This window comes from Panthera pardus, unplaced genomic scaffold, assembly GCF_024362965.1.
Source record: "Panthera pardus isolate Hobbes unplaced genomic scaffold, ASM2436296v1 HiC_scaffold_22, whole genome shotgun sequence".
In the NCBI taxonomy this organism is placed as follows: domain Eukaryota; kingdom Metazoa; phylum Chordata; class Mammalia; order Carnivora; family Felidae; genus Panthera; species Panthera pardus.
In genome coordinates, this window is record NW_026526788.1 from 54,770,459 (window position 1) to 54,826,554 (window position 56,096).

At 37.4% G+C, this 56,096-nt stretch overlaps 1 protein-coding gene, 1 non-coding gene and 1 pseudogene across 7 annotated transcripts; all 3 read left to right on the top strand.

The window, feature by feature from the left end:
- The first annotated feature begins 2,196 nt into the window (after positions 1–2,196).
- On the top strand, positions 2,197–31,529 carry ZNF518A (zinc finger protein 518A). 6 transcript variants are annotated; one of them, XR_008424893.1, is made up of 6 exons: positions 2,197–2,324; positions 4,812–4,897; positions 20,977–21,127; positions 24,085–24,134; positions 24,669–24,792; positions 29,897–31,529. XR_008424893.1 is itself a non-coding variant. In XM_019445226.2 (6 exons), the coding sequence occupies exon 6, from the start codon at positions 25,068–25,070 to the stop codon at positions 29,526–29,528; it is 4,461 nt and encodes a 1,486-aa protein (XP_019300771.2). In that variant the 5' UTR covers positions 2,198–2,324; positions 4,812–4,897; positions 20,977–21,127; positions 24,085–24,134; positions 24,669–24,792; positions 24,942–25,067; the 3' UTR covers positions 29,529–31,529. The 6 variants fall into 6 exon arrangements, 5 of the variants coding, with proteins under 5 accessions (XP_019300771.2, XP_019300774.2, XP_019300772.2 ...); XM_019445226.2 differs by having other exon boundaries at positions 2,198–2,324; positions 24,942–31,529; XM_019445227.2 differs by lacking the exon at positions 2,197–2,324 and adding an exon at positions 2,489–2,877 and having other exon boundaries at positions 24,942–31,529.
- Positions 23,131–23,233, top strand: LOC128772551 (U6 spliceosomal RNA). Its single transcript, XR_008416731.1, has one exon. It is a non-coding gene; the product is annotated as a U6 spliceosomal RNA (small nuclear RNA).
- A 195-nt stretch (positions 31,530–31,724) lies between the features above and the next one.
- Positions 31,725–31,882, top strand: LOC128772543 (U4 spliceosomal RNA; annotated as a pseudogene).
- Positions 31,883–56,096: the final 24,214 nt, after the last annotated feature.

Here is a 56,096-nt window from a genome sequence, read left to right on the forward strand (position 1 = left end):
CTAAAAGCATGCTGTTTTTGTAAATATACTGTATATATTTATGTAAATATATGTATATATAGGCTTGTTGTAATTTTATTACAATATGGCATTACCTATGATTTAGAGGTGTGAATCCCTAAAGTGAAATGTAATTCCCACTTGTATACTATTTTTTAGGAGAAAATTTCACTGTCTTGAAGTGATCTGCTTCCTGACACAATCACCATTATTTATATATTTAAAAGGAGAAAGAGGTTTGTAATCAAGATGGAAACTTTGTGGCTATCACCTCCATCATCACTTCTACCATGGGTACTGTGGGCGCCATGGAGTTGATTTCTGTCTTCAATCTACCAACTGTTATGTATTGCATAATTCTGTGCAACTCAGAGATTAAGTGCCCTCAGCTAGTAAATAGCAGATTGAGGTGTTCAGAGGAATCAACAATTTACAGCATTAAATTAACTCTATCCCCAATAACTATCCTTCTCAACTACAAAATATTTTTTTAAACTATGATTCCATTGTCTCTGCTTTGTATTCTTTCTTTCTCTCTCTTTTAACATCTTCTTTCCTTCCTTTCCGTTTTACTCTTTTTTTTCTGTGCTAACCCAATGTTCAAAATCCAAAAAGTGGGCAAGAAAGTGGGTGGAGGTTGTATGATATGGATGACAAAAAAGGGAAGAGAGAAGTTTGTGGTTGAATGATACCTTATTTACTTAAAAAAAAAAAAAAAACCTCACACATATTCCAGTTCTTCCGTATCATATATACAGGTTTGCAATGTTTTCAGATGAACATATATGTATAAGCAAAAATGAAGTTAATAATGCAAATACTGTGGAGGAGAGGGGTGCAATTTCTTAATTTGAAAAACAAAAAAAACAACAATTACATCAAAACACAAAACAAACAACTCTATCATATTCCCAGCTATCATCTTTTTTGCTATTAAAAATAAAAACTCCTGATCCTTTCTTTACTCTGTGATATGTATGCCTGTGTGACTTGCGTGCAAATGAAGACCAGAGAGAGGGGGATGATGTTTAATGCAAAATAAAATCCATTTTGTAAACATGTTCTCTATCTGATAAGGGCCTCCCTTTTGGTATTTATAGAAGATTTCTCCTTGTGTATTTTATACAGGCATATGAGTACAAGATATGTAAGTACATCTAAGGTGGATTACTGCTCATTTGCATTTTCCAGGAGGCATCGTGCAGACCAATAGACCCAGTGATAAGAAATTTCCTTAAGGACAAGGAGGATTCCTCAGTGTGCTTTTTATTAAAGGATGCAGAAAATCTTGTGTCTGGCTACAGGTTGACATTTTCAAAGCATACTCTAAGACAATAAAAAATGTTTATGATAAACATTAATTTTTTTTTCAACGAAGACAACTCGATTGCAGTTTCACTTTTAATATTAATATTTTGATGTATACCTCTGCCCCAGATTTTTTTAGTTTTTGCTATATATATATACATATATATGTATGTATATATATATATGTATGTGTGTGTGTATATATATATATATATATATATATATATGAAGGTATATATATGTAAGTTTATAATATGTAAAAGTGAAATTAATAGGTTGGCTTTCAGAAATGCTCTACAAGAGACAAGGGGAGCCATTCCGGCCTTTGGGAGAAACCCAATCATAATATTAATTGGCCTCTTTGTCCAGCTCAGTTGTGTGATGTTGTGGAAGGATTCCTTTGATGGGAATGAAATCTCCCTTGTTGTAACGACAGTTTTCAGATCAATTATTATATATGTGCACGTTTGGAGTTCAGTATATCTTCCTGAGGGTCTTGGGCAGCTTCCTTCATTGACGTGGGCTGCAATGGCTGCTAAAACCTGGGAGTCAAAAGCAACGAGGAGGAGACGCCATTTGCAAAGCCGGAAATGATTAAAATCTCAGGGTTGAGACCATTCCCAGTTAGTAAGGGCTTGCCAAGACCACAGTTCCTGCTTCTGGTGTCTACTCTGAAGAGCATAGAGTAGAGGTTTGTCTACCCCAACATGGGCAGTAGGATCTCTGCAGCTGCTGGAGAACACAGTGGGAGGGTGAGTCACTGGCGTGGCAGGCATCGGGGAAGCGCGCTAATTTGAGAGGTCAGCGGCAAGTCCAGCTCAATGGCCTAGTCTCGCCAGGCTAAGGCGCGAACCCTGCCGGCCTCCGTCCTCTTCCGCTCGCTTCAGGTACTGCCCGGCGGATCCCTCCGCCGCAGCGTGCGCTACCGGTAGCGCCGCGATCGGCTTTTCGGCAATACCCGGATGGAAGCGTAATGGCCGCCATCGGGGACTCGCAGGCAATGGGGACCACGACAGGTATTCCCTATGAACGGGGCCGCTCAGACTTGTTAGGATGCCGGGACTTCTAGATGGCCAGCCAGGGGGCAAAGTGCGAGTTTGTGGGGGTGTCAGGGTCCCCTGAACCGGCTCAGGGATCCGCCTCTCGTGATAGGAAGCGCCTGCTAAATAGTCCCGGCTATTCAGCGCTTCCGCCTAACTTGCCGCAAAGTTTTTCTAGAGAAGTGGGCTCTTTTACCCGGCGCTCCTGCAGGCTGCTAGAGCTAGCCTTCTGTTCCTTAGCTGGGTTTGCACTACGTTCGGGCTCTTTGAACTCCACACTCTCCCACAGCTTAGGAGCTGGAGCGGGAGCGCGGCGACAGTGTGCCTCCGCGCGCCCGAGGGGAGCCGAACCCCGGAGGAAGGGGCGGATCGGGCGCGGTGTTTGGGACGGAGCGGGGCGCGCGGCGCTCGAAGCACCCACTCGGAGCGTTCCGGGGCTGGTGGAGACAGCATGGGCAGTCCTGCGGCCGCACCCCTCGAGCTGTAGATTCGCAGGCCCACGGCAGCCCGACTCGACGGCGTCCCCATTGTGGGTCCAGTTTGTGGTCATTGGAGGTCTTTTCTTGCAGATACGCACAGCTCTCTGGCGCGCGCTCTCTCCTCCAGAGTTGGCCAAAGGCGCCCTTCCTTGCAGACCCCAACCACACCCAGTGGCAGATGGATTTCTTTGTAACTGGCTTTCTCACTTGTAGGGTCCATTTTGAGTCTATTCTTAACATGGTGTCCTCATTGTCAAGTAGACAGTCTCTTCCTAGATGGATATGGTAATGGAATATATGTAGGGTGAATGTATATGAGGTAAAATGTTGTAACTTAGGAAGAGCAACAAAACAGATGTGGTAGCTTTAAGGTTCAGAATACAAAAGTTTAGGCTCAGTTTTCTTTTTAGGTTTAAATTTGGGGCGTTTAGTGTTTGTGATCTATTTTAGTGAAAACATTCGTTTAGTATGTTTGGATATCAAAAGTCTAAAAAAAAAACACCAGAAAAATAAAATAAGTCAATAGTTAAGGAATTCGTAAGAATGCTTGAACTTTGTGTGGCTGTAGCAATGGTGAAACAAGACACCAAACTGTACATCAGGGTAGGAATTTCATTAACTAGAGCGTCTGTGTGTTAGGCCTAGTTTACTGTTTTTTTTTTTCTTTTTTCTTTTTTATGCAGTAAGGGATCGGATTTGAGTGTACTCTAAAATTAGTATCCTCAGGTTGAACAGATAGAAACCACTTAAATCGATGCAATGGAATACCCTGACCTCTTTTAACTGCAAATCCGTAGAAATGGATTATCTTTCAGCAAAACTATATGTTTCTGATATTCATGAAGAAAGGCATTGCATTGTATTAACATTTTTCAGGCGTTAGCATTTCATGAGTATGGTAAGCGTAGTAGACCCCGTTATTTTTGTTAAAATTCTCATAAATAAGATGATCCCCAGGTTTAGAAAATTGTTAACAAAAGGGAAGGGAGGGATAAAATAAAAGTATCTAACCTATATTGCACATCCAAATTTTTCTTTATTTTTTGCAGTGAAAGTAAGTATAAATACCAATTCAAAACGTTTTAGATATGGTTTTATGGAAGGGTAAAAGGATCAACAACCATGATGAATACCTACTATGTGCATTGATAATGTATGAGCTTTTAAATGGTTGAGATTTTTTTTATCATCACACTTAAAATCCTATCCTATTCTCTGGTAATAGTATGTTGCGGTCCCAAGTTTTTATATCTTGAAGCATTCCAGAGGATATATTTTAGCATAAATACACAATTTGACTTTAAAACATACTTTAAACACGTCATTTAATGTACTTTTATTGTTTACTTTTCTGTTTGGAATTGTTCTTACTGAAGCAATGTTTGCTTTAGATCACTTAATACAACTTTTTTTTTGATGATAAAAGACTTGAGGGTTTTTTTTGCCCAGTTCCTTTGGGTACTCTACTAAAAGTTTTGTGATAAAGCACTATATAAGCAGAAGAAAAGAATTGTAATAAAGTTGAAGTTTTTATTAATTATCTGATCCCAGGTGTGTAGAGGCTATGAATGTTTCAGTTCTACATGGGGTATTGACTTTACATGGTCAGCAATATACATGGGATACTAGCACAATGAGTATTAAAAGGTAGTATTTTGGTAGTAGGATATCTGGGGTGGAATCAGATCTAGATTGTTCTAAGATTGTGATTTTGGGCAAGATTCATTTTCCTGATCTTGTAATAAATGAATTGGATGGAGTCTGAGCTCCCTTCTAAGCTTTGAGTTTTCTGATTTTTATAAATTTATGATGTTATCACGGAGTAGCAATGATGGGTTATTTGCCTAAGGGCAGAGAGGTTTTTTTGTTCCTTTCAAATTTAAACACATAAGTTGAATATGAAGCATAATTGAATCACGAGTATAAAAAACATTTTACTAACAGTTTATGCAGTCAGTTTTAAACTCTTGGTCTTCATTTCCAGATATCGTCTCTTCTTTTGACCACTGTTCCTGATTGTGGCTTTGTCCAAGCATTAAATTGCGTGCCTTTTGTTCCTTGAAGAAGGAGGTATGATAAAGATTGAAGTATTACAGTATGTAGTCTATTAAGCAGTAAGTTAATATGTTTTGATATGGTACAAAAAAATAAAAGAGTTACGAGTTTTCATAAGTTATAGTTTTATGTTTGGCTTAAATAAAAAATACAGGTTTCCTTTTAATGTTGGCAGAAAAGGTAGTTTTGGTTTCCTAGTTTGTTATTTAACATTTCATTAGAAATCTAAAGATAATTTAAGCTGTATTTTTCTAAACATAAAGACAACATTAAGGGCTTTTGGGTAATGAATGATGGAGACATATATGGTAGGAAGATGTTTTGAAGTTTTATAAATGACCAGAAGAGTGTTTGTGTTTTGCTCTGGTAAGTGTAAAGTAATGCTCCTAAAAAAAAAAACAACCCGATATTTATATCATGATTAATGGCATCTACATTATGAATCAGGAAAGGTATTTGGGAATCACTGTGGAGTTAGGACTTGTTTCCTGAAGGCAATCATCTGAATATCCTGGTGTGAACAAAAAGAAGGGGGAAAATCTGCCATCGAATCCATGGTATTGTAAATAAAGCTTTGCAAACTCAGTGGAAAATATTGTACCCTTGTACAAAAATACAGTTTATCTACCGTGGAAGCACAGTTTCTCTTGCTGTTTGTTTTGGGTAGGTACTGGGATACCACAGTATTATAATTCCCCTCACCAAATGCAGTAAGTATACCCATAAATATAACTCTAAATTAGAAATAAGATTATGTATGGGACACCCGGGTGGCTTAGTTGGTATAGTGCCCAACTTCAGCTCAGGTCATGATCTCACGGTTCACGAGTTTGAGCCCCATGTCAGGCTCTGTGCTGACAGCTCAGAGCGTGGAGCCTGCTTCAGATCTCTCTCTGCCCTTCCCCCGCTCACTCTCTCTCCCTCTCTCTCCCTCTCTCAAAAATAAATAAACATTAAAAAAAAATAAGATTATGTATATAACTACTAAAAAAGTGGAAGAGGATTATACCAACTTAAATTATTACTTTACTAATCATAACCATGTTTTGCCATGAGTTTTACTAGCAGATGGTTTTCTTTTCAGGGTCATTTTTCACAAAGGCAGGAATGTTTTATTTATTTTATTTTTATTTATTTATTTATTTTTTAACGTTTATTTATTTTTGAGACAGAGAGAGACAGAGCATGAACAGGGGAGGGGCAGAGAGAGAGGGAGACACAGAATCTGAAATGGGCTCCAGGCTCTGAGCGGTCAGCACAGAGCCCGATGCGGGGCTCGAACCCACGGACCGTGAGATCATGACCTGAGCCGAAGTCGGACGCTTAACCGACTGAGCCACCCAGGCGCCCCAGGAATGTTTTATTTTATTAGAAGTTAATATCTAACAACTACAGTGAGTACAAAGCAACAAAGCTTAGATACCAGGTTATTATTTATGTTCATTTATATGTGTAATTTCTTCCTACATAACAATTGTTTGACCTCTAACTGAATTAGGTTTGCATGGGTACTGTGTTGTTTTCTGAATAAAGTAAATGCTGAGTGCTAAGAATTTTCTTTACTGTGTTTGATCCAAAATTCTCAGAAGAAGTTACACAATGAAGAGTGAGAACTTGAAATGTAATGAAGTAAACAAGAGGCTGCTGTATGATGACTTACCAAAATGATTTGGATTATTCCATCTTGAAAAATTGTGAGCAGAGTCTGACTAAATTTTAAATTTACTTTTTATTTTTTTAAGTTTACTTCCTAATTTTGAGAGAGCACGTGAGAGAGAGAGAGAGAGAGAGAGAGAGAGAGAGAGAGAGAGAGACAGTGCAAACAGGGAAGGGGGCAGGCAGAGAGGGAGAGAGAGAGAATCCCAAACAGACTCCGCACCTTCGCAAGGAGCCTGATGTGGGACTTGAACCCATGAACCATGAGATCATGACCTGAGCCAAAACCAAGAGTCAGGCATTTCACTGACTGAGCCATCCATGTGTCCCTGACTAAATTTTAAAATCGTGATTGGTATGACTGCATGAAATAGGTATCAGAATATCAGAATTAAGTTGCATGACTTGAAGCTTAGGATAATTAAGTAGGTCTCACATGGGTCTTATTTTAAGAAGTGGTAATAGCCAAAAACAAATATTGGCTTTGTGGAAAGTCTAGTAAGTGCAAAATGTGGTAAAATCATCACCAATTCCTAATTAAAATTGGGTTGTTAGAGGTTATAGCTGGTAGAAAAAAATTAGACATATATATGTTTTTATTGACCTTGAACAATGTGGGGGTAGGTAGATTTCCAATTCCATGCAGTTGGAAATCTGTGTGTATTCTTGTGACTCCCCTAAAATTTAACTGCTATAAGCCTTCTGTTGATTGGAAGCCTTACTGATAGCATGAACAGTTGAATAACACATACTTTGTATGTGTGTTAGAGGCTGTGTTCTTAAAATAAATGAGGATAAAGTAAGCTAGGGAACAGAGAGTGTTGTTAAGAAAATCATAAGGAAGAGAAATATATATTTGTAGTACTGTATTGAAAAAAATCTGTGCATAAGTGGACCTGTGCAGTTCAAAGCTGTGCTGTTCTAGGGTCAGCTGTATGCTAATTTGCTCAACTCCATATCTCTTCGTTTGGGGAATCATCTCTTCACCTATCATGTGTGGTTGATAGGCTGCCTGCCAGTCGTATACTCTTATAACCCAAACCTAGTCATCCCTATTGCAACAGTGATTGCGTATTGATCCAGCAGAGCCAATTAGAATCCTTTGACATTGATGTATGAATGCTAGGAGAAAGATGCTCCCTTTTTTCTGAAGTTATTAATCTGGGTGTTAGTAGGATTCTTATTAATTAATTCAGATGAACTCTTATTAATCTGGGTGTTAGTAGTAGGGTGTTAGTGCATTCTTTCCCACATGTATAAGAACCCCATCTGTAGTAGGAGAAAGTGAAACCATAAATAAATGGGAGATAGGTTGAGGTAGCATGCCAATTTCAGTTCCAGGGACTGTGGTATGAGATATCTATGGTTTTCTTTTGATTCTGTCAGCTACCCTGGTGTCCTTTCCAGTCCCATGAGCCAAAATTTTGTATATAAATTAGTTTGAATTGGATTGCAGCAGAAAATGTTCTGATGAATATTTGGTCCTTATGAATTTAAGATCTATAGCTTCAAGTTGACCACGTCCATCTACAGTTTGCCCTTTTTTTCCACCTTATGAAGAATGCCCATTATTCATTCATCATTCATGTATACATTTAGTCTTTCATTCAACCTACAAACATTTGTTGAGTGTCTACTATGTACAAGTATGTGCAGCTGCCTGGATAGTCAAGGATTATACCTACTTGCTGAGGATGATGGACTTCCTTTAATGTAGCACATTTTTATATACTTAGGTTACACAGGTCAACAAGAGTGTGTTGAGAATAATCAGTGCTGTGCTCAGCATTTTAGTAATATGAAAGAATAAAAGGAATTGTTTGCCTTCAAAGTGCTTACAGTTTAGTTAAGGAATCCAGATTAATGTGTATGAAATGACACAAACAGCAGGTAAATGCATATACATTCATGTAGTCTGGATATTAAATCTGAGTTCTGATAGAAAGGAAATTAGTGAGGGTTAGAAGGTTTCTTGAAGGATATATGAGTGCAAATAGGTTTTAACTGATGAGTCATTTTGATAGGCACAGAATAATTGAGGAAAGGATGGAGTTGAAAATGACTAAGAACTGATCCAAGATAGGGAGGAGATTGGTTTGACTGTAACGGTTTGTATTTTGGGGAAATGAGAGGTAGTGATAATAAGGTTGACTATTTTAGGTAAATCCATGTATGAGGCATTTCGAAAGCCAAACAAATTTTATTTTCTGTTAAGGTGGGGATTGCTTTGAATAAAATGTTTATATTGCTTTGATGCCATTTTTGTGATGCTAAAGTGCAAAATAAGTGTAATCAAGTGATGTAAATTTACTTGTTGTGGAAAACATCTTGTTATATTTTCCGCCTTGGAAATTTTTTATTTTTATTTAAAAAAATTTTTTTTAACATTCATTTTTGAGATAGAAAGAGTGAGCGTGCGTGGGGCAGAGAGAGAGGGAGAGACAGAATCTGAAGCAGGCTCCAGGCTCTGAGCTGTCAGCACAGAGCCCTATGCGGGGCTCAAACCCACAAACCGTGAGATCATGACCTGAGCCAAAGTTGGAAGTTTAACCGACTGAGCAATGCAGGCACCCCTGCCTTGGAAATTTTTTAAAAACAATCATTAATTTGCGGTGTTGTTCTGTTTTATACATATTATACACATATATATAAAATTGGTGTCTTTCTTCTTACCTGCCCCTTTTTGAGAGATCCCATAATAACAGTGGCATAACCATACCCTTCCTCTAGAGAAACAGCCAGTTCAAAACTAATGTTGCAATAGATGTAAAAGCATTCTGAAAGAGATAAGGAATTAATGTTTGATTGCTCACATAACAATTGTTTTGAGCTCCAGATACTAGGAATGACGTATAGGCTAATGTGTCATTCTTTCATTAAATGCTGTTGTTAACTTCACCTTTTTTCAATAACCAGTTAGCTGATATTCAGCTCAAGAGAATTAACATTTGGAACATTCCTGTATACCAGGGTTGGCAAACTTTTGCTGTAAATGGCCAGGTAGTATATATTTTAGGCTTTGTTGGCAGTATGATCTCTACACCTATCAGCTGCTGTTGGAACACGATAGCAGCCATAGACCATATGTAAATGAACAAGTGTAGCTATGTTCTAATGAAACTTAATTTACAAAAAGCAGCAGGCCACATTTGGTCCACAGGGTGTTGGTGTGGACCACCTGTCATAGATTTAATGAGACATTTTATGCCACAGCTTCTCATAATCACATCTCCCCACTATCCTCCTTTCTAGTAACTATGGATCAGTTATCTTTATTATTTTCTAAGTTTACCTCTCCTACTTGTTCACTTTTTTTTCCTTCATCATCACTTTTTATCTTTTTGTTATATCATTTTCATAAGCACGTAATTATACTATAATTTCTCCCAGTTTAAAAAAACAAACAAAAAATAACTCCATTTCAGTTCCTTTGTCTCTTGGCCTTTTATAGTAAAACTCCTTAAAAGGGTTGTCTCCCTTTTATAGTAAAACTCCTTAAAAGGGGGCACCTGGGGGGCTCAGCTGGTTGGGCGTCTGACTTGATTTCAGCTCGAGTCATAATCTCACAGTTTGTGAGATTAAACCCATGAATTATTGTTAACATGTCTCTGCTGGTGATGTGGAGCCTGCTGGGGATTCTCCCTCTCTTTCTGCCCCTCCCCTGATTGAGCGTGCTCTCTCTCTGTCAAAATAAATAAACATTAAAAAAAAAAGTTATCTGTACTGCATCTATATCTCCCTTTTTTCCCTCCCATTTTCTCCTAAATCCATGCTAGTCAGTCCTTCTATATAACCCCACTGAAACCATTCTATCAGTGTCACCAATGGTCTTGACATTAAGTCCAGTGGTCAATTCTCAGTCCTCATCTTACTTGAGAGAGTTGATCAATACCTGATCCTGGAAACACATTGTTCACTTTGCTTTCAGGACACCACTCTCTTTACTTACCTCATTGGTCATTCCTTTCATCCTTACCAGCTGGTTCTTTCTCCTCTTTTTCCTCTAAATGTTGTAGCATCTTGAGGCTCAGGCCTTGGACTTCTCTCTTTGTGTACTTACCCCTTGGTGATTTCATTCAATTCTATATACATAAATATATACACGCACCAGTGATTCCCAAAATTTTATCTTACATCCAGACCTCCATATTCTGTATTCAGCTACACATCCACATTTCCGCTTGGCTGTCAGCTAGATACCTGAAATTCCACTAAAACTGAACTCTTGATATATATTCTATACTTATTGTTCCCACTCTGTCTTTTCTGTATTAATAAATAGCAATTCATTTCTTCATTTGCTGAAGTTGGAACTTTTGGAGTTATCCTTGACATGTCTCTTTCTCACAGACCAAACGGAGTCTGTCAGCATATCCTTTGGCTCTATCTTCACAGCATATCCACGGCCTAACCATATCACATTCTCTCCACCAAGCTACCATCATCTCTGACCTGGATGTTGTAATTATCTCCAAAGTGGTCTTCTTGCTTTCACTCTTACTTCCTTCCCAAATACTTTGTTCTTAACATTGTAGCCAAAGTGATCTCTAAAAAATAATTCAGCTTATGTTACTTCTTTATCCCAAATGTTCCAGTAGCTTCTCATCTTGTTTATAGTAAAACCAAAGTCCTTGTAGTATCCCTCAGGCCTTGTGTCAGTTCCCTCATCACTTCTTTGACCTCATCTACTGCTTTCTTCCCTGTGCTGTTTTCTTGTTCTAGGCCTACCGACCTTGCTATTCTCTGAACATGCTAGGGACGCTCCATACTCAGGGTGTTAGCACTCATTATTTCTTTTCTTGGAATGCTTTCTGCCTCAACGTTTTAAGATCTTGGCTTAAATAAGACTTTTTCAAATGAGGGCTACCTGACTTCATATTTAAAATTGCAACTCTGATTCTGCCTCTTTTTCACCATAGGTATTTATCACCTTTGAATATGTTACACATGTCATATGTAATAGGAATTTACTTATCTTGTTTATTATCTAAATAGCTAGTAGAGTGTTATGTCCATGAGGGGACGGGTTTTTGTCTGTTTTATTCATTGCTGTATTCTCAATAATTAGAACAAAGACTGGCACAGATTTGGTGCTAGCTACATGCCCAACACTATGCCAGATGCTGGTGGTATAGCAAAAAACATGACAGATGTGTTCCTTATACTTATGCAGTTTTTATTTCAGTGGTAACGACAGATAGAAAATAAATTGTCAAATATATAAAATATTGCCAGAGGAAAAAAAAAGTGTTATAAAAAAGAAATACAAGGAGCTTAAATAGAGAATAATATTTTTCTGGTTGAGAAGCAACGCTTTATATGTTGGGGAGACCCTTCTGAGGTGATGACATCTGAGCTGAGACCTAAAAGATGAGAAAGATCTAGCCATTTGAAAACTAGGAGGAAGACCAATTCAATTCAAGCAGGGAACAGCGGGTGCAAAGGTCTGAGATAGGAAAGGAGTATTTGAGGAACTGAGAGGCTGTCTGTGGTAGCTTGCTGGAGTGCATTTACAGATGAGGAGATTGGTATGAGGTGAAGTTTAGGGGAGAGGTCCAGGACCAGATGTCACTGCTCCTTGTAAGTCTTGGCAGAGATTAAATTTTGTTTTAAGTGCTTTGGGAAGCCACTGTAGATTTTAAAGCAGGGAGCATTGTGATCTATTTTATATTAAGATCGCATTTGCTCCTGTGTGGAGAATGGATTCACAGGAAGGTGGTGGGCAAGAGAGAAGCATGAATGCCAGTTAGGTTATTTTAATCCAAGTTATAGATGGCAGTGGACTGAGAAGATGGTGGTGGAGGTGGAGAGAATTCAAGATGTATTTTGGAGATAGAATTGACAGGACTTGCTTATGGATTAGTGTGGGAGTAAGAGAAAGAAGGCGCAGAATGATTCCTTCATTTCTGGGATGAGTAACTGGATGGATTGCGGTGCCATGTTACTATGGTGGGGCAGCCTGGGAAGTGGAGTTTGTTTCTGTCCTTGAGGCAGGTGCTTTATAGAGCCAGAGAAAAATGAAATAGTTTATATTGTTTTGAGAAGCAGGGGGGAAATGGATTACATGTTGATACATGTTCTCCCAATCGAATAGCCATAAATCTTGATTCCCACCCCCCACCATGTGTTCCAAAATCTTAAGTAAAATCTGCCTGCTCTAAGTTACTGCCACAACAAAATGACAAAGAAGAAAGGCACGAGAGATGAAATAACCTTTCTCCTTCCCATACTAAATTTGGTGGTCTTTATTTCACTTTGGATAGATTACTTTGATTTTTCTCCCAATTCCTACATATTGAAAATGGGATTTCTGACTATGTGAGAGAGAACGTGCACGTGCGCGTGAGCCTGTGTGTGTGTTTTAAATCAAATTCCATTGCAGCAAAAAAAGTTTACGTGATCTGTAACGTTTGCTATTTGCTATAAAGTCATTTAATCTGAAATCACAGGAAGTCAGATATTTGGGTTGCAAATAAAAGAATGAGTCGGGAGTGTGTTAGGACCCTGTGTACCAATCATCCTTGACTTTCGTGAGGCATAAGTGAAAAATATAAAATAGAACTTCTCTTTAAGGGAGGTAAAACTTAAAAAATGAAATGATGTAACTATAAAGCAGTGTAATGAAGTGGTGAACAATGGCTGTACTTTAAATGGATATGCAGAGAAGGGAGAGATTAGTGTGTATTGCAGAAGGTTTCGTGTGCCTATAGGAGGTAGAATTAGACAGGAAGTTTGACTAGTATGGAATGAAGATAGAAGGGGATGACAAGCCTCGTGAGAGGAAGCAGGATGAACAAAGATAAATAAAAGTGTATGTGTAGGTAGTGGATAGCATCTTAGATATTGGGCACTGTACCTTATGGATAATGAGCAGTCATCATCTCAGTAATAAGAAATAAGATTAAGGGGTGTTTGGTGGCTCAGTCGGTTAAGTATCCACTCTTGATTTCAGCTCAGGTCATAAACTCGAGGTTTGTGGAATCGAGCCCGGTGTAGGACTCTGTGCGGACAGTACGGAGCCTGCTTGGGATTCTTTCTCCCCCCACTCTCTGCCCCTCCCCTGCTCATGCTCTCTGTCTGCTCATGCTCTCTGTTTCTCTCTCCCAAAATAAATAAATAAGCTTTAAAAAAAAAAAAAAGATGAACCTGAACTGCTTCTGTATTTTAATTTTTCCATTTTGTACTCCTTCATAATTGTATCAGTGTCACTAGCCTACCTGAGTGGTACATGGCTCACATGTATTCTCGCATTTTGAACATTTCTGAATCTGTACTTCCTTACATCTGCATATTTAACTCTTTATTTTTCTTTTCTGTTTAAGTTGTTTATTAGGCCACAAAGATTTGGAGGGAGCTGGCTTTTTTTTTTTTTTTTTTTTTTTTTGGGGACAGAGAGAGACAGAGCATGAACCGGGGAGGGGCAGAGAGAGAGGGAGACACAGAATCGGAAACAGGCTCCAGGCTCCGAGCCATCAGCCCAGAGCCTGACGCGGGGCTCGAACTCACGGACCGCGAGATCGTGACCTGGCTGAAGTCGGACGCTTAACCGACTGCGCCACCCAGGCGCCCCGGGAGCTGGCTTTTATTATGTGTGTATATGTATACAATATGTATGTGTATATATACATATATATACAAAATAGATACACATACACACATATATATGTATTATATATGTGTGAGTGTATGTGTGTGTGTGTGTGTGTGTGTGTGTGTGTATATATATTCTACAAAATTTATTCTTTCACTTGTTTAAAATATGATAGGTATTAGGGGCGCCTGGGTGGCTCAGTCGGTTAAGCGTCCGACTTTGGCTCAGGTCATGATCTCGCTGTCAGTGAGTTCAAGCCCCACGTCGGGCTCTGTGCTGACAGCTCAGAGCCTGGAGCCTGTTTCAGATTCTGTGTCTCCCTCTCTCTCTGACCCTCCCCCCGTTCATGCTCTGTCTCTCTCTGTCTCAAAAATAAATAAACGTTAAAAAAATAAATAAAAAATAAAATATGATAGGTATTATTAGCCCTGTAGGTAAACTTTTTAAATACTTAAAACAGCTATAAAAAAAAGTAAGCCCAGAGTGTATGTTTCAAGTCATGAAAAGATTATTGTTTTGAAGGCGTTATATGGTTCTGCTTTGAAAATATGTTTTAGGGTTTTTTGTGTTTTCTTCTAGATCCCTTTTAGACAGAACTTTACATTTTTTCAGTAAGCTCTACTGATGCATGCTGCTTTTGTTTTACCTCTAGTTATATATTCATATGACTGTTTTGAATTCAGTTATCTCTGTAGAAAAAATTTGGTGACTCAAGGAATGAAATTGTTATACAAAATAATGACTAATTATATTAGTCTTTCCATCTGTGTAATGTGACAAGTTAGGTTATGGAGCTACATGCTAAGTTACAAATGGGGCAAAGCTAAAATCAGAATTTTTTAGTTCTTTGTTTACTGTTTAAGCAACTGGAATGTAATAAAGAGCATATAGATTCTTCCTTTTTATACCGTTTCAATAAAGCTAAAGACTGTAAAATGTCTTTGCTTTTTAGTCTGTTGTAGACAGCAAACAAAACTCTAAGAATGATGCTTTTTGATTTATTCTATTCAAATGTTCTTTATCCTTGGCGTTTTACTTTAGGAATCATCTTTTTAAAAATTTTCTGTGTGTTTCTTAATATGCGAACACTGCCAGTTCTGTGGTTCCTTACTCTTTATGTGGATTGTCACTTAGTCCTCTGATTTTCCAACTTCTATTTTTACTGTCTCCAATATATCTTGCTTTCTAGTAGCGTTCTAATAATATTTCTAAAATAGTGCCTTTATAACTTCTCTCTGCTCATGGGCTAGCCATGGCTCCTGGTTACCTTTCATTTCAAGTTCAAATCTGTCCTCTGTAGTCTGTTCTCACTTAACCTCCCTATTATACACATTCTCTGTGATCTCAATCCTGCAGTGCCATGAGAGAAAAATGCCTTTCTTCAGTGTTACTCCATTTTTCTGGTCTGGATAGCCTTTGCTCCTTTCTTGCAAGTTTAAGTCCTTTCCTCTTTAAAGGATCATCACAAAACCTACCTTTCTGTGAATTAAATGCAGTCAGCATTGATCTATCAACTTAATGCCTTAAGAGTCTTTAGTTACAAGTAATAAAACTAGCTTAAGCTAGTGTAAGTTAGGGTAATCTGAAAAGGAGGAATTTATCTTAAGGATACAGATTTCCTAGAATTCAAGGGCAGGAATAGATGCAGGCCGCAGTAAAGCCTTGGTGGTAGTAACATTGCCCTCTTGGTTTCACTCAGGAGTACTTACGAAAGCTGATGCTTCTCTCCCTGCTGTTTGGGTACGTTTGTCTTCTGCTATGCCATGCTGTCAGTCCCTAAAAGAAATTAATCTGTTGTCAGTAGTTTAGGACGTATCTTTCTATAGATTTGTCTATGCTTATGCAAACATACCCTCATACTATCTTTTCTCCTGACATGAAAATGGGGATCTTTCCTCCTAATTTAAAAATGTGTTATATTGGGGCGCCTGGGTGGCGCAGTCGGTTAAGCGTCCGACTTCAGCCAGGTCACGATCTCGCGGTCCGTGAGTTCGAGCCCCGCGTCAGGCTCTGGGCTGATGGCTCGGAGCCTGGAGCCTGTTTCCGATTCTGTGTCTCCCTCTCTCTCTGCCCCTCCCCCGTTCATGCTCTGTCTCTCTCTGTCCCAAAAATAAATTTTAAAAAAATGTTGAAAAAAAAATAAATAAATAAATAAAATAAAAATGTGTTATATGCCGTCATCTGCAACTTCCTTTTTTAAAAACAAACAAAAAAATTCACAATGAAATCAATTCAGTACGTACATCTTTTTGTTTATAATGTTTTCGTGTGGATGGATGTTGCATAATTAATCATTTTCCTACAAATGAACATTTAAGTGATACCGATACATATGTTGTACTTTTATTTATGTAAGATGGATTGTTAAAAGTGCAGTTTATGGGAGTATACTTAGACAATGTGTAGGAAATTTATTATTTTCAAGGAAAATATAAATTGCCTAAAGTGGCTCAAGCAGTGGAAACCCTGAAGAGCCCAGAAACTGTAGAAGAGCTTGCAAAGGTTGGAAGACCTAAAATCTAAAGAGGTACCAGGCTCATGTGGTATTTTTGGTGCAATCGTGTAATTTTAAGGAGTAGGCAATTTTCATGTTTAGTGAACTAATTCCAGAGGAGATGAAATTGTGGAAGTTATTCCGATTTCATTTTACATATTCTCCATAATGCCAACATCAAAACTATTAAAGATAGCAGAAAATTCTGAATAAAATTTTGTCAGGTCAAAACCAGCACTTTATTAAAGAATAATATGCTTAACTAATGTAAAAACAGTTCAACATTATACTTGCTCTTCATTTCATTGTATAGTATACAGGTTTCCTTCACTATCTGAAACAAGAGTGGTCCTATGAAACCTTTTGTAGGCTGAAAATGGTATAAAGTGAAGAAACAATTACCATTCCTTTAGGTGGAAAAGTTTTGGGTGTTCTCAGAGCCAAAAAATAACCTTAGTCTTAGGCTTTTCTGATATCTTGAGGCATATCTTGTTGGTGGAGGCAGAAATAATCGTGATAAAAGCACAGATGCTCACAAACACAGTTCAGAGCTATGGCCATGTTGAATGCTGACATGTTGATTTGTAGTTCCTGGGGAAGGAGCTTGGTGGTGCCACTCACTGCTTGGGGTGTGCGCTGCCTCTATAAGAGCTCGCTGCAAACAAAGGCTGAAAGCTGTTTCTGCTCTTTACCTTTTTTTGTAAAACCATGTCTTTTGGTCAGCAAAAACATACTAATGTAGGTCTTGTAAGTGAAGTGGCATAATGCAGACTTTTTGAAAAGTGAACTTTCAAAAAGCAGGGGATACCTGTATAGAAAGAAATAGTTGAATTTAGATCATTACAGTTTTTCCTATTTCTTTATCTTTTTTCTTTTTAAAAAGTTTTTATTATTTTTTTAGTGTCTTTCTTTTAACAGTGTATTGAGATCAGGAAGCATATTCGTTGATTACCATTTGTTTTCTATGTAAAATACATAAAACTTTTTATGAATGTATAACTGCATTCGTAACTGTTACTCTGGTAGTGCCAACCTTTTTACTTTTTTAGGTAACATCATGGCTCACAAATTATTAAATAAGCAAAAAATTGCTTCTCAATAGCATGAATTTATATACAATGAGTGACCTCTAATAGCATGATTTTATATTCGTTGAGCATTATGTTCACCTCCAACTTTATGGCTGTTATACAGTCTTTTCTGCAGAGGTGTGATTGGGTACTTGTGTACTGATGTGAGGAGTGTAGTGTTGAATGATACCTATTTTGTTTTGATTTCCACCCTTTAGTGTCTACATCCCACAATTTTGTGCTGGCATCAGGTTTGTTCAGAAAAAACTCAGTTGGTTTATGGCAGAATTCACTTGCTTTGTTTGAGAATTTCAGAATTTTCGTGGCTTCGTACCACTTTTTGATAAAGTTTCATAACTGTGGTCTAGACGCAAAGAGGTCATTCTTCTCACATCAAAATGTAAGCTGTTTGCTTATGCTGTGATAAGGAGGTATGCCAATGTGGAGGCCGTAGTGATCCAAGGACAACATTTTAAGAAACAGTGACTTAGGATACACTAGTAATCACTATAAACATTTTTATGTGTGTATTCCTGACTTCTTACTATGAGTCTGTATGGGTCTATGTCTCTTCTCTATACACCTATTAATTTTTGAGCAGATTAAACCCTAATATGTCTACTGTTTGTTTCTTGTTTTTTTTTTCATTGAATGCATCTTGGATCTCTTCCTATCAATAAATGTAGGTTTGCAGTATTGTTTTTAAAACTGAATAATATTCCATTAAATGAAAATACTATAATTTGTTTATTTTACTATTTTCTTTAATCTTTTTTTTTTAAAAGCTTATTTATTTTGAGACAGAGAGTGCGCACACACACACAACTAGGGGAGGGGCAGAGAGAGAGGGAGAGAGAATCCCAAGCAGGCTCCCTGCTGTCAGCGCAGAGCCTGATGTGGGGCTTGATCTCACAAACCATGATATCATGACCTGAGCTGAAATGAAGAATTCGACACTTAACTGACTGAGCCATCCAGGCTCCCTGTGAAAATACCATAATTTACTTATTGGTGGACATTTTGTTATTTTTGATTTTGTGATTTTGTAAGCGATGCTGCAATGAGCATGATTATTACCTTTAAGATACCTTTCTAGAAGTGAATCAGTAGTTCTATACTTGCTTTCCAGTTGTGTATAGATTTATATTTTCTTGTATATTAAAAAATATATACTATTGTGTATGTAACTATATGTAACATAACTATGAATTGTTTATAATAAATATAAATGAATATATACATAGCAAACTGTTCTTTGTAAAGATTGTATCATTAGTATATCATAGTGACTCTGTTACTAGAAAATGAAATTTTAAAAACGAAGGCATACAAAATACAAGTCAAAATGTTTATTGTTCGATTCAACAGATATGAATTTAACTCTGTCAATTTGCTACAGTAGTTTCTAAATGCTTACTCTCAGTTTGCATACATATGTCGTCATGGACTAGTGACAGATGTTTTATGGACCATCGGCAGGACCATATTTTTAGTAGCACTATTTTATTTTGGCCTAGGAGTCAACGTAGAAGGGGGAAAAAGGGGCCTGGGGTGAGGTTTATATTTCATCCATATATGGTCATTTAATCCTCTTGCTTTTGATATGGTACCCACTCTCTCACCTGTGTCTGGTATCCCCTGTTTAAGAGACTGTGTTTACTTTTTGCAGAGAATAAACTGCTGCTGTGGTGGGGAAATAGCAGTTACCTAGCCTGGAGTGAGAAAGGGAATCTTGGCATCGAACCAGAACTCAAGCAGCTTTCTCCAAATTTCTCTTTGTTTTAGCTTTCTCCTCCCTTCTTCCCATTTCATAGTTACTTAGAACTGCCAGTTCCTAAGCCTTTCAAAGTTTCAGAGTGTAAAATAGGTTAGTTCTTAGCTTTCGCCACTGTCTGTCTGGGATTTAGTTTTCTTGGGTCTGCAGGGTCATTTACTTTTTCTGCTTTCCAGCATTTAGGAAGTTGTTGCTATTGTCATGTTTCCTGTTTCCTATTAATTTTTCTTTAAGGACTCCTTACCTATTTGTCATGTTGTGAATGTTCCCCTCTTCTGGTTTTTTTTTGCTTTTCTTAACTATTAACAAAATATTTACTTTTATTTCTATTTTGTAGATTTTGTTATTGACAGATATTTCTTCTATAACACATTATTCCTTTCTTTTAGTCCTTGTTTTTCTGATTGAAATTTGATTTTGCTGAAGTATTTACTTGAAACTTTATTCCAGAAAGAGTACATGTGTAGCGTATTCTCTAAATCATTTTGCACATCTAAAATTGTACTTTTCCCTCATGCATTTTCCTAGGTATAGAATTAATTCTTTGGTTAATCAGTTTTCCTCAGATATATTCTAACATTTAGAATTGTGACTAAAATGTCTGATTAATATTAATTTCTGCTTAAAGTTGGCATTGTTGATGAAAAATCAGATACCTTTTTAGATAATTCTCCCTCTCTACCTTTTTTTTTGTAGCATTTCATTTTTTCTTTTTAAACTCAAAAATTTGACTAGGATAAGTTGTAAACATTGAGGTTTATATTCTCTTCTCACTAATCTTGCTTGGCTTTTGAGGAACTTTTGATTTTGAAAATTCAGGTCTTTAAAAAAAAAACAACCCAAAACTCAAAATGTTTTTCTTGTTTTCAAAATCATTATTTCTCTGCTATCTACTACTTTTTTCTCTCCTTCATGACAATATGTTCTTAGTTTTCTTTTTTTAGTATATCATCTCAGGTCTTGCTAAAATTGCCAATTACTACTTGATTCTTCCCCTCTAAGCCTTCTTTTTCCTGCAGTAGTGGTCATGTAGTTACTATTTTTCATTGCTGAATGGGGGGAATGAGGAAGGGTTTCTCAGTGCTCAGTTGTTTTCTCTTTGTTGAGCTGTTTCAGCTAGTGATGTTTCTGCCTACTCCCCTCCCCACCTTTTTTTTTTTTGAGAGAGAGAATCTTAAGCAGGCTCCACACTCAGTGCAGAGCTGACATGGGGCTTGATCCCACAACCCCAGGATGGTGACCTGAGCTGAAATCAAGAGTCAGATGCTCACCCAACTTAAGCACCCAGGTGTCTGGAGATAAATCTTTAAGAATGAACCAAATTTTTTTTTTTTTCAGTTTTTTAGTTAAAAGGAGGTGGAAAGCTAATGTAATTTTTTCCTGACAGCTTAGAGATAATTTACTTATGTCGATAAAGGACAGAACTGTTAAACAGAGGAAGATAGGCATGGATAGAGGAAGATTTATCTTTGTTCAGAAATAATTTTCTCTTTATATCTTTCTCAACAGCTGGTGCTAGCAACTCCCAGCTCGGCCCCTGGACCTAGCTCAAAACTCTGGATTCATTCTCTTCCTTCCCGTACCTCAGCCCGAGCTTTCTGTCTCCCCAAAGGGTACCACATGATCTTCCTCTCAAGTCCTCACTTCCTCGAATCCCAAGGTATGTAGGGAAGGAGTAGGCTGAATTATGTCCTTTACTTTCTTAGGGCATAATAGATGCTTATTATATGTTAGTTAAATGCATGTCCCCTAGTGAAATTCTTCCTCGAGAGTGGTGCTTGGCAGTGAATTAGCATTTGTATTCACTCTCCTCTCTCTGGACTCTATCTTAGCAAACACGTTGCAGTATGTGTGTGGAATCTTTTTCTAGTTTCTTGTCATTTTGTAGGTCTTTCTTTATTGTATTTTTTGGTTTGTGTTTCAGTGGGCAGTTGGAAGAAGGAAATCAAATGGCTTAAGTTGCCACCTTGATGCAGGAAACTCTCCAGGTTACTTGAAAGGGCCAGGCATACTTTATGCAAATAGTATTATTTCAAGGCTTGATGAGATGTTGGTTAAGTCTTATGAGGTAGTAATATGTAGAGAGAGGACAGTAGTTTCAATGGCAGATTTAAAATCAGTAATCTTTGTTGGTAAGGTAAAGATTGAACTGTAGTGAAAAGAGCATTAGCTAGTAGGTTGGAAGATTATAATTCCTCATTCTTTTTTTTGTTTTCTGACGTGTTCACAACACAATACATTTTTTTGCCCATAGGTGGTAACCATATTGTAATTTGCTACCAGGTGTCGTCTTTGATTGCTTCTGCATACTTAGGTTGAACATAGTTGAAGACAAATAGATTTTCCCCATTTCAGATTTGAGGGTGAAAAACCCCAGACTACCTAAAATACACAAACTCCCCTAATGCTGTATTGTACATGCCATACATTAAATATAAAAAAATACTGATATTCAGTATTGATTACTTAGCAGTTACTAAACTTAAGTAAAAGCTAAGTGGATTTCTTAATAAGGTGGTCCCTTTTATTAATTGTTTTGCCTATGAGGAAAGGACATGCACTTTTTAATGGATGGAATTTGTGAACTCTGTTTTGGCTGCCATGTATCCCACTTAATTATTTTCTATTCTTTGTGTCCTGGAACGGTGGGGTTGCTGAAATGTCAACTCTGAACAAGCAATGTATTAATGTATATGTCCTGCCTCTTCCTTTAGACTGTAAGCTGCAGTAGGGTAGAGACGATGTTTTTGACTCTTTCCATAGCACCCAGCAAAATGCCTCACAATCACAGTTGTTATTAGTAAGTTTTGGTTGGTTGACTTGTTTAAAATCCTATTTTTAAACTGGTTGCCAGACTCTGGGGTATGTGTTATGTTATAAGAAAAATTTTAAATTGTACAGATATTTTGAAATGGAATCGATGAAATTTGAAATCCTATCAATCTATTTTTAGCATTACCTATATATTTTTGGACACATGTACTGTTACCACAAGAAACAATTTACCTTTTATAATAAAACCCATGATGGGGCGCCTGGGTGGCTCAGTCGGTTAAGCGTCCGACTTCGGCTCAGGTCATGATCTCACAGTTCGTGAGTTCAAGCCCCGCATCGGGCTCTGTGCTGACAGTTCAGAGCCTGGAGCCTGTTTCAGATTCTGTGTCTCCCTCTCTCTCTGCCCCTCCCCTGCTCATGCTCTGTCTCTCTCTGTCTCAAAAATAAATAAACATTAAAAAAAAAAAATTTAAAAAACCCACGATATAGTCTCCTCTTGATTACATGTATAATAGAAAGGCTTGAGTATGGATGGTCCAGAGTGACCATAATATGATATTTAGGCAAATGGGGAAGAACCATTATAGGTGTTCTTAAAAGTTTCACATGTTTGAATCTCACCCTCAGATTCTGGTATGGGGAAGACTCCATAGGTGATTATGATGCTGGTCACTGTTGAGAATGTGACAGTCTGCAGGGAATCTTCTCAGTTGGTGTGGAGTATCCACCAGGTGTCACGAACTTTCTTCTGGCCATTTGTTAGTTTTTCTTACTTTTGAAGGAAAAGTTTTTACATTGAGCTTTAAATAATATAGTGAATTTTTAGTAAAAATTTTAATAATTTACTGAGTTAGACACAGTCTGTAAAAACATTTAGGAAACCAGTGTGTGCTTTGGCAGCACTTATACTAAAGTTGGAACAATACAGAGAAGATCAGCATGGCCCCTGTGCAAGGATGACACGCAGATTCGGGAAGCGTTCCGTATTTCGTGCAGTTCCCGAGTGTCCTGCCACCCACGGCAGATGAACTCTGAGGAAATGATATGAGTCAGAGGATGGTGTGTAACCCTGAATAGTGAAATTCTGATTTTTCACTATTAAAAAAAAATTCAGTAAACTGGTACCCTACTAATGAATTATCAGTTTAGTATTTATATATTTGAGACTACTAAAGAATGTGTTTTTTAGACCCAACCAAAATTACTAAGTGTGAGAAATATTAAGAGTCTCTTAATATGTATGTGATGTAACTTTTATCTGTGGTTTCTTAATAAAGGACTTCTGAAATAGTAATGTTTCTTGTTACTTAGATTAATTGAAAACATTTTTAAAGTTTTTATTTATTTGATCTCTCTGCCCAATGTGAGGCTTGAACTCACAACTTCGAGATCAAGAGTTGCATGCTCTTCCAACTAAATCAGCCAGGTGCCCCTAGATTAATTGAAATTTAAAGCTGAGACCTTTGAATAGACATTATGGGTGAACCTCAGTGTGATTTACACTTTATTTTCTTTAGTTTATCTAGTTTTCTGTTACTCACAATATATATTTAAGATCACAAAAGTAAGAGAAGACAATTTTTCCAGTACACATTTTGATACTCTACTGAACCTTCAGTATTCACATTTTAATCTCACCGATGTATTATCACATCTTACTGTTTTACTATTTTTTATTCCTTTGCAGTTTGACTCATAATGTGTCATTCCATGGTAATTACAGTAGTGATAGCTACAATTTATATAGCACTTTACAGGATACCGTTACATATATTTTCTTATTTAATCTTTACAACAGCCCTGTGAAAGGGGAAGTGCTAATTTTTCTTTTTCACTTTATAGATGAAGAAACGAAGACAGAGATTGAGACTTGTCTAGAGTAACACAAACCAGTAAGTGTTGGAATTAATGGAGGCAGGTAGTAATGGGTGCCTTCTCCTATGCCAGCGGCTTTCCTTGCTGCCATGTACCTGGGTTCTAGGGACAAAGAGCCAAGATGGTCAGGAACCAAAAAGGTAGTAGGTGGACTTAATCGTACCCCAGCAAAATGTGTTATTCCTTCTCATTTCTCTCCCTCTCTCTCTCTCTCTCTCTTTTTTTAACACCATTTAGTAGTGATAACTTGAAAGAGCACATAATGTCTTTTTGTTGTTGTTAGATAAGTGAAACTTATTTTAAACATAGGTTATCCCTGAGGCACTAAGGAAGTAGACAATCTGGAGGGAAGTCTGTTGAATTTCTCAGAGGGTAATAGCTATAGGGGCAGCTAAGGAAGGGAGAAAGTTACTAGTACATGTGTGTAATTGGAACTGAAATTTTTATGGCTCTCATTAAGATTTTTGAAATCCTGTTTAAAGATTGTAATATCAATTTCATATAACAATCTTAGAGCTTAAGGGTGCTTATCCAGTTGTGGTTTTCTTTAGATGACAGAACCGAGGTGCAGAGAAGTCGAAGCCTCCCTGGTGTCCCAGAGAGTGGCTGCAGGTAGAGCTTGTAGCTGCTGACTTCCTGATTAGCGCCATCTCTGCTTCCAACTCTTACCTCTTGGTAAGCTGTCCTCGAAGTACTCCACAGTCTTTTCTAGCTCTTTTTATGTGTTTGATCGACATTGGCATTTTGTATCAAAATGAACTTTAAAATTAATGAAAATTACTGATGCTTACGTGATGAAAATTCAATTCTTTGTTTGATTTCAGGTGAGTTAATGTGGGAAAAATCCTCGTATTTTGAAGATGTCTTGCAACAGTATTGTTTCCTGTTTAAGTTACAAGTAACTTCAGTTTTTAGAGAAAAAAGAAATTGGGTTTTTTTTTTGTTAAATCATGCCATCTGAACAGAAACAGTTATTTTTTGATGAAAAACAAACTATTTTAAAAAAAGATTATGATGTGAAAAATGAGATAGTTGATACTATTAGATCAGTGCTTAGGCCAAAAATTTCAGAAAGTCGTTTTCATTATGAACTAAAAAATGTGAAAATCGATTTGCCGAAGATAAATATTCCAAATGAAGTCTTTTTGAAACATGAAGTTGACAAATACAGAAAGTTATTTCAGCGTCAACCACAGACTGCAAGAAAATCTATCAGTATAAAGACTGTAAGCTGTGTAGAGGAGTGTATGCTGCTCCAGAAGTCTGAGAGAGTTGAAGAAGAGGGTTTAAAAATGTCGGCAAAAATACTCAATTTCAACTGTTTAAAATGCCGAGATAGCACTCGATATAGCCCAAATGATTTACAGAAACACTTTCAGATGTGGCACCGTGGTGAATTACCTTCATATCCTTGTGAAATGTGCAGTTTTTCAGCAAATGACTTCCAGATATTTAAACAACACAGACGGACACACAGAAGCACTTTAGTAAAATGTGACATTTGTAACAATGAGAGTGTGTATACTTTATTAGACTTGACAAAGCATTTTACATCCACACATTGTGTAAATGGTAATTTTCAATGTGAAAAGTGCAAATTCTCCACCCAGGATGTTGGCACATTTGTTCAGCACATTCATAGACATAATGAAATCCATTATAAATGTGGTAAATGCCATCATATATGTTTTACCAAAGGAGAGCTTCAGAAGCACCTTCACATTCATTCTGGTACATTTCCCTTCACTTGTCAATATTGTAGCTATGGTGCCACTAAGAGAGAGCACCTCGTAAGACATGTTATAACTTTGCACAAAGAACACTTATATGCGAAAGAGAAACTGGAAAAAGACAAATATGAAAAAAGGATGACAAAGAGTTCAGGACTTAAGCTGATACTGAAAAGATACAGAATAGATGCATCAAGGAAGACCTTCTGGAAACGCAAGAAGATCAACAATGGAAGCGACCGAAGTATAGAAAAAAACACTCAAGTGCTAAAAAAACTGAACAAAACACAGGCTAAATCTGAAGACCAGAGCCATCTTGTTCAAGAACATTTAAATGAAGAAAAGGACGAAAGACCACACTGTGAGAATAATGATAAACCTGCTGAGTTAGGGTCAGAAAAGCCAACTCTTCTGTCCACTGGGCAATATAATAGAGCTGAAGAGGGATCACATTCGACTCTAGGTTTCTTGAAGACTGCTGTACAAGGACCTACAGTGTTGATGGTGAAAAATAATAGAATAACAATTCCTGCTAACTACAGTGCTGATTTTATGGGTTTTAAGATGGTGGATGGAAAACAACATATTGTAATAAAATTGTTGCCTACCAGTAAACAGAATTTATATTCACCAGGCTCACAGTCAGATGCTGCAAAAGATGGTACTGGCGGTTTGCAGCCCCAGACACTGGACACTACTGGATTTTTAGCAGGAGTAACAACTGAGTTAAGTGACACCGTTTACATGAAAGCAACTACTCCATTTTCGTGCTCATCTCCTCTACTTTCAGGGAAAGTCCTATCAGAAAAAGAAATGGCTTTGCTATCTCAAACGGGTAATCTGCTTCAAACAGTGGATGATGAAAAAAGTGTGTCGTCTTTGTCAGCATCAGGATTGGTTACAGCATCAGTGAATTTGGCCACAAAAGTTGAAACAAAAGATAATATTGACTTATGGGGAAGTTACATTCCTCAGAGTCACCCTGAGATATCAGGTGCTGCCATTAGAAGTCCAGATAAAGTCAACTCTGCTACCAAACAAAATGCATACAACAGCGGAGATATGCATAACTATTGCATTAATTATGTCAGCTCTGAGTTACCTGTTGAATCTTCCAACCATGGATCATTACCCTTTCATAATTACTCAAAAGTAAACAATTCTAATAAACGTCGTAGGTTTTCAGGAACAGCAGTGTCTGAAAAAGAACCCTCATCAAGCAAAACGGTTGTTCAACAACCAATAAGTGAATCAGTTTTATCTTTGGTGCGAAAGGAGAGCTCAAATCCAGATAGCATGTTAGCATCTCTTAGCTTGTTAAATACTAAAGATGGAACTTTAAAAACGCAAGCTGAAATTGAAGAACAATGTGTGTTAGAAAAAGGACAAAACATTGACGGACAGAACTTCTACACTAATGAAAATCAAAATTTAGAGAATATGACTGAAAAATCTAAGTGGGATGACATTTCTAATGTTGAGTCACCTATGATGCCTAGAATCACATCTGTTTTCTCTCTCCACAGCCAACAGGCATCAGAATTTTTGCCCCCTGAAGTAAACCAGTTACTTCAGGATGAGTTAAAAACAAAATCTGATGTAAAACAGGACTCTAGTAAGACTCCAGATAAAGGCCCGCCACTTCATTGTGACCAGTCATTTCAGAAACCTGAGGGAGAAGGCAAAATAGTTGAATCTTCAAAAGACTTCAAAGTACAAGGCGTCTTCCCAATTCCATCTGGTGGTATAGGGATTAATGTGCCTATAAATGATCTGAATTTAAAGTGTAGTGGAAAAGAAAAACAAAATCTGTCAATATCACAAGATGTGAGAGATTCAGAAAAGGCACCTAGAATTTCAGGTATTGGCACATTACTTAAGACTCAGTCAGATGCAATAATAACACAGCAGCTCGTAAAAGATAAACTGCGAGCCACTACACAAAATTTAGGTTCTTTATATAGGCAGAGTCCACTTCTAAATTCAGAACCAAAAAAAGCTATATTTGTTCAGACTCCAAAAGGCTTTTTTGTACCACTGCACATTGCTAACAAGCCTGGATTACATGTTGTTTCAGGAAGACCGCTTCCATTGGTTAACACACAAGGTGTACCTGCTTCTCTTCTTTTAAACAAGAAACCCGGGATGATTTTAACATTTAATCATGGGAAACTTGAAGGTGTTTCCACTGTCAAAACTGAGAGTGCTCAAGCTTGTGGAACTACAGCTAAGGAGCCTTGCAGAACACCTTTTTTAAAGGTGGAACCAAACAGTAATTGTCTGACACCTGCACTATGTTCCAGCATTGGCAGTTGCTTGAGCATGAAAAGTAGTCCCGAAAATAGTCTGCCATTAAAAGGCCCGTACATTATTAAAACATCAGCAAGTTCTTCAGTGAAAGCTGTTCCTACTCCTAATGTAGCTTCTGAGCACCAGGGCACCAAGTTGAATATTGTGGAATCAGTAAAACAGCAGAATGAGATTTTTCCCAAACCACCTCTTTATACCCTCTTGCCTGATGGCAAACAAGCTGTTTTTTTAAAGTGTGTGATGCCAAATAAGACTGAGCTGCTTAAGCCCAAATTAGTCCAAAATAGTACGTATTATCAAAACATACAGCCAAAGAAACCTGAAGGAACACCACAAAAAATATTGCTGAAAATTTTTAACCCTGTTTTAAATGTGACTGCTGCTAACAATCTGTCTGTAAACAACTCTGCATCCTCATTGCAGAAAGACAAAGTACCATCTAATCAGACTACAGGAGGAGAGCAGAGAGAGCCAGAATCTTCTAGAGATGCCTTACCCTTCTTACTAGATGATATGATGCCAGCAAATGAAATTGTGATAACTTCTACTGCGACATGCCCAGAATCTTCTGAGGAACCAGTGTGTTTCACTGACCGTTCAGACACCAGGGTGTTAAGGTGTAAAACAAATTGTACAATTGAGAGAAGCTTCGATAGAAAAAAGACTTCCAAAAAAAATTTTCCAAGAATAAAAACTCATGTAAGAAGTAAAGATTCTGAAACTGCCTTTGTACCTAGAAACAGGAACTGTAAACGAAAGTGTAGGGATAGTTACCAAGAACCTCCAAGAAAAAAGGCAACATTACATAGAAAGTGTAAAGAAAAGGCAAAACCTGAAGCTGTCCGTGAATCGTTTGGATTTAGCAGACCGAGGCTTTCAAAAGATGCAGTCAGAACTTTGCGGCTTTTCCCATTTAGTTCCACACAGCTTGTGAAATGTCCTAGGAGAAACCAGCCAGTTGTAGTTTTGAATCATCCTGATGCAGATGCCCCAGAAGTAGTAAGTGTAATGAAAACTATCGCTAAATTTAATGGACGTGTACTTAAGGTTTCATTGTCAAAAAGAACTATCGATGCTTTACTGAAACCGGTTTGTGGTAATGCTTCACAAACAATTTATGATGATTTTTCCAAGAGGCATAAAACATTTAAACCTGTTAGTTCTGTGAAAGAAAGATTTGTGCTAAAATTAACACTCAAAAAGATGAGCAAAAACAATTATCAGATCGTGAAAACTACCTCTGAAAATGTTCCAAAAGCTAAATTTAACTGTTGGTTTTGTGGTAGAGTATTTGACAATCAGGATGCTTGGGCTGGTCATGGGCAGAGACATTTAATGGAAGCTACTCGTGATTGGAATATATTAGAATAATTTACTGTAGTTACCAAGGAACAGAGAAGTAAAAGGGTCTTAGAAGAAGACAGTGGGTTGAATTACCTTAAGGTAATTGTCTACTTCAGTACGTACCTAAAATTGAACATCGGAAAGTAGGCTGTATTTCCATGGGAGACTAGAAGAGTTTTATGTGTGATAGTTGCATATGCTGTCACTGCACACATAAGTTTTGAAAGAAAGTAATCACAGCACAGATGTACCTTGATTTCGTTTTTTTTAAGTGTGTTCTTGGGAAGTTAGGGCTAAAGAAAATTTTGATGAAACAGTTTTCCCAGTTTAGTTATTTAGGGACTCTTAGTAGAGGGTAACGGCTGACAACTGCATTCCCTCTCTTCTTCCACCAGCCTTAGGAATCTGATAAGTGTAGCTCCTCTGAAGATGGAGAGAGCTCTTTCACCATGGAGCTGAAGGAGTTCCTCATCATTTGTGAAGATACACTAAGAGAGCTTGAGTAAAGAATTTAACTTTACATCTGCTCGATAGAGCTGTTTTGAAGGGTATTAGGTTCCTTAGAGTAACTAAGTACAGTTATACCTCTTGATGCTTGAAGAGAGTTTTTGACAAGTACATCGTTTTTTCTCTTACGCTGTGTCCCACATCAAGGATCGGAATACCCTCCCAAGGTGATTTTCTTTTTCTAAATGGCTGTGTCAAGCACTGTAGTAGATGAGAAGCCTCAAAAGAAGAATTAAACTCTCTGGGTCTAGTTTGAAGTCTCGTGAAGGAACTTGAACATTTTTCTGAATTTGATGATAATCTCCAGTGATTCTCTTGCACAGAACTATGCTTATTTGATTTAAATTGTTTGTCCCTCTTAAACCAAATGGCCCATTTTTGACTTCGTTGCCATGCATTTAAAAAGTGGACCATAGACGCACTTCCAAGGGAATGGCTTTTCTTGAAAATAAAAAATTATTCTCCAGAAACCGTATTTTGAAACAAGATTAGCAAAGCAAATCAGATTTTTGCTGTTTAATTACTGTTAGGTGTCTAAACATGTACACTCTGGGACAAACCATTTTTGTTAGCACCTTTTCAGTATGATTGACAGCCCAAAGCAGATTCTTTACTGCTTGTTGGCAGTTGAAAGAAAGAAGCATTAATAGTGGATTCAGTGACAGTGCATAAAATTTCAGGAAAGATTCCTAGGGGACATACCCAGCAGGTAGGGTTTTAAAATGGATATTTTCATGACGACAGAATCATTGACTGAAACTTCACCGTGTAAGTTTGGATCAAATTTTGTTGGATCATTGGATAACGGAGTCCTTGTATTACAAATTACTGTATAATTTTTGTTATATTGTTACTACAAGTGTTACAACATTTTCATTGACTGAAAACTTCAGGGCTTCTTTTCTGTATATAAGAAAGAATTTAAACCTGTACATATTTTTGTACCTTTCAGTTTGTTATGTAAATTTTGCACAGAAAATTTTTGACATAAAAAGTTTATTTTCCTTCAGTTTAGTTCTGTGCATGCACTAATAAAACTGGTTGTTTAATTTAAAAGGAATATGTAAGACTTTACCCATGTCCTTTTCTTGGTTTTTATTTTAGATGTAGAATTTTTTTTTTTTTTGGGTAAATTCATTTTTCAGGGATTGAACACTATTGTTAGCAAGTGCCTAAAAGATGTGAAACAGTTTACATATGTCAACTGTAACAGTAGGTCCCAAATGGGCCCATTCCCCCAAAAGTTTTATTTTAAAGAAAGCCATACATAGATGCTTCAAGCTATCTTGCTATGCACATTATACATGTACTTTTTTTGTGCAGTTTGTCTACTTTCCTAGTGAAGTATTTTTTGTATAAAACCTGTTATAATTGTGTTTCTTAAATTGAGCCTAAGAATGGAGTTGATTGGAAATATACAGTATATATTAATAACGTATATGGTGTTTAAAGAATGATAAGCATTGTTAATTTCTGTAATGAAAATTTTCTTCAATTAAATTTATCTTAAGTTTGTGTTTACACAGTAATTTTTTTTACTGTACTGAAGTCAAATGGGAATTTTATTCTAAAGGGAAATACTTCTATTTCAAAAAAGTTTGTTTCCTTTTATGCTAGGGAACTGTGTCAAATAAAGTGTGGATTTGCCCTCCCCCAAAATCATAGATGAAACTTTGTTTGAGAACAAACACTTAACACCATAAAGTTACTATAGTTAGCTTTGCGCAGTGGCAGTATCGTAGCCAATGAGGTTTATCCGAGGCGTGATTATTGCTAATTGAAAGCTACTATAGTTATGCTGATGAGGAGAATCATACAGAGGCTTATGCTCTTTAGTACCCTAACAGCAATAGAATTGAAATGCTCTGCTGTTCTGGGTAGATGTATTATAACTCATTGCCTTCCATGACTAGAGAAGAGAGAGCAGCAACTATCATGCCAATGTTTGCAGGATTATAAAAACACATTTCAGAATAGCCATGCCGGTAAAAATCTAATGTTGTGATGCATACTTTTTGCCGTAAAGTTTTAAAAGCCATTTTAAAAAGCTTCATGCCCCAGATACTCTAGTTAGCCCCTTTTCTGATTTGTTAGGTTATTCTGAAGAAGGCAAACTTCCTTGGAACCTCTCTCTTGCTGGAGTGGAAAATCCAAAATCAAAACCCACCATCCTTTCTTTTCTCCTAGCTGAAAACTGAACTGAAGATTGTTCTCTAAAATAGGAATAGCCACTAATTTGAGGTTGTGACTACACCGGAAGGGTTTTATTTTTGCAGTCCAACTTCTTGGTCAGGAATTTGTTTCCTTTTCCCCTAGTTGGCCATCTCCAAGGAAATGGACCTATTTGCATTCGATTGAAAAAATAGTTTAACTTTCAAAGAGTTTACCTTTCTATCTTACTAAGCACTCAGTGTATTGAAATGTGATATATATATATATATATATATATATATATATATATATACACCTATATATAAATGTGATATATATATACATATATATATATACACACATACATATTTTTTTAAATGAAAAATTGTGGTTTTGTTAAGGGATCAGCAAAGTTTATCAGTAAAGGGTAAGTTAAGCTAGTAAATAATTTAGGCTTTGTAGGCCATTTAGTCTCTGTCATAACTTCCTAAATGAGCCATGAGCTGAATTTGGCCTACCAAACCGTTCACTAACCCTTGTTTCAGTTCTCTCAAAGGTCTGCCCTTAGAGTGGGATTTTTAAAGTTAGTAACAAATTTGGTGCAGTTTTTTTGTGATGTACACCAACTGTATAAAAGTTACAAAGTATAAAAACTAAAGTATGCATATAAAGTTACCAACATAGATGTGTTTAAAAGTGAAGGGAATGTAAATAATGAAAAGGATTAGTGGTTGAAATGGATGGGTCATCTGTGTGCAAAGGGTCATGTAACTTATGGAGGGTTTAAAAATGAGATCAAACAGTTGTGAGAATTTATGTTCAGGTTAGGTGAGAAATACTAGTTCTTTAACTGATTTGAAATAGCTGTTAAGAAAAGTAATGAGTTCTTGGGTGGGGGGAGAATGGAGGTGAGGTGAAAACAATATTAATTCCATGTAGCTAATTTACTGATGTTTTTTCCATTGTCCCCCGCCCCGCCCACCATTGACATCTGCTTTTTTAGCTTGGGATATGAACCATTTCTGTTGGGGTATTGGCTCTGTTCCTTACTTCAGCAATTTGCCAGCATTCTTATTTTCAGCAAAGTGCCTTGACTCCATTCGGGATCTTATCTGGTGAAACTTGCTGGGGGAATTTTCAGGGCATTATTTGTTGTTAGTTAAGAATGTAGAAAGAATTAGCTAGTTCTGCTAATTAGCTAGTTAAGAATTAGCAGAAAAATTTCCCTATAATGCAGAGTTGAAATAGGATCAGCATGGTTGACTTTAGTGTTCATTGGTTTAAGTATGTTCTTAATTGTACAGTTGAGAAGTAGCCAATATCTTGGAAGAGGTGTTTGACCAAGTCTTCTTTGAATTATTTGTTTTTAGTTCTGTCTTTTGAGCTGCTGTTAGTAAGTGCCCCCAACGTAACAATCTTCTTTCTTTGAAAAGTACTTATCGTTATTGTGACATTGTAAACGTTTGAGTAAATAGTGTAAGAAGAATGTTAATATGTACATCAATTTCAAATATCATGATTTTTAGTCCATGCCAAGAATGTACTTAACATAAAAATGCTCATTCCTAGTAAAGTCATTTTTGCTCTTTTAGAATTCTTCCTTAATACTTCAGAGTCCTTTAACCAAAAGTGAAGGTAATGTTCAGTTTGTGACTGAAACTGCTTCTTTCAGTTAAGGTGCCTGTTATCATCAGTTACTTCATAAGTTATTGCTAATGTAAAAAGACAGGAAAGCAAAATGAAAAACTTGGAGACCAAAATACTATTTACAAATAACTTCATTTCAATATTTTGAAAATCCAAAGGAGTACACTGAAAATTAGCTTTTCTGAACACTTAATAGTAATCAATTGTGAAATAATAAAAAGACCCATTTATAATAAGAGCCACAAAATAATAAATTTAAAAGTTGTGTGAGGCTGCCTAAGGAAAATCCACAAAACCTAACTGGGAGGTACACAGTGTCTCTGGGTATAATATTAAATATACCGCTGTTTGGTAGATCCCATTTTCCACACAGGTGTCCCACAGAAGGCTCATATCAAGTGGGAGGTGGCAGTTGGTGGGGCCCACTGTATGTACCACCCTCAAATCCTGCAGTGTAAGGAGAATCGGGGCAGGAGCTGCTCTTAGGTGCAAGTCCCCCTTTCCCACACAGCTGTGTTGCAAGAGATCTGCTCTGGTGGGCTGGGCATCTAAACGGCAGCTTCTATCTCTTCTAGCTTTCTGGGGGGCAGAAGAGCTATTATTCTGTGCACACTCAGCCCCTGATGAACATTAGCAGATTCCATCCTCCCTGGTTCTGGGCTATAGAAGGTCCATACTGAGAGGTGATAGACGATTGTCACCCATGTCCTTCTCTAGCTCCTGGCACAGCTACTTTGCAGGGAAGAACTAGGAGACGTTGAACAAAGAGCCAGTTTCCCATACTCTGCCCCACCCCCAGCCCCACCCCCACCCCAGCATGCTCCATAGCACAAGGCACAGGGGTTGTTCTGTTCAGGGGAAGGTTTGAGTGAGCTTCAAAGACTTGACAACACACTTGACATTACCAGGGGCCTAACTTTACCTGGAACAGACTGGAGCAGAGCAGGTACAAACTGCTAATGTAAAACAAATCAAATAAAAAATTTAAAACAATAGAACAAGCAGCTAGCAATAAATGGAGGCTAACCGTTGCTGGTAATACCAATAAACACCAGCCAGAAAGCGTAAAGACAAGATCAGGGAGAGAGACAAAGAGAATGGATAAAACTACAGACATCCCTTGTGATCAGAAATAATGTGTTTATGTTCAAGCCTGCACCACATAGAAGCAACCAGACAGGGAACATCTGGGCTACAAGTCCAGATGACAGAATGTAGGGCAAAACTTGTCAACTCCCTAGACAGTCAAAGCAGACTCCAAGCCCCACACAGATCCAGTGGTGATGGGGGTAAATCTCCCTAATTCAGGGGGCTTAAGCATAACCTCATTAATTAGTGGCTGGTTATAAAATGATGCTGACTCAGAAGCAACCCGTAGGAAGTCAGGCTTAAAGATGAGAGAGAAACAAGTTGGGCAGTAACATCAGAAGCTGCACACTGTGAAGGGATATAAACTTCATGAATTAGTCCAGCCAAGTCACTAAACAAAACTAAGCCAGGAGTGGGGAGGAGAACTACTATGCAGAGAACCTACGATATGTTACCTAAAATGTCCTATTTTCAACACAACATTATGAGACATTCAAAGAAGCAGGAAAGTGTGACACGGGCAAAAGCAGTCAATAGAAACTTCCTTTGAGGGATACCAGATGTAGTGTAAGTGTTAAGCAGCAATTATAAATATGTTCAAAGACCTAAAGGAAACCAAGTTTAAAGAACTAAAAGAAATGCTGACAGTGACTCATCAAATAGAAAATGGAAATAAAAAGATAGGAAATAAAAACTCAAAATTCTGGAGTTGAAAAGTTCAATAGCCAAAGTGAGACTTTTCCTAGTGGGGCTCAACAGTAGATTTGAGCCATCAGAAGAATGCACAAATCTGAAGATAGATGGGGAGAGATTATGAAATCTGAAGCACAGATGGAAAAAAGAATGAAGAAAAACAGTCCTCCTCATACTACATACACAAAAGTTAACTCAAAATAGATCATAAACCAAAATGAAAGCAAAAACTAGAAAACTCATGGAAGTAAATACCGTGACCTTTGTTTAGGCAGTCTTCTTAAATATTCTTAAACAAACAAACAAACAAAAAAGAAATCAGGAACTTTAAAATGTATAGAATTTTTATTAGAAGAGGTTATGAGCTGATCTATTTCATCTAGTTTGGCTGGTATCCATTTCAGTAATAAAAACTTTGTTATACATCATTCCTCCCCTCATGCTATTATTGTCACAAATTATATCTTTATAAGTTGGGTGCCCATCAATTATTGCTGTATGCATTTTACTTCTAAACTGAGAGGAAAAAAGTTAAAAAATGCATTTGCTGTCTTTTATAATTACCATGATCAGTTCTGCATGTCTTTGTATGGATTTGAATTACTGTCTGGTGTCCTTTCAGCCTGAAGGACTCCCTTTGGTATTTTTGTGTAGGACACGTCTGCTAGCAATGTTTATTTGGGAATGTCTTAATTTTTTGCTTCCCTTTTGAAGGATAGTTTTGCTGACCATGGAACTGGTTTGCAGTCTTTCCATTCAGCACCTTGACTATGTCATTTTACTGCTTCTGGCCTCCATGATTTCTTTAGAGAAGTCAGCTGTTAATCTTATCGAGGACCTTGTATGTGATGAGTCACTTCTCTCTTGCTGCTTTCAAGATTCTCCCTTGTTTTTTTAAAGTAGTTTGATTATAGTATGTCTGGGTATACATATCTTTGAGAACTTGGAGTCCCTGGAGTTTCATGGATTTGTAGATCAATATTTTTCAACATATTTGGGGAGTTTTCTTCAAATATTCTTTTCAATGCTTTCTTTTTCTTCTCTCCTCCTGAGGCTCACATTATGTATATGCATTATGCTTGTTGACTCCATTTCTTAGGCTTTCATTTTTCTTCTTTTTTTTTTTCTGTTCCTCAAACTGGACAGTGTCAACTGATTTATCTTTAAGTTTATAGATTCTGTCTTCTGCCTGCCTAAATTTGTTGCTGAGCCCCTCAAGTGACATTTTCATTTCAGTTATTATACTTTTCAACTCTACAATGGAAAAGTTCTAGAGTTAAAATTTTGTTTCACAACTTCTGTCTATTCATATTCTCTATTTGGTTGAGACATATTTACTTTCCTTTTGTTCTTTAAACATGGTTTCATTAAAGTCTTTGCTTAGAAAATCCAATGCCTGGGCTTTCTCAGTATTTCTGTTGATTGCTTTTTCCCCTGTGTATGGGCCATATTTTTTTCTTTGCATAACCTTGTACTTTTTTTTGAAAACAGAACACTTAAAATATTATAATGTGGCAACTCTGAAAATCAGATTGTCCATCCCCTCCTCCGTCCCAGGGTTTGTTTTTATTGCTGCTTGTTGTAGTTGTTGTTTATCTAGTAACTTTTCTGAACTAATTTTGTAAAGTCTGTATTCTTTGTCATGTGTGGCCACTGAAGTATCTGTTATGTTAGCTTAATGGTCAGCTAACGATTGGACAGAGATTTCCTTAAACACACAGAATGGAAAAGCACCCAGAATGTTTGCCAGGGACTGTGTTTTTGTGGTGCATCTCCAACACTCAGCCAGACAGTTTTCAACTCTGCCTTAGCCTCCACTACTTTGATAGAGCCTCCAGGTTAGTCAGAGATGACAGTTTGGGGGCTTCTCAGGGCTTTGGTTAGCACACACACAGCCCTGACCATGCATGTTTGTCTTCTAGATTCCTAGGAATATGTGGTGACTTTACGGAGCCCTTAAGGACATCTCGTTTCCCAGCTGTCCTCCCTAGCTTTTTTGATCAGTCTGTTGATTGCCTCAAATGTTGTCTATCACCTCAGGCAGCAGTAACCAAAACATTGGCCTGTTAATGTTTCAACTTTGCCCCTAGGTAGCGGCTTTAGCTCCAGGCAAGCTTCAAGTCAGACAGAACCAGTCTTCCAGGAAGTCACCAGACTAAGAAACAAATGATTACAATTCTTTGTGACTGACATCTGTTCTGTCTATTGCCAGGAATGGGACTTGTATCTTCAGGGCCACTGCTAACGTCACATTTAAAGGTGAAAGACTGAAAACTTTCCCCTTAAGATCAGGAACAAGAAAAGATGTGCACTCTCGCAGTTTCTATTACACATAATACTGGTTGTTCTAGTCAGGGCAATTAGGCAAATGAAAGAAAAATCCAGATAGGAGAGGAAGATATTAAAAATATCTGTAATTTTAAATGACACGATCTTGTATGTGAGAAATCCTAAGGAATCCACTAAAATTTTTATAGTCAATTCATGAGCTAAGCAAGGGTGCAGAATACAAGATCTATAGAAAAATCAATTCTACTTCCATATGTTAGCAATGAACAATCCTAAGGGAAATTGAGGAAAAAAGATCCCGTTTATAGTGTCATCTAAAGGAATAAAAATAGATTTGGCAAAAGAAATGCAAGACTTTTACCCTGAAACTATAAGTCATTGTTGAAAGAAATTAAAGAAGACCTAAATAAATGTAGAGACATCCTATGTTCATGAATTGGAAGATTTAATATTGTTAAGATGGGAAGATTCCCCAAATTGATCCACAGATTCAATGCAATCCCTGTCAGAATTCCAGCTGCCATTCTTTACAGAAATTGACAAACTGATTCTAAAATTCATGTGAAAATGCAGGGCATTCAGAAAACCAATAGCTAAAACAATTGTGACGAGAAGAATAAAGTTGGAAAACTTATTTTCCCATTTCAAAACTTCTACAAAACTACTGTAATCAAGACCGTTTAGTACTGACATAATAACCATACAGGTCAATGAAATAGAATTGAGAGTCCAGAAATAAACCCATATATTTATGGTCAATTGATTTTTGACAAGAAAGCCAAGGCATTTCAATGTGGGAAGAATAGTCTTTTAACAAATGTTCCTGGGACAACTGGATATCCATGTGCAAAAGAATGCATTTGTAAACCTACCTTGTATCATACATAAAAGTTAAACTCAAAATGGATCACTACATGTTAGAGATAAAACTATAAAAATAATTAGAAACGTAGCTGTAAATCTCTGTGACCTTGGGTTATAGTTTCTTAAATAAGACACCAAGAACACAGCAATCAAAGTAGATAAATTGGAATTCATTAAAATGAAAAAATTGGGTTTCAAAGAACTCAAGAAAGTGAAAAGAAAACTCACAGAATGGACGAAAATATTTTCAAATCACATATCTAATATGGGAAATGTACCCAAAATATATTAAAATGATTGTGATTCAATAAAAAGGCAACTCACTTAAAAATGGTCAAAGGATTTGAATAGGTATTTCTTCAAAGAAGATACACAAATAACTAATAACCACATGAATATATGCTTAACCTTTTTAGTCATTAGGGAAATGTAAATCAAAACCACAGTGAGATAGAACTTCACACTCTTTAAAATGGGAATAATCAAAAAGACAATAACAAGGACTGGTGAGAATGTGGTAAAACTGAAACTCTCATACATTGTTGGTCAGAATTTAAAATGGTGCTTTGGAAAATAGTTGGGCATTCCTGAAACTGTTAAATATCATTACCACATGACATAGCAATTCCGTTTCTAGACATAAACCCAAAAGAAATGAAAACATTCACTCAAAAACTTGTACGTAAGTGTTTAGAGTGGTATAATCCATAACAGCCAAAAAGTGGAAAACAGCTCAAATGTACTCAACTGATGAATGAAAAACAAAATATGGTATATCTGTATTATATATTATTTAGAGATAAAAAGAAATGGAGTACTGGTACATACTATAGCATGGATGAACCTTGAAAACATGCTACATGAAAGAAGCCAGTCACAAAGGACACGCATATGGTATGATTCCATTCCTATGAAATGTCAAGAGTATGCAAGTTTATAGAGACATAATAGCTTAGAAGTGAATTATGATGGGAATTGATGGAGAATGGAGAGTGTCTGCTTATGAGTATAGAGGTTTGGTTTTCTGTTTGGTTTTGTTTTGTTTTTGGAGACAGCAAGTGTGAGAGGGGCAGGGAGGGAGAGAGAGAATCCCAAGCAAGCTCTACCCTCAGCACAGAGCCTGACATGGGGTTTGATCCCAGGACCCTGTGATCATTAGCTGAGCTGAAATCAAGAGTTGGATGCCAAACCAACTGTGCCACCCAGGTGCCCCTGGAATTTCTTTTTATTGTGACAATGTTCTAAACAGATTGTGGTAATGGTTGCACAGGTCTGAATGTATAAAACCCACTGAATCATATAATTTTAAGTGGGTAAATTTTCTAGTATGTGAATTATATCTCAATAATGCCATTAAAATTATCAACTAGTAAAAGTTGGTTAACCATTAGAAAGGGGAAATTGGATGCTAAGGAATACAGAAATGGCAAATGTAGAAATTACTATTATTTTTAAGAGTGAGAAAGAATAAACAAGAAAGAAGCTAAGCACTTAGAATGGGACTAGCCAACCCTTATTCTGAGATTCAGACCTTTTTGAAGAGGTTGTAGCTACCACAGGTACATTCAGCTGGCCAATAATAACGATGGTGCTGGTCTTAGCTGGTCTGTAGGCAGTAGCTGTGACACTCATTGGAGGGTGCTGGTCAGCTAGAGCTCCTCTGTTGTAAACAATCTGCTGAGCATTATAGAAACTCACTGGCAGGTGCTGCCAGCCTTTTACTGGTCCACAGGAAGCTGCCCCACTGAGTGGCAGAGAAACTCACTAGAGGGTGTGGTCAAGGTGGATCCTACTAGGTGGCTAAGAGAAATTTGCTAGTGAGCACTGGTGGGCTAGAGCGAGTTAGCAGAAACTGGCCTGTGGGGCAGCAGAAAAACTCAGTGGATGATATCACAAGCCAGAACTGGAACTGCTATGTGGTTGAGAAACTCACTAAACAGTGATTGTCACTGGGCATCCCTAATCCACTGATGGGAAAAATCACAATGGAACTAGGAAGGAACCACCAGTGAACTTCTTAGGGATACTTGTTACCCTCTTACCAGTGCATTTTTCTTTCTTTCTTTCTTTCTTTCTTTCTTTCTTTCTTTCTTTCTTTCTTTCTTTCTTTCTTTCTTTTTATGTTTATTTATTTTTGAAGGAGAGAGAGAGGGTGAGTGGAGGAGGGGCAGAGAGCAAGGGAGACACAGAATCCAAAACGGGCTCCAGACTCTGAGCTGTCAGCACAGAGTCCAACGTGGGGCTTGAATTCATGAACCACAGGATCATGACCTGAGCCAGTCAGACACTTAATCAACTGAGCCACCCAGGTGCCCCTTACCAGTGCATTTCTGATGGCCTTGGTGAACACACTTGTTTCCTGGAACATAATTTTCTGGTGGGTCTTCTGCCCCTCATACATCTACTCTGGCATGCTTACTTCCCTGAGTCTTAATTTCTGTCTCCACTATCTTTCATAGCAATTCAGACATTTTAGTCTCAATCAGTAAAGGCAATCACTTTCTCTAGTCTCGCAGGAGCCACCCAGTGAATTTGCACCACCTCCTATGGGTCTTGCCAGGGTGTTAAATTCTGTATCCTGAGAAGTGCCCTTAAGTTAATAAATTATTTCTTATCTAGTCTTATATTCTGGCTCGTTTGCTCAAGAATTCTCAAAATCTAGTCCTATGGTTCTCCCTCAGGTCCTACCAGTACGTGGTGCCTAATTCTTTAATCCCCTTCGGTGTTTATTCTTTTCTTCCCTCAGCAGGCCTAGCACACCCATAGCTGGTTCAGGCTGCAGTATGACTTTAGTTATTGGTCTAGCAGCCAGGACAGGAGATGGAGCATATCCTAAAGGAAATTTCTGTTGTTGTACAGGGAAGAGTCCTCTGCAGTGCCTTCCTACACAGGCAGAGTCATAGTTCTTAATGAGAGGGGTACCTCTGCAAACTCTGAAGGTTTAGAGGATTCTGGAAAACCAAATAATTGTTGGCATTCACAACCAACAACGAATTTACTACCATTCATCACCAGATATACTCACCCCATCTATCAGGGTCCCAGGTTTTTGAACTAGGACTCTGAAACTGGCATAACAGATCTGTCTTGGTTTAGAATTAAATTATCTTTGCAGCTCAGGAACTTTATTAAATCCTGAGTTTAGTCTTCAGCTTTTTGTTCTCTCTCACTGCAGAAGATTAGCAATTGGGTTGCTACTTTGTACCAGGCATAGTCCATGACTCAAATACCCCCCAAAATGGGGTCCTCACTGCCAGCTGGGTGGTGAGTAATCTAGTGGTGAGTAATCTTACGGCCTACTTTCTTGGATTACTAATACTAATTCTGTCAGTTTGGTTTTCTAGGGAGAAGATGCTGAGTTTGGAGTGCAAGAGGTTTATGAGCAGTAATGCCTGGGAAAAGTTAAAGGGGAGAGAACAAGACTGAGCAAAAAAAGCCTTGAAACCATAGTACAGACACTGGTGAAAGAAAAGGGTTTGTGAGTGGAAGTAGAATTGGGTATAGAAAGCCTCAGACTGCCATGCATTGCTGATAGTCAGCCAACTCAATGAATGTATTATGTCAAAGACTTTCTATTAGAGGAATTCCATGTTGAGCAGAAATGGCAAGACTGAAGACTGTCTAGGGAGAGCATCGACTTGACTCAAAACCCAAGGCAGATTTTATTTTATTTTTTTAAATTAAATTTATTTAATTTTACATCCAAGTTAGTTAACTTATAGTGCAACAATGATTTCAGGGGTAGGTTCCTTAATGCCCCTTACCATTTAGCCCATTCCCTCTCCCACAACCCCTCCAGTAACCCTCTGTTTGTTCTCCATATTTAAGAGTCTCTTATGTTTTGTCTCCCTCCCTGGTTTTGTATTATTTTTGCTTCCTTTTCCTTATGTTCATCTGTTTTGTGTCTTAAAGTCCTCATATGAGTGAAGTCATATGATATTTGTCTTTCTCTGACTAATTTTGCTTAGCATAATACCCTCTAGTTCCATCCATCTTACAAATGGCAAGATTTCATTCCTTTTGATTGCCGTGTAATACTCCGTTGTATATATATACCGCTTCTTCTTTATCCATTCATCCGTCGATGGTCATTTGGGCTCTTTCCATACTTTGGCTATTGTCAGTAGTGCTGCTATAAACATTGGGGTGCGTGTGTCCCTTCGAAACAGCATACCTGTATCCTTTGGATAAATACCTAGTAGTGCAGTTGCTGGGTCGTAGAGTAGTTCTATTTTTAGTTATTTGAGGAACCTCCATACTGTTTTCCAGAGTGGCTGCACCAGTTTTCATTCCCACCAGCAGTGCAAAAGAGATCCTCTTTCTCCATACGCTCGCCATCATCTGTTGTTGACTGAGTTGTTAATGTTAGCCATTCTGACTGGTATGAGGTGGTATCTCATTGTGGTTTTGATTTGTATTTCCCTGATGATGAGTGAGTGATGTTGAGCATTTTTTCAGGTGTCGGTTGGCCATCTGGATGTCTTCTTTGGAGAAGTGTCTATTCATGTCTTTTGCCTATTTCTTCACTGGATTATTTGTTTTTTGGGTGTTGAGTTTGATAAGTTCTGTATAGATTTTGGATACTAACCCTTTATCTGATATGTCGTTTGCAAATATCTTCTCCCATTCTGTCGTTGCCTTTTAGTTTTGCTGATTGTTTCCTTCGCTGTGCAGAGGCTTTTTATTTTGATGAGGTCCCAATAGTTCATTTTTGCTTTTGTTTCCCTTACCTCCAGAGACATGTTGAGTAAGAAGTTGCTGCGGCCAAGATCAAAGAGATTGTTGCCTGCTTTCTCCTCGAAGATTTTGATGGCTTCCTGTCTTACATTGAGGTCTTTCATCCATTTTGAGTTTATTTTTGTGTATGGTGTAAGAAAGTGGTCCAGGTTCATTTTTCTGCATGTCGCTGTCCAGTTAGTTGTTCCAGCACCACTTGTTGAAGAGACTGTCTTTATTCCATTGGGTTTTCTTTCCTGCTTTGTCAAAGATTAGTTAGCCATACGTTTGTGGGTCCATTTCTGGGTTCTCTATTCTGTTCCATTGATCTGAGTGTCTGTTTTTGTGCCAGTACCATACTGTCTTAATGATTACAGCTTTGTAACACAGCTTGAAGTCCAGGATTGTGATGCCTCCTGCTTTGGCTTTCTTTTTCAAGATTGCTTTGGCTATTCGGGGTCTTTTCTTGGTTCCATACAAATTTTAGGATTGTTTGTTCTAGCTCTGTGAAGAATGATGGTGTTATTTTGATAGGGATTGCATTGAAGATGTAGATTGCTTTTGGTAGTATTGACATTTTAACAATATTTGTTCTTCCTATCCAGGAGCATGGAATATTTTTTTCATTTTTTTGTGTCTTCTTCAATTTCTTTCATAAGCTTTGTATAGTTTTCGGTGTATAGATTTTTCACCTCTTTGGTTAGATTTATTCCCAGGTATTTTATGGTTTTGGTGCAGTTGTAAATGGGATCGATTCCTTGATTTCTCTTTCTGTTGCTTCATTGTTGGTATATAGGAATGCAACCGATTTCTGTGCAGTGATTTTATATCCTGCAACATTGCTGAATTCATGGATCAGTTCTAGCAGTTTTTTGGTGGAATCTTTTGGGTTTTCCATATAGAGTATCATGTCATCTGTGAAGAGTGAAAGTTTGACCTCCTCCTGGCTGATTTGGATGCCTTTTATTTCTTTGTGTTGTCTGATTGCAGAGGCTAAGACTTCCAATACTCTGTTGAATAACAGTGGCAAGAGTGGACATCCCTGTCTTGTTCCTGACCTTAGGGGAAAAGCTCTCAATTTTTCCCCACTGAGGATGATATTAGGGTTGGGTCTTTCATATATGCCTTTTATGATCTTGAGGTGTCATCCTTCTATCCCTACTTTCTTGAGGGTTTTTATCAAGAAAGGATGCTGTATTTTGTCAAATACTTTCTCTGCATCTATTGAGAAGATCATGTGGTTCTGTCCTTTCTTTTATTGATGTGATGAATCACATTGATTGTTTTGCAGATATTGAACCAGCCCTGCATCCCAGGTATAAATCCCACTTGGTCGTTGTGAATAATTTTTTAAGGTATTATTGGATCCGGTTGGCTAATATCTTGTTGAGGATTTTTGCAACCATGTTCATCAGGGAATTTGGTCTATAGTTCTCCTTTTTAGTGGGGTCTTTATCTGGTTTTGGAATCAAGGTAATGCTGGGTTCATAGAAAGAGTTTGGAAGTTTTCCTTCCATTTCTATTTTTTGGTACAGTTTCAAGAGAATAGGTGTTAACTCTTCTTTAAATGTTTGGTAGAATTCTCCTGGAAAGCCATCTGGCCCTGGACTCTTGTTTTTTGGGAGATTTTTGATTACTAATTTGATTTCTTTACTGGTTATGGGTCTGTTCAAATTTTCTATTTCTTCCTGTTTCAGTTTTGGTAGTTTGTATCTTTCTAGGAATTTGTCCATTTCTTCCAGATTGCACATTTTATTGGCATATAATTGCTCATATTGTCTTATTATTGTTTTTATTTCTGCTGTGTTGGTTGTGATCTCTCCTCTTTCATTCTTGATTTTATTTATTTGGGTCATTTCCTTTTTCTTTTTGACCAGACTGGCTAGTGGTTTATCAATTTTGTTAATTCTTTCGAAGAACCAGCTTCTGGTTTCATTGATCTGTTCTACTGGTTTTGTTTTGTTTTGTTTTGTTTTTTGGTTTTGGTTTTGATGGCATTGATTTTTGCTCTAATCTTTATTATTTCCTGTCTTCTGCTGGTTTTGGGTTTTATTTGCTGTTCTTTTTCCAGCTCTTTAAGGTGTAAGGTTAGGTTGTGTATCTGAGATTTTTCTTCCTTCTTTAGGAAGGCCTGAATTGCTATATACTTCCCTCTTTTGACTGCTTTTGCTACATCCCAGAGATTTTAGGCTGTGGTGTTATCATTTTCATTGGCTTCCATGTACTTTTAAATTTCCTCTTTAACTTATTGGTTCACCCATTCATTCTTTAGCAGGATGTTCTTTAGTCTCCAAGTATTTGTTACCTTTCCAAATTTTTTCTTGTGGTTGATTTTGAGTTTCATAGCGTTGTGGTCTGACAATATGCACGGTATGATCTCAATCTTTTTGTACTTGTTGAGGGCTGATTTGTATCCCAGTATGTGATATATTCTGGAGAACATTCCATGTGCACTGGAGAAGAATGTATATTCTGCTGCTTTAGCATGAAATGTTCTGAATAGATCTTTTAAGTCCATCTGGTCCAGTGTGTCATTCAAAGCCATCGTTTCTTTGTTGATTTTGTGTTTAGGTGATCTGTCCATTGTTGTAAGTGGGGTGTTGAAGTCCCCTACTATTATGGTATTATTATCAATGAGTTTCTTTATGTTTGTGATGAATTGATTTATATATTTGGGTTCCTCCACCTTTGGAGCATAAATGTTTACAATTTTTAGGTCTTCTTGGTGGATAGACACCTTAATTATGATATAATGCATTCTTCATCTCTTATTACAGTCTTTATTTTAAAGTCTAGATTGTCTGATATAAGTACAGCTACTCTGGCTTTCTTTTGTTGACCATTAGCATGATAGATGGTTCTCCATCTCCTTACTTCAATCTGAAGTGTCTTTAGGTCTAAAGTGGGTCTTTTGTAAATAGCATATAGATGGATCTTGTTTTCTTATCCATTCTGTTACCCTATGTCTTTTGATTGGAGCATTTAGTCCATTGACGTTTAGAGTGAGTACTGAAAGATGTGAATTTATTGCCATTATGTTTCTTGTAGATTTGAAGTTTCTGGTGGTATTCTCTGGTCCTTTCTAGTCTTTGTTGCTTCTTTCTTTCTTTCTTTCTTTCTTTCTTTCTTTCTTTCTTTCTTTCTTTCTTTCTTGTCTTTTCTACCCTCAGAGAGTCCCCCTTAAAATTTCTTGCAGGGCTGGTTTAGTGGTCATGAACTCCTTTAATTTTGTTTGGGAAACTTTTAATCTCTCCTTCTGTTTTGAATGACAGCCTTGCTGGATAAAGAATTCTTGGCTGCATATTTTTCCAATTCAGCACATTGAATATATCCTGTCACTCCTTTCTGGCCTGCCAAGTTTCTGTGGATAGGTCTGCTGCAAACCTGATCTGTCTTCCCTTGTAGGTTAAGGACTTTTTTTCCCTTGCTGCTTTCATGATTCTTTCCTTGCCTGAGTATTTTGTGAAGTTGACGATATGCCTTGTTGATGGTCGGTTTTTGTTGAATCTAATGGGAGTCCTCTGTGCTTCCTGGATTTTGATGTCTGTGTCTTACCCCAGGTTAGGAAAGTTTTCCCCTATGATTTGCTCACATAACCCTTCTACCCCTTTTCCTCTCTCTTCATCTTCTGGGACCCCTATGATTCTGATGTTGTTCCTTTTTAATGAGTCACTGATTTCTCTAATTCTTAAATCATGCTCTTTTGCCTTAGTCTCCCTCTTATTTTCTGCTTCATTGTTCTCCAGAAGTTTGTCCTCTATATTGCTGATTCACTGCTTTGCCAAGGTAGATTTTAAAGGAACTAACAGTTGAAGGTTGTCAGCAAATTGCATTCTTCACAGATGAAAGCCAAGTTTTTTCTTAATGGGAGAGCCAAGGAGTACACCTCCACACTGCCACCCTGGGGTAATGTCAAGTAGTGTGACATTCATGTCTCTGGAGTCCCAGAGGGGAGGAGAAGAAGAACAGGCAAAAATATTTGAAGGAGTAATGATTGAATTTTTTCCTAAATTTTATGAAAACTATAAATCCCAACATCCAAGAAGCAACATGAAGCTCAAGCAGAAAAAGAACAACAACAACAACAACAAAAAACCATACCAAGGCACATCATAATCACATCCTCATAATCACAAGTGATAAAAAGAAAATGTGAAGAGTGGCTTGAGAAGAAAGAACATACTTTACATATTAGGAATCAAAGATAGAATTACTGCAGACTTATCATCAGAAGCTACATAAGCCAGAAGACAGTGGAATGATATATACAAGGTACTGAAAGGAAAAAGAAGTCATCCTTGAATTCTTTAGCAAAATTATTCTTCAAAAAGATAAAACAAAGACTTCACATGAGAGAAATCTAAAATAAGTCATCACCAGAAAAATTGCACTATCTTAAATGTTACAAAAAACTCTTCAGGTGAAAAGAAAATGATGCCAGATGGATATTTATCTACACAAAGGAATTAAGAGCACTGGAAATGGTGAGTATATGAATAAATATAAAAGACTTTCCCTTCTTTGTTTAGGTTCTTTTAAGGAGAATTAAACATTTAAGGCAAAAAATAACATTGTGTTTATAGTATGTAGAACTAAAATGTATAACAGTAGCACAAAGTCAGGGAAAGGGAAGTGGAGATACACTATTGTACTTGAAGATAGATTGTGACAAGTAAATTATGTATATTGTAAACACTAGAACAGCGATTAAAAAGAACAAAGAAATATAGCTAATAAATCAATAGTGAAGCTAGAATAGATTTAAAAAGAAGTTCAACCCACTAGAAGGCAAGGAAAATGGGAGAGGAAAAATATGCAGGATAATTTAGAAAACAAATAGAGATAGTAGATTTAAGCCCAATCATAATAATAATTACATTAAATATAAATGATATAAACATTCCCATTAAAAGTTAGAAATTGTTAGGATAAAAATATGTAGACTTGAGAGAAAAAAATAAAACTAGGGATAAAAATATCTGTTCATTAAGAAGATGCAACAATTCTAAAATTCTATGCACATAATACAAAAGCTTCAAAATATATGGACCAAAACTGACAGAATTACAAAGAGAAATTCACAAATCCACAATTATAGTTAGCTATTTCAACTCTCTCTCTCAGTAGTTGATAGAACAACTAGGCAAAAAAAAAAAAAAAAAAAAATTAGATTAGTAAGGACATAAAAGACTTGAGCAACAATACCAAACAACTTGAGCTAAATGACATTTATAGAACACTCCATCCTGTACCTTCTTTACAAGTATATATGGGACATCCACTAGATCATTCCAATTTTCAATAAATTTAAAAGAATTGAACTCATGCAGACTGTATTTTCTGTCTACAACAGAATTCAATTGGAAATCAATCTCAGAAAAAGATTTGGAAAGTCACCAGATATTCAGAAATTAAATAGCACTTTCCTGATCAACCAATAGTTTAAAGAAAAAAAAATCACAATGGAAATTTGAAAATGTTTTGAAGTTAATGAAACTGAGAAAACTGTATTAAAATTTGTGGGATGTTTTAAAGCTGTGCTTGGGTGCAACATTTCAGCTTTAAACAGTTATATCAGAAAATAATAAAGGTTTAAACTCAATTATGTAAGCTTCCATCCTAGAAAGCATGTAAAGAAGAGCAAATTAAACCCAAAATAAGTAGAAGGAAGGAAATAATAAAGGAATCTGTGGAAGTCAATGAATAGCAAACAGACAAACAATAGAGAAAATTAATGAAAACAAAACTTGGTTCTTTGGAAAGAATATAAAAATGATAAACCTTTAGCTGGACTGAAAAAAATAAGAAGATATATATTACCAACATCAGGACTGAAAGAAGGGACATTATTACAGACCTTAGAAGGATTATATGAGAATATTAGTATCAAGTTTATGTAAATTTGGCATTCTATTTGAATTAGATAAATTCTTTTGAAGACACGAATTAACAAAATACATAGAATAAATAGAAAATCTCAATAGCCTATATCTATTCAAGAAATTGCTTTCATAATTAAAAACCTTCACACAAAGAGAACACCAGCCCAGATGCCTTCTTGGTGAATTCTATCAAACATATTAGGAAGCAATAGTATTGGTAATATACAAATTCTTTCAGAAAGTAGAAAAGAGAACATTTTTACGTCATTTATGAGGTGATCATTCCCCTAATACTAAAACCTGACAAAGACATTAGTCCTTTATGAATGTATATGCAAAAATACTTAACACTGTATTAGCAAATCAAATCCAGCAATATATAAAATGGACAATATATCATGATTAAGTAGGGCTTACTCCAGGGAAGCAAAATAATATATTCACAATACATGTATTTGTCAAGGGAGTTATATCCAGAATATATAATATATTCACATAACAATAAAAAGAAGACAAACAACCTTTTATTTATTTATTTATTTATTTATTTATTTATTTATTTAACAGAGAGTGTGTGTGTGAGTAGGGGAAGGGCAGAGAAAGAGGGAGAAAGAATCTTAAGCAGGGTCTATGCCGAGCCTGATGCAGGGCTTGATCCCATGATCCTAGGAACATGACCTGAGCCGAAATCAAGGGTCAGGTGCTTAACTAACTGAGCCACCAGGCGCCCCTTTTGTTTCTTTGTTTAGTTTTTTGACAACCCAATTTTTCAAATGGGCAAAAGATTTGAACAGACCTTTAAAAAAAGGAAAATATATACACATGAAAAGATGTTCAATATCACTAGTCATCAAGAAAATTCAAATTAAAGCCATAGTGAAATACTATTATATACCTGCTAGAATGATTAAAATGAAAATACCTATAATGTTAAGTGCTGTGTAGAGTGTGGAGAAGCATAACTCTTATATATTGTTGATGTCACTGTAAAATGGTGCATCCACTTTGGAAAACACTTTGGCAGTTTCTTACAAAGTTAAACATGCACTTTCTGTGTGACTCAGGATTACTACTCCTAGGCATTTATTTACTTAAGAGGAACTAAAACATATGTTCACATAAAGTCTTCCACACAAACGTTCATAGCAACTTCAATCATTTCAAAAGCAGAAACAATCAAATTCCATCAATGAATGAATAGAAAAACAAATTGATGTATATCCACATATTGGCAAACTACTTAGCCATAGAAAGAAACAACTAGTGATACACATAATGATATGGATGAATCTCAAAAACATTGTGCCGACTTCCAAGTCCTGGAGTATCTTTTTCTGGTGTTTCCTTCCTTTCCCTTCTTGGTCCGTTCATACTAGGCTGGAACCTCAGCACTTCAAGGCCTAGGTTAGCCCAATGGCCACTCTGTCTGCCTCCAGCCTTTCAATTTTCAACTGTACCTTGTCAGAACAGTCTTCATAAAACACCACTTCCTTATGTCATCATAAAAACCAAACAAAAATGTAAAACAACTGGGGTTGTGTTAACATTTAACACAGTTCTTCTAATACCTTAGCCTCCAGAATATTTTCTAAGATTTTTTACCAGACAAATAAAATAAATTTTCCTAAATTTGAGCCCATATGTGAATGTAAGTCTTCTGGCTTGTTCTGATACTCTATTCAATGAATTGCCCTTGAGACTCTTAGAACTATGTGGTCAAGAATTAACACAGGTCAGCTCTCCCTACAGACTTTTGTCTTTTGGTCAGAGGCAGTGCCAGTCTTCCAGGTATCCAGGCTTGAAACAGTAGAGTCAGTGGGGACTCATATTTCACCCTATTCCTCTATGCAGTCAGTTAACTTTCCTGTGTTAATCCTTAGACATTTCCTTTACATCTGTTTCTTTATAGGGCTCTGGTCACTGCCAGAGTTTAGGCCTATGTCTTCTCACAATGGCTTCACTGCAATAATCTTCACATTGTGTCTTTTGCCTTTAGACTTACAGTGGGGTATTTGAGGCTTCAGCTATGGTAATAGCATTTGTTGAGACCTAGTATGTCCTAGGTATTTGTATATATTATTCTCATAAAAAACCTTGCAAGGGAAGTAAGAAAAACAAGTTCATTGAGTACTTTGTTCAAGATTACACGGCTAGTGAAGGACAGAACCAGCAAGATTAAGACATAGGCCTAAGTGGCCCATGTATAGGTAAGAAAAAGATAACAGGTAAAATTTCATTTTTTTTAACATTTATTCATTTTTGAGAGACAGAGCATGAGTTGGGGAGGGGCAGAGAGAGAGGGAGACACAGAATCCGAAGCAGGCTCCAGGCTCCGAAATGTCAGCCCAGAGCCCAGTGCGGGGCTCAGACTCACGGACTGTGAGATCATAACCTGAGCTGAAGTCAGCCGCTTAACCGACTGAGCAACCCAGGTGCCCCATAACAGATAAAATTTTAAAGTTTTGCATTTGTCTAGGGGGAAAAAGGGGGAGACAATACATTGGAGGTAACAGGCAAGTGCTTTTAAGTAGGGACTTTTATTTTACTTACATGATTTTCTCTCAAGGGTTATTCTAATTGTCTGCCGTTATTTTAAGTGCATTTATCATCCTGGATAAAAGTTCTATTTGATATTTTTATAAAATGATGACTCCAATTTCAAAAGATACTTGAGTGGCTATTGGGTTGCCTTCAAGGTCTTGAGATTATTTGTGCATTTCATGTGTCTGACATGCATACTGACAGACATACAGCAGACTCAGTGAATGTTGGCTGGTTGGGTGAAAGAATAATAATGAACACTTTCAACTTTTACAACATTTAGTTCACTCATTAAACAAACTCATAAGGTAGGTTGCATTATCATCTCCATTTTACAAATGAGGACACCAAGACACAGAACTTGCCCAAGTTCACACACTCTATTATTGGTGGAGCATGGATTACAAGCAGAGATTGAGGCAACTCACTCTCAAGCCCCTGCATTAAACCATAGTAGTATCCTGCTTCTTGGCTCATGGGAGAGTTACATCACTCAGGTTGTTAGTAGAATAGTATATCCATCTTGATGCTTCACATTTTAAGACGTAGGGCAAGGTCCTTAGCCTTGGATCTTTGTACCCATGGTCCATTGACAGGCCCTAGGGGCCCATGTATCTCATGAAATTTGATTACAGTTTGTGTGTCCCCATAAATGCATATTTCCCTGGGGGAAAAGACCCATACCTCTCATCAAATTCTCGAAGAATTTTGTAATAACTACAAGATTAATCACCATGGATATAAAGAAATATTTGGGAATTTCTTGAGACAAAATTAAAATTATTAAATGCTCAAAGATACTTAATAGGTCAGTTTATTTGAAGGATTGTCTACATTTTATTTCTGCAAAGGAGACTTTGGTTAGGGGACTAGAAATTAATATTTATTAGGCACAACTAAATGCCAGGTATTAAACATATATTAGCTTATCTTAGTTCTTGTACCATTACCAAAAAGATGCTGTTTTACAATGTAGAAACTGAGGCTTAGAATGGTAAGACACATACCTGATAACATACTGGCAAGTGGTAGGACTGGGGCACCCAGAGCTAACTCTGAAGCCAATATCACCCCACTTGATGGTTAGACACAGCTGCTAAGTGCCAAGGGCATTTGGCACAACTAACCTTGCTGGGAGACAGGTTTTTGGTGATTTCCTTGCAACCCTGCCTAGAAATAGTCTATCATATGGCATCTTAAGTCCATTTTGAAGGACAGAAGTTCAGTCTGGCTTTAAGATCATGTCTCATGTGGCCTCATGTCTCATTTACATCTCTACATTCTGTTCTCTGGGATTCATTCCCGTGTAGGCAAGTTTGTCACAGCTGCAGTGGGAGCGGTTTAGCTCCCAGAGTGCGACGTGTCTGAACCACTGACCTGGATGACTGGTTAGAGCATACTTCAGGCTCCTCATGGCCACAGGCCTATGCTTCCCATCTCTGTTGTCCATTTGAATATACAAACAGTCCTCCTCCTACTTCAGCTGCAGTGGACTTTGCAACATCCTTGAAACACAAAACAGGAACTCTAGTGGTTTGTTTCCTTGAGCTGCTATACAATGTTCTTCTCCTTGACTGGTGGCTTTTATTCCACCGCCTGGTTTGCCTGAAAATCTCCCTATGCAAAACCACTTGTTTGTCAAGCACTGCAAATCACAGATAGGGCCTTTGAGATCTCTTGAAACTTTTCTAGTCTCATAGAGTAGCCTATACCACCGGTGCAGGAGGGTTCTAGAGAAGTAGGTACGGCCCTCCTGCAGTGTGCTCTTGTAACAGGTGGAAAGGGGAAAGATTGCTGTCTTGGATTGAGTGTTTCTCCAGCTTTGGAGAGAAGTGAATCCTCAGCAGAGACTGGCTTAGCTCCCAGAAATTCTCCCAGTCTCTGCTCCAAGAAACCTATCCTAGCAGTGCTGAATATCAGTCGACTGGATTAGGATGATCTCATGGCTATGCTCCTTCACCTGGCTGGAATAGGCTACCTGGGGGAACAGAGTGGGGGCGGATCAGAAGAGGATGTTGTGGAGCCAGGATCATCGTGGTAGCAGCAGGAATTAGTGAACATTTACTTAAGTAGAAAAGCATTCCATATAACACTGAGGAAAACTAAAACAGAAACCTCATACTTCACACTACAAATGGATGATTTGTTTTACAAAAGATAAATCCAGTTTTCTTTAAATTGTGAATTATCTCTGCTAACATTCTAAATGATTCTATTGTTTTCCTAAAAGGAGAAAAAAAAACCTTTCCAAGTAAAATTTCCAAAGCCCATTTATATTTGATTTTATTGTCAAAAATGTGTATAGATTGTTCCCTAGGACTACCATAAGAAAGTACTACAAATTGGGTGACTTAAAAGAAAGAAAATAGATGTTCATTGTCTCCCAGTTCTGGAGGGCTAGAAATCTGAAATCAAGGTGTCAGCTTGGCCACGTTCCCTCTGAAACCCTTGGGGGAATCTTTCCTTGCCACTTCCTATCTCCTGGGGGCTTACTGGCAATCTTCAGCACTCCTAGGCTTGTAGATGTATCACTCCAGTCCTCTGTCTTCACATGGCATTCTCCCTGGGCATCTCTTCATATAGTCTTCTCTCTGTGCATGTCTGGGTCTGTGAATTCCACCTTTGTATAAGGACAGGTGGATTGGGGCCCACCCTAATAGCCTCATCTTAATTTGACTACATCTGTAAATACCTCTTTAGGTCATATTTTGAGGTACATTTAGGGATAGGATTTCAACATATTTTTTTGGGGGGGGTACAATTCAACCCATTATGACAGCTAAAAATGCTATTATATGAAAGCATATGACATTTAAAAAATACAGTTATCTTTACAAGTGAGTCTGTGTGTTACTCTGAAATACTGCCTTCTACACATCCCCAAAGGCAAGGGAATTAAAAGCAAAAGTGAATTACTGGGACCTTATGAAGATAAAAAGCTTCTGCACAGCAAAGGAAACAACCAACAAAACTAAAAGGCAACCAACGGAATGGGAAAAGATATTTGCAAATGACACATCGGACAAAGGGCTAGTATCCAAAATCTATAAAGAGCTCATCAAACTCCACACCCGAAAAACAAATAACCCAGTGAAGAAATGGGCAGAAAACATGAATAGACACTTCTCTAAAGAAGACATCCGGATGGCCAACAGGCACATGAAAAGATGTTCAACGTCGCTCCTTATCAGGGAAATACAAATCAAAACCACACTCAGATACCACCTCACGCCAGTCAGAGTGGCCAAAATGAAGAAATCAGGAGACTATAGATGCTGGAGAGGATGTGGAGAAACAGGAACCCTCTTGCACTGTTGGTGGGAATGCAAATTGGTGCAGCCGCTCTGGAAAGCAGTGTGGAGGTTCCTCAGAAAATTAAAAATAGACCTACCCTATGACCCAGCAATAGCACTGCTAGGAATTTATCCAAGGGATACAGGAGTACTGATGCATAGGGGCACCTGTACCCCAATGTTTATAGCGGCACTCTCAACAATAGCCAAATTATGGAAAGAGCCTAAATGTCCATCAACTGATGAATGGATAAAGAAATTGTGGTTTATATACACAATGGAATACTACGTGGCAATGAGAAAAAATGAAATATGGCCTTTTGTAGCAACATGGATGGAACTGGAGAGTGTGATGCTAAGTGAAATAAGCCATACAGAGAAAGACAGATACCATATGGTTTCACTCTTATGTGGATCCTGAGAAACATAACAGAAACCCATGGGGGAGGGGAAGGAAAAAAAAAAAAAAAAAAAAGAGGTTAGAGTGGGAGAGAGCCAAAGCATAAGAGACTGTTAAAAACTGAGAACAAACTGAGGGTTGATGGGGGGTGGGAGGGAGGGCAGGGTGGGAGGGAGGGCAGGGTGGGTGATGGGAATTGAGGAGGGCACCTTTTGGGATGAGCACTGGGTGTTGTATGGAAACCAATTTGACAGTAAATTTCATATAGTAAAAAAAATAATAATAAAGGAGAAAAAAAAAAGAACATACAAAAAAAAATGAAATATTGCCTTCTAACCTTTCAAAATAGTTTCAGACATTGCTGTCTTATTCAGTGATCAAGTGTATTCCTCACTTAATTTATTAGATTTATCTTAATTAGCTGCCTTATCATTTAAGTGCTGCCTAAAAAGTATGAGAATAAAAAGCTTTGATATGACAAAATATATTACATTTCTGGGATGATCTAAGGCCTTGGATGTGA

Excerpts from the sequence above, each read along its gene's own strand:
- ZNF518A (XM_019445226.2), top strand. The coding sequence starts at position 25,068 with ATGCCATCTGAACAGAAACAGTTATTTTTTGATGAAAAACAAACTATT.